Consider the following 56650-nt stretch of genomic DNA (forward strand, 5'->3'; position numbering starts at 1 on the left):
AAATTTCAACAGAAAAGCGGGAAAAACGAAGCCATCTGGTGGCGAAACGGAGTTCGCCGAGTTTGCTAGTAATATATAGATTAAATCAAAACTCGCCCGCCAAATTTAAAAGATGCGTCATCTTTCAATCGTTTAAAAATCGAAAGCATTGTTTTTTTTTTTTTTATTTAATGGCTTGGTTAGAATAATTTCTCAAATTATAACGTATAAAAATTAAGATTTAGTAGTGCTATAATTTCTAAATTTTATTTGACTTAATTATTAAAATAAGGATTAATATTTTAGAATTTATTACGCATCAATGAATATGATGTAACCATGGTATTTTTGTTATTTATTATCTGTACACTATAAATGTTTTAAACGTTTTCTTCGCTGTTGACGCAACGTCTTTGATTTAGATTAAGTACAAAACAGCATTAATTGTTTAAAGCAGATTTATAACGTTGCAAACTATGAACAGAACAACTTTAAAGTAACCCTACAATGATAAATGTTTCACGAGCGCTGACAGTTGTTTTAACAGTTGGAATTTTATTATTAATTAAAATTAAATGGTCGTCACGATTTTATGCGAATTAATATTATATTTCATTTAAGTAAGTAAACTTATGTGTAAACAGACCTTGTTATTTAAATTAATGGGAACGATTATTATACTTGTTTAAATTACGCAGATTTATAAATTAACATTCAAATTTTGCGTCGAAGATAGATAATTAATTATTCCTAATTCAATAAATATTAAGACTGCATTTTCTCTTTTCGAGAATTGCTTAAATGTTACAATTTATGACGTGAAACACATTGTATTTTCATTTGCACACAGAACTAATACATTATTATACTTATAGGTTTTTTATACCGCGTTCATTACAAAACAAATGAATAAAAGTGAGTAATTATTGATAGGTACACGTGCACAATTATAACTAATAGTTTAGCACCTGAAGAGCAACCCAAGTGAGACTACAAGTTAACAAGTTACATTTACATACCGCACTCGGCAGTGGACATCTAAAAATAAAAGTTGCGAGTGTTGAAACGTAGAAATATTCAGGTAGTTATACCTTTAAGGATTAAATCGCAAATCTACGCCTGATCAAATAGATACCGTTTACATTAAAGCATATAATTTACAAGTTTGTACTATAATGATTTAGAAATGTTATAACATCGATTATTTACGTTAACTTTACTTATCGAATACGGTGTACAATTATGTAAGTAATTGAATTTCTATTTCGTCACGTTATAAAGTACCTAATACATTGTTCATACTGATTCGGTATTAGAGAGATCACTATCAGATGTCTTGGATCGATAAGGTGGCCCGGTCTCTATAAATAGGCGTTACTGTTATCTCCTTCTCGTAACTATTTAATTAACCTCACTCCACGAGTGCACTGATAACCGTCGAGATGTGTTGCGTGAGAATTTATTGATCTGTACGTCAATTGAGTAAACAATAATCTTATTCAATAAAGATGCTAAAAGAAGTTGCTATTCCTTACCAGCGCTGAATTTAAACGAACTTACGATATTAATAGATTGCGCCGAGATATATTTCATGGTGCATAATTTAATAAGGAAGGAGGGTGCGACGGCGCTTAGATAAGGATGCGACAATCACGCCTCGTTTTACAATATAAGTGTCAACGCGTCCGTTTATTCATTCAATTGAAAATAATTAAACTAAAAAGACGGTTAAATTAATACGTCTCGACTTGCAATCGATCATTGCAAAGATTCTCTTTCTTCGACTGCGATCGCTGCCAAAATAAAAGCCATTATTCAACTCGTCACAACCCTTTACACTCACTCCGCCGCGTTATATGCGATATACCAGAGTTAAATATCCGTAAAAAAATGATCTGCGAGATGATTTAGGCATATAAAGTGAGGCGAGACATCTCGTAACCTTCTGCCTTGTTCTCGGAACCATTGGCCAGGCGCCAGAAGCGCCTCGCCAGGGAAATGAAGTATTGGCGACGCTCGTCTTGTACTTCTTTCTCGATCTCTTTATGGAAATTCGTACCAAATATACATGCACTTGTTTAATTTTAAATCGTCCAATATCGATAAATTTGCCAAAATCACCGCGATCTTACTTGAATAATATGTTTTTAAGTAATAATGTATCCAATTTAATACAAAAACAAAAATTCAAGTGTGTCATTTAAATAACTTTCGAGCCCACTTTGAGGAGAGCGCATAATAATATTGCAAATATATTATGTTACTCTTGAGAAACTGTTGATGCAAAACTGGTAGCGCTACCTAAATACAAAACATAGCTTCCATCTGTAATCTCCGGAGCATCGCATGCATGACCTCACGGCTAGAACTGTATTGTCATGTCATAGATCACGATATGTATGACTTACAAGTCATAGAGAGAGGTACGTGGCCACCTCACTGAACGTGTTTACTTCACATAAATAATCCTCGAAACAAGTTCACATTTTGAATGGAATGAAACCCGATTATTCTGTTATAAATTTTATGACACCCTATACCCATTACTTACCAAGAAATGAGTATATACCGAATATTTCACTATCTGCAATTGTTGAAAACAATTCCCACACTACATCCTTCTTGTTACGCATAAGTACAGGAATATGCATGAGTTAAACAAATCGTTTAATTAACTTTACCACTGTACCAAGAAATACGCTCCCATCTAAGGTGTAGCTACAAACAATTTATCGTGTGACAATCCATTATTTATTTTATCGGCGTCTCGTTTCTTACAGAAAACTACATACGTCTGAGATTTATAAAAATTAATGAAGCACTACAGACCCCTCGTCTCTACAAGTAATGGAGTGTAAAGAGAATCATAACGTGTTTATTGTATTACTGTTGCCTCTTGAGTCTTGATCGTAATAAGCAATAGAATAACATCTGTATCACATTTCCATCTTGAAACAAAAAAAAAATGAAAGTATTGTTTGAAATACATGTTTTTATCATATTCATTATTATTAATAATTTTCCTTATAATATCTAGCTCGCTTCCTTCACGATGGGTGGCGTAGTTGATCTATCGGCACCGACGATTAAATCGATGCGCAACGATAATTCTTATTAGCTACAAGAAACACCTGTTGGTGATATTCGATACACCCAGTTTTATATCATAATATGTATAAGAAGCAGAAACACCTGACATTGAACGTTTTTGTATCAAAATTTAAACAAAGATATAAGCAAATTAATTATGCAAGACTTCGTTTATTTTTAATCATTACTGGTCTGGTGCTATAATTATTTATGCCGCGATACTTTGAGATTAATTGGCTAAATGTGCTTCACGTTATTGAATATAATTCAGTGACATTTGACAAAAAGTGTTTTTTTTTTATATCTGCTTAAATTGAGTTATTAAATTTACCGTATGACAGTGGTTGATAAGTTTATTTATTTATCCCGCAAAATAATTATCATTATGATGATTATTACTGGGTTTTTGAAAAGATAAATAAAACAGTCTCTGTCCTGTAAACTGAGGCTTCTTCCTTAATAAAACGCATATTTCGAAATGCTATAGAAGAAATACAATGAGAATATTTAAGTTTGTATAAAAATGTTTTCAAATACTTTTTTAAAAGGTTAATTTATTTAACCTCTACACGATATATGAAAGGTTAAAAGTGGATAAAGTTTGTGTGCGACATTTTATACACAAATGGCGTGGCACAGTTAGTGTGAACATACGTATAACATTGATAGTGTCCAATCAAAACCGCTCGTGTAGGCTATGTGCCTAAAATGTACAATTTTTTCTGCAATCGAGGATCGATAATTATATTTTCCAACATCGTCATAAAATAACATCATAATACTTAATTAAATTCCTCTTTCATTTTCTGCACTATAAATAAATAATTGTCCATCAATAACCGATATCTCGCCTTACTTTATGAGTCAAGGTTATTTACTTATTATGGAATTTACATACCTTATCTTTTTTTAACAAATAGGACATAATTATTTACAATAAACTTGGTTAAACAATGCGAAATATGCTACGCAATGTTGACAACCTTATTTTTTCCTACTCTTCAACTTATATGTGCCATTGTAGTGATTTTTAAATGTGATCTTTTTGCGAGTAATTGAATATGTATATGACAAATGATTATATATTGTTCTCGTAGTAGGTTTAATCCTTTTGAGGTTAAAGGTTAGTATATTTTTTTAAATAAACAGGGAGATCTTAACATCGTATATATGTATAAACACATATGTTATGCTTAAAGACCGACAAAGGCCTTTCATTAATGCCATAACACGAATTTTCTGATATGGACCTTTTACTGTGACCACGACGAATTGTGAGCTATTTTTACGCTAAATGATCGTTTTCTCTGGCAATGTGCGAATAAGTTTATATTGTTAGGCGCTCAAGTTTAAATTGATTCTATTTGTTTATTGAAAAGCGATTTATTTCTTTATACCTATACTATATCATTGTTATCCTAGTTGCACTGATAACTGGCGCCTTCTGCGAGTATTGGTGACTGGTTCGTGACGTTCAATGTATTTACATTCAAGTCATATGCTAATTTTACTGATAAAATATATAGAAGAAAAAAATTATATTGACGAATGATTAGAGAGACATGATATATATCTAATGAAAATATACACAAAAGGTGTTTTAGTGTATAATATACCTAAGCGTGTAAAATGGAAGACACATTCAATTTGAACTGGTAAATTCATAAAATTTATTGAACTCCTAGTGTTATGACATAACAAACACGAATAAGCTACAGCAAAATATAACTCTTTATAAAAATTTATCATTTAGATTATTATTTCAATTCCTTGCATCAACATTATATTTAATACAATGATGATGTAGCGCTGAAGTAAAAGTAACAAATTCTTGTCTATTTAAAAATAATAACCAAAATAATACACATTTTATGGCGATTATTTCATCACCTAATCGATTATTATTAGCTAAATAACATTATATCTAGTTGCAAATAGTGGATAGCAGCCAAGATACTCCACAAAAATATCGCATATAATTTATTAAGATTCTTTCTACGAATAGTTGTAGAATGAGCGTATCACAGTTGCACCTCATAAAAACATAGAATATTTTTATAAAAATGAGTCGCTGTCCAGACACGAATTTAGATGGTGCATGATACTTTTCAAGGTTTCTCTCGTAGGTATCTTCTAATGAATACATGTTTTATTACAACGCACGCATACGAAATATGTGCCCAAATTTTAGGATGCGTAACTCAGATGTATAATTAACAATCCCCCATTAAAAGTCGATACTTATATCTCCCAAAAATAACTTCATTTATCACAAAGGCGCCGCATTTGAAGAGCGGCCACACACCTATAACAATGTTATCAATCAGGTAACATGAATGCAAATTTTAATTGTGTACAGAGCGCGTCGATCCTGCGTGATATTATGATCGCAATACGTTTGAACGACAACGCATGCGACGCGGGCGGGGCGCAGCGCACGCACTGCGCCGGCCGACGGGGTGGGCTCAACCGCCAATTATGAATAAACTAGCTTTACTACTATGTTAATAAGACGTAAGATTTTTCCTTAGCGATTTCACCGACGCAAAACTTTCATTAATGGTTTTGTGTTTCGATTTTATCGGAATTAAAGAGTTTTCGATCGATTAACGCGCTGATAATACCCAGCCGTCTATGCATACTTTATATGAACCTATAAATTGCCAATGCTTTAAGGACTTCCATGTAAGTAAGGTCTAGCAATTGAGTTTATGCGTTGGAACAGGAGAACTGCGCCCCTGGCGATGTACAGCGGAGCGGTAACGATGATAAACGCGCCCACCGACGCCGGCGATCAGATTCATTCTCCACACCTAGTTAGTAAAGTGTTCAATGAATTCACTCCGCTTACATGTAATGTTATGTTGTGTCATCGTCACCTCTCGCGGGCGGTCCTGTTCGACGATAAGTTCTCGTGGTGTTTCCTTTGATGGCGAAAGAGTATACGACGAGACGCGGGCCCGGCCTCGTTTACTGAGCTAAATATAATTTCGCTTGATCATTTAATTATATGGAGATTAATGGGCGAGCAGAAATGCCAACATTTACGCTAATAAAGTATACAATATGGCATGATTACTATCGAGTGGGGCCGAGATGCATGCGTATATTATGCTTCGGTTACTTTCTTAATTTTCGTAGATGATGCGTAATATTTCAATGTAATTTTAATCCGCAAAATTCTTAATAATCCCTATATTATTTGTTTAGTCTTTGAATAAAGCATGAGTGTTGTAAATAGACTCGTTGATTTTTATGCAGAGCCACTATTTCTAGTAGAAATGATACATCTCATTGGCCATGTATCTACCGTACACGCTAGCATAAAGATATTCTCCGTATTTAGTTATTTCACCAAACTAGTATAACTAGTACCAGCTCGTTTCATGTATCAACACAATATAGGAACTTAATGTACTTCATGTGCAGATAATTAATTATTTTACCATGAAGTACTCAGGATCCATTTCGGTTAAGAAATATTTATAGTTGTTGTGATATATATTTATATTTATAACTGCGTTTTTAAATAACGTTTAAGGAAAATTATACTTGAAAATATTTGTTGATATAAAGCACCTCTGCTCGCCTCTCGTTGACCCAATTACGATCTAATTTTGGTCTCAAACTTTTGGACCTACCTTAGCTATATAAATTTCCTAATTATAATACTACGTCTTTACCGCTCGGACGATCCAAAAATATGATCAAAGTAAAATTGTAGTTTTATGTCTCTTGTAAAACTCGAATGTACAAACGCCAAGGCATTCAAATTACACGGTTTCTTAACGTTTACAGCTTTAAGTATTAAAATTTTTAATATAAAACGTAACCTTCCCAACGATATGGAATGCAAGCCAAAAGTACATTTATTTTACAAATACTTTCATGTTCAGCGTGTGATACCGCCTTGACTTCTCAACAAGCCGAAAGCTCAGAACATTGCATGGTTATGAACGACGCCACTTATGGCATGCTGACGCGTCTTTTCATTTGAATACAATACCACATATTTCTCAGGGCCGTCCGTATGCACGCATGCATAATCCCTGCGTTTAAACAAAATCTGCCACATCCTTTCTATGACGATTGCAACACAATATATGCACATAATGTGTAGCAAACTTTAAATGCCAATAATAAAGGATTTACTGCCAATTGACTTTCAATTGGGATTAATAAACGGGGCGCTGCCAACGAGTACTTATTGATTTCGTGACTATATTTCTCCCACTGAACACAACGATCGATCCCCAAGGCTGCATTCCATCGACCGGCGCTGCGCTTATTTGCAAGCGCATATCATAATAAAATTCTGTTCCGTCAGAAGAAATGTTAGTATAAATATGTCTAAAATACAGATAAACGTACAGTTAAATCTCTTGAAATATTAGTAAATGCGGTTACAGTGGGTGTAACAGAGTCCCACGAGAGAGGTCGTATTGGCAGACTGCGCCCCCGCACACACTATGTACGAGTACATGCCATTTATCTCGACAGACGCCAACGAGGGTAACTGGAGGTCACTAAGTGATAGTATTCACTCACGAGCGATTAGTCAATGCCGTATATCACATAATTTTTACAGCCTCCACGCCTCTGACAGAATCTACATAAGTCCATTGAATTCTTGGCACTTTTGATTTATTTTGTTACAGATGTGAGAATAAATTTCACTCAGTTACACCTTCTCTGCTTAATCGAATATAATAGTGCCTAAACGTAACAATTAAAACGAGTTTACATCGAATTTGACGACAAATGAACGGTGCACTGACACTGTCTATAGATAAACACTGGACGTCCTCGATGAAGATTCAATATAGGTTTCAGAGAGCAAAAACGTGTAGACAATGGAAAATGTTGCGTCCTCGATAGTGGCGCTGCGGCCTGCGATGCCGACAACCGTCCGACTGTTGCCTATTTGGGAACTTGGGCTCCCTATTTGGAAAGCTGCGATTCGAGTCGGATCGATATCTTTCCACCGCTATGGTGCACAATTACTCGTCAACCAGCCGTCTCCTATACGAATATATTCAGAAAAATTACAATTAATTGAGAAAAAAAGTATTTAAGTTAACGTCTAAAAATGTTGTTTTTAACGTCTAACATTTTTGACCACTAATTCATTTGCTTTCTTTCTGTATTTAACGCGACGGTGCTTAAAAAATATTTATGATGGTACTTTATCACTTATAAAAATAGACTCGCCTCTGTCTCGCCGGTTTAAAAATGAACTGTGTCAGTAGACACACCTGAAAAATGTTGACACAAACATAAAACACACTCACAATGTGTCGAACAGTTGTATATCAACAGAGTAGTTTTGCAGAGACTAAATTACTACACTTTAGTTTTCACGCATTCCATTCTAATACCAAATACCTCGTAAAATGTCTGGGTATTCGCATAAAATGTGATAATAAATTTATAAACAAACACATGTACACTATAATATTGCAAAATAAACATATTTAATGTCTTATTGATAATGATAATAGTGTTTATATTTTCGATTTAATGTAACGAATAGATTGTGTTTACACAGTGTTAGAAAATTCAATTAAATATTAATTAATCCATGATCAAACTCTAACCAATTTGATATACCATATTAATTATTTTGTTTATCAATGATGGACATTTCTTTTTTTATATACATTAAAAAAGGTCGTAAACAATGCCACACAATCGCATTATCTGAATGGCTCCGCATTATACGGCATCTTTAAAACAAATACATTGAGGTGTAGGTGTGACGAAAACGCGTGCCCATGATGTTAAACTCAATGAGAGCTCGTTAAAGCCAACCCGTTTAATCCGCGCCGACGAAATATAACGCAGCGGAAATAAAATGCCCCTGTCCCACGGCCTCTGGGCGGCTCGTGACTACTCTCATGGATCTATCACGAAATTTTACACTCGTCCTGTATCTTATTAAGTGTTATGAAAGGTTTCTCGTAAGTGACAACCTTTTAAGGAAAGCCGGGCCTTTGCGAATTCACGCGCTGACGATGCAACGGTCGGCACCTACTGGTATTTAAACATTCTGGGCTAATGACATATCCATTACAATGCAATTAAGAAATAGATTGCTATTCAGTACAATAACCTTTTGATAGGTACTGATATGTTTGCGTAATCGTGCTCTTATTGAAGGAAATGTTAAGATATGAATGTACATTCAAATTTAAAAAATTGCTCAATCATTAGCAACCAAGCAAAAACGAGAAAAGTACATTATAAATTAACCTTTCCACGTACAACCTAAAAAGGGATAATTGCGCTAGCACATTATCGCATCATTACCATGTCAGTATGGAAGCTTTGTCTCAATTTAGTGATAATTTCATAAAGACGAGGAGGCGGCCGCGGCGCCGTGCGAGGCAGCTGCGCGGGAGGTCTCTACTTGCGTCGTTTAACAGCAACCACTAATTGCAAGCCGCTTTAAGGACGCTGATCGATACGATAATGTCTTTAATGTCGGTCTCGTGTCGCTCTTAAACATTTCATTTTGTCTCGTCGACGTGCTTAAAAATTACGGCGCTACGTTTAAACGATTTACAGTTTCCAACCAACTCTCAACAAACACTATTCTCATTGATAATACAAAAGCAGCGTGATTAGTTATTCACAATGATGTTGACTTTTTGTTTCATTGTAGCGTGTAGAGATAAAAGCTCTCCCCGTTTTAGTATGCGATGGACGCGCCTGTTTAAGATGGAATCGATATGAATGAGGTGCGACTCCTTACGTGCCTTCACGCTCTTTTTACCACACAACCCCTTAATTAACAATTTCCATTACAATTGTTAGCGTCAGCTAAGATAAACTAGAATAATGACGCATCCTTCAATATTAAAGAGTAAGGAGTAAATAGTAGAGATAAATAAAAATATAAAAAAAAATCACTTGAGTGTATCATAAAGCGATAACAAATCTGCATATTTAATTGCGGGCTTCAATAAGATCAGATATTGCAGTAATTTAAAATATTTTTTACCATTCCGCTATAGGCAAGACTGGTTAAGGCGGTAGTAATCATAGTCAGTCAGCAAAACTATTTGCAATGCATAATGCATATTTAGAAACCGCTTCGTGGTCGGCTCGACCCCGCGGCTCAGTTTAGCGCCCTCATGAGAGCACAAATTGCGACCAGTTACATTACATGCATTATTTAAACGCGACAACCTTATAAGAAAGTAATAATGTGATAGAGAGTACGTATGTCGCGCGCTGACTCAGAACTCGGCGCATTGACCCGACAGCCACCGACGCTCACTATTCCTGTGCCTGTTGCACACTACGTTACACACTCCAATATTGCGTAACATACTCAATTTTGAGGGTATTATATGACCAATAATTCAATTCACATACGTGCACCGCAAGTGCGCACTGCGTTTTACGGTTTTCGCAACATCTGTTCTGGATTAAACAAATCACAGACTTCTCTATATGTATACTGCCAGCAACATATACAAATACTATTTAATTCTACAAAAATACCTCGACCTTAAATTCGTTTACAAAATAATTTCTGCTTGTAGAGTGCCCAGTTTGTTTAAAAGGCGAAAAATACACAGTCGCGAGGAATGGTATTAAAATGACACGCAAATATACTTAATAGAATATATAGGGTGATGAATATTTAAAGGCAATAATAAACGTTGAACTCGCGATATCTTGGCAGCCGACATTAGTCTAGCAGACGGAATAAAGCGTCCAAACAATGAAGTCATTAAATACAGAAAAAATTATCCGGCGCGATATAAAATAAATATCTATAAATATTTATTTAGGTCGACGACATTACGGTCATCTGCGCGATCGTTGAATATTCACGTAGTGGCAAAAATCGTTGGGAGCGGGATCTTAAAAGGAGCGCTGTACATCATTCATCAGTCGTTCTGTTAGCGTGTAAATTTGCATACGAACGCGGTTTGGGCTCGCGGGCATCGATGGAATGAAAAGAGGGCCGAGAGGGCCGATCTCATGTCGATAGTGTCACATGACTAATGGAGCAGGCGCCGATCACCGATATCGGCAAATAAAAAACACCCCGGCCACCGCCTCGGGTGATTTCGCCTCTCACCAATGCAAAATACAATAGTATTTAGGAGAGTTTCTATTAATTTTAAAACAAATAACGTACATTAAATATCATCTTCACTTTCCAAGTATGCTATGAAAATAAGGAAAGTTCTAGACTACTACGGTAAAATATTTAATGACTTACATGTAAATGATATATTGTCTTCCATTGCATTATATTTGGCATATTTCCTTGACATAATGCTCATTCAAGCAAGTAGGTCAGTTTCACGAAGAAGTTCAACGATATTATAAACGCGACTTTGTGAGGTTGGATATAGATTTGTGAATTTTTCACCACAAAACGACTGATTAGTCTTGAATGAACCACTGCAAAGAGGTAGATCGTATTTTCGATAAACACATATCCTATATTTATATGAACACCACGCGAGCGAATCAACCAATCAAACATGCTTTTGTAATTAAAGATTCAATTTACACCAGAGGATGTGTTTAATCTCTTTTATTGAATTGTATTAATTAAACTTTTGACATGGTAAGATTATAGTTTTATTATTGGTTGAACTTATCAAGAGCTGAATAATAATAATTGTTAACAATGTTGCATATAACAATACGTAAACCGTGTAGCTTCATTTGTCATGTAAATACGTCACAGGCACTTTAATTAAATGTCATCGCTTTCATTTACAAAGCCAATGCAACAATATTTATTGCATATTCAGAACTAAATTAAAAGGTAAAAGAAGTTCGTAATGTGTTTCATTGAGCCACCTTCACCGCTTGGGTGGTACAAAGTCACCTTATGTAATTGGTACATAACCAATTCAGTTTTAACCAATTAACGTCGGATAATTGCCTTTAAATTTGTGAATAAAGACACACAATTATTCTCGTCCTCACATATTCCTGGATATTTTTCAATAATCAGATAATGTAAGAATTTGGTGCGTAAAAGTCCGTAAAAGAGCATACACTATCATAACTCATATACGTGTTCATGCGAAGGTAATTTAAGATAAGACTTTATAGCAGGTTAACCTAGATTCTTACAAGTGACCTAATGTTGGTTAATTTTTAACCTTCATAGTGGTGAAAATAATGTAAAAATAAAAATGTATTAATTTTTCGAGTCAACTAAATTTATTATTGTAAAACCGCACGACCGACGAAAATTTGCGATAAAATAATGGCCTAACAAGTAATATAACAACGAAGCGACGCAACACATCTTACGATATTGGCTCCCACTCGATAGACATTTACTTATACAAAATACAAATAAGTAAATTGGTCAGCAATAAATGAAGGCGAAACTTGACCGATGACCGCTAGCCCGTGGGCGGCGCGTGGGCGGAGCATCTTCTAATTATCATCTGATAATAGTCAAAGGGTCAACCGATGCACTAACAAGAACATATTGTATCGATTAGAATAACTGATTCCGAAACAAATCTCTGATAAATAATAATTTCTATTATTGTAATCTGCACTTGAACTATTAAGGGAGAGATGACGTCAAGCGATAACGTCAAGAAGTACGTGGACGTGACAGTTCCCAGGCAGACCGGACACGCGTAGACTCGTAGAGGACCTTGCCAAATGACTTGCATGGACGCTGCAGCGGGGCGGGGCACGTGCCGTCATCGAGAGACACTTCCGGTCGGGTGTGTGACATTCCATCTTCGCTAAATATACCCCACTGACGGCACTGAGACACCCCGCCGCCGACCCAGCGCGATTTCTGAAACTGAAAGTCTCCGCCACCCCAACTCAGCGTTATAAAAGGAGGTTCAACAACCGATCCTCAAATGTATATGACGCGATGCCTAGATATAAGCGGTATGCGGTTTAATATCTACTGAGATTGAAATAAATCGCTAGGATTATTGCCAAGTGGAAAATCATTATAATATATTGGACGCGTGGAATTTACTTTGACAATATTTTGACAGTGTGCGGTCTCGAGGATTTAGTGATGTTCGCATCGAAACACATAGTTTTTGTAACATTTATATCAACATACTTACTCACGATATCTTTTTGTGCGTACTACTGCCAAAGGATCTATTTTGATGCTTGTTATGATACACATGTTTAGAGAAGCGACTCAATTCTATTTCTATTAATTATAGATCGGTATTTATTTTTATAAGGGGAATCAAAGGGGTGATAAACGGCGAATTTTAAGAGCTTAACGTATCAGCAACACATGTTTCTTTTGAAATTCCAAATAGCTTGGAACATTGTTAAGAATTATCCAACGCATATCTAGCTAATGAAAATGGTATTATTTTCTTAAATATTCCAAGTATATCTATAGAACAATCACGGAATAAATAATATTTATGATTTAAATAGTGAATACGTTTAGCAGAACATAGTATAGATATAATATTAAGTTACGGAACGGTAATGTGGACTTGAGAGAAACAGGAGATGTCGCCCATCTACGGAGAGCAACTGTACAACCGGACAGTCTCACCAACTTGAGATTAACTAAAGTGTTTATGTATGTATATACATTTCTACAATACGGACAAAAAAAATTATAATTATAAAAATATGTCTGTATAGTAAAATATAAGATTTTAATATATCCGTTAGGAATTAGCACAAATAATAAAACAATGAGCAATAAACAAAACAGAAGAATGAGTTGTAGTTACAACGCCTCCAGAGGTTTACGTAAATGTCAATAACTTATCAGCATGTTAAAAGGAGGGGTTATTAAACCTCAATATTTACTTAATAAATCTTTAAAGATCAAAAATGCACGCTGCAAATGGTAAACAAGCGTTTGAAAGTAACACTAGTGTTTATTCATAAACACGTTATGCGCGCGATTGAGAAGAGTGCTCAGATCCATTACTTGTTAAGCGAATCAACATTCTCTCTTCAAACGATTATCGACCTAAGTGCTGATTGATGTAGGCGCTACATTTCTCTGCGGAACAGTCGACAGGCCTGTTTGTTAAGGCTGGCCGGCGGGTAATCTCTAGAAAATTGACATTTGGCGCCAAAAGGAGCGCACTGAGTGATTGTAAGTGCACCATTTGGCGCGATCTGGGTATGGATAAATATTTATTGAACCCGGATCATAAGTGGCACCATATTTGTATAGAGGTATTTTATTTCATATACCGATGATTACTAACACAAATAATTCGAAATACTTTGCAAATACACGTTGGGAAAATTAAACATAATCGACACCAATGCAGTGCATACAAATATTGTACAATTAAATCGCTAATCTTTATCTATATTTGCCTTGACGATATCTATTTTTCTAATTGGCTCTTTATATCTTTGTCAACATAAAAAGAAAATAACAAGGCATTAGTAATTGCAAATCAGTTATTTACTATTAATTGAATTAATATAAAATATACGTCGTAACTCGTATGGAAATTTGAATATATCTTTATTTAATAACCCATTAGGGATTTTTTGGGGTCATATATGTATATATATATACATCAGACAATGTATAGTACGGTTAAAAAATCCCAAAAGTAGACCATGTTAATAAAAACTACTTAAAATTATATCACTCGATAAGCCTACAAAGTATTAAATATTTACAGAAAAACTCTTTAGACAACTTTCTTTACAGAAAAACGATTAGATTAGTATCGATAAGTCTATCAAAAACCAGACTTAAATCTATAAGTAATAATTCACTTAGCAGCGTTGCACATAATTATAAAAATGTAAAGTTTGTGAATTTTTAAGTTTATGACGTAATCTCTGGATCTACTGAATCGATTTTAAAAATTGTTTTAAATAGATAGCCACGTTGTCTATGAGTTTGTAGGCTATATTTTTTTTTATTCCGGTTCAACCCGGGCAAATAATATGATCATTATTCGTTTTGAATATAACTTACCTATGCATTTATACAGCAATTAAACATGCGTCATCAATAAAATTCTTGTATCTACATATCACAATGAAAATAGAGATGGCATTGAATTGTTCTGTAACAACATAGCATGATGTTCAGTGTAGCAGGACGATCACATTTACATCAAGAAACATTATACGAGAGAGTAAATCAATACTATAAACTTTGCATTTATAATATTTTTATTTTATAAAAATATCTCAACTAATGTTAAGAATAGATGATGTTTTGCATGAATAGAAACTTCTATATAATAATCAATTATGCTAAATCAATAGCTAAAAGGAATTGTAATTATAATAACTTAATACTATTTATTCAATATTACAGTAAACAACTATCAATCCACACCTGTTTATAATATAATAATGATACTTATTCAAAATACTATGATTCTACACATGAGCATGCGGCATCGTTTTCAACCAGAACAAAAATATTTAAAAATACATCAACCCCGTTCTAGAACAATTTATTTCAATTCAAAAAATTTATAATTTTTTTTTCTTTTAATGGTAAAACTACATTCAACTACGTTAACGTTCATACAAAAAAAAAACACCACCAATGAAACCCTTATAGTTAAAACTATTTTATGTTTACCTTTTGTATCCACACTCGCACGCTATCATATTTTCCTCAAAGTTGTAGACTTCGCTGATGTAAGGATGTTTACAATCACAGAATCATATCAATAAAAATGTTAACTCAAAGATCTGATGTGTGTCACGTAAACAAACCGATTCGGTGCGCCAAAAGGTACGTAGAGCAAAATATTCCAGCGGAAAATGATTCATTAACGCAATAGCATGCTTTAATTACGTAAACATAAACGCATGATCGCAAACAATACCGCACCGCCCCGCGGTTCCGCCCGCCACCTGACACCGAGGCACGCCGATACAATCGCATAATAATGCACAACGTATCGGTCTGAATTCATCTATCTGTATAAATATAGGTCAATGGTTTAAAATAGAAATTTATTAGGCTATAATAAAATGATTTTTATTAAGTTTCCTCGCTATTACATAATTTACTCATAACACGTTTGAGTATGTGTTCGAATTACATTGCAAACAAAACATTCGGAAACGAAATTTGAAAATGCACTGTCTTTTTTTATACCTGCCCTCCGTTTTCCACTATTGCAACAATATAATATATGTATGGTATACTACGAGTATAATCTGAATTGTTTAATAAATGACTGTATAAATATTTACTCATAGATCGATACTGATTGGTCCGATCATTCTACCAACCCAGGTACATATATGATGATTGATAAACTAATCGATTAAATTAAACACTATAGTCGCATAATGAAATAGTTTATTCTCAGAAGTAAAATATAGTGTTTTGAGTGAACTCAAGATACAATTAATCTCTTTTCATATAATGATTCATAAGTTTTCTAGTTGTTTTATTCTTCCAACTGCCCTGACATCTTAAATTAGATGAGTTAATTCAGTATTATCATATAAGTACAACATCAAGCGTCGATGGTGACACCAACAAAGAAAGTTCAAGTTGATTTCGTCAAATATCCTACCTATATAGCAAGCTGGATATTTATCCAACAAAAACTAGACAAAAATAAAGCAAAGATCATGATCAAAGCAAAAATGCATGGATCGTTTTATCAATAATTATTATAACCACAGATGAAGACATGAGTTGATTTTTTATGAATGTACATTCTATTGCAATTAACAAAAAGCAGTGGAAAGAGTATTAGAAACGAAAAGGGCAATATTAATTATGAAAATATGTATAGTGTAATATTAATTATGAATAATTAACCCCAATTAGCAAAAAATATTTCCTCAATTGCTTGCTTATATTAGCGCAATGCTTTTTTGTAAATTAAGACGTTAATTTAAATCGCACATTAACATTCCCCTTTCTAGTATCAATTAGAAAGATGTAAACGAAAACAGAATATTGTTTTTATTGAAATAGTACCGGTTTTGTTTTCAATATTGTAAATAAGTAAACAAATTAATAACACCATCTCGAAATAGTGTAATTTTCTGGAGAAATTTAATAGAAATATAGCGTTACCATATGATTTCCAACATTATAATAAAAACTTTAAGTAATAAACAGTCAATTTATTATTAAGAACGGAAAACGAAGCGACTCTATCCTATGAATAAATAATTGATGTAAGACAAAAGCTAAAATAGTAATGGGGCATTTAAACATGCCCACGCAAACGAACCTTTCAAAACGACTTATGATCGCTTATCATAAGTGTCCCTTTTAAAGTTATTTGTCATAAAGTTTTCAACTATGCAGGTGAACGACATTGTGACAACACATACTTATGTGCCGTACTGAGTCCATTAATCTGCATCAAGGTGTCCTTTTACCATGAGAACCGCATTTTCTTTAGCGTTATTTCATAACAATGATAAACTTCACAATAACATATAATTTTATGACTGTGGTCATTATTTTTTATTGTTATAAATATTGCGATGCATTTTATAAGCACATTGAAATCGAAAACGCTTAATCACAATTTATAATACTTGACATTTTATTACGCGGTAGTCAGTAGGTAATTTTCGCTTTTCATTTGTTATAACAACATTTGTTTACGTATACTTTTTATACTCATGTGTTGAATATTCGAGGCAGTCATGCTAATATATAATATTTCATAGTGTTTAGTTGGTAGCATGTGTTGTTGTGTAGGGTCGCGGTGTGAGCGTATCGCGTTAGCAGGGCGGATGCACGTGTGCCGGCCGATGGGCTAGCGTGCTGAAACACCGTTCGCGCTTCCGACTCACATTCATTGCCTCTCCATTCATACATGCGTCATTCATTTAATTCAAGTTCATAACGAGCCGGCGACCGAGCGGCACGTAGGTGGCACTCCGTAACTCACTCGCGACCCGCACAAAACTGCCTTATCACGGATTCAAATCTCAGATAAAGATAATAATCAACCGAACTACTTTAACGTTCCCGAACATCAGTGCGGAGCCGAAATATTCCATAAAATAAATTCGATCTTTTGGGCCACATTACCGATTCTCGGTATACATCGAGGCGACAAAATTCTTTAAGGAGCGCAATAATTCACCGCAACTTTACACATCTAATTAAAATCAGGCGCCTGCATCTCAGCGGCCGGATGTACTCCGAATCTCTGGTTACAAAACGTTCGATTCGATAAGGCTTTAGGTGCGTCTGGGGATTAGAAGATGGGCGAGATGGTATCGCGGGTGAAGCATCTCGACGTGCCACACATTTCTAACTTTTTGGTTTGTCGGGTCGCGCGGGGGCGTATTGTATGCAATTGTAGCACGCGAGGGCACCTAAGGCCGACGACCCGTCTCTCGCGCCGCATAATCCGACAGCGTTATGGTCAGCCCGGCGCCTTTGTTGGCTACCGGCTTAATTAGAACCCGTGGGTGGCTTATGACACGCCAGGATCTGATCATAAAGGCGCTAAAAATTCTACCTGCTCGAATCTGCGCCGACGACATTCCTATCTCGCGTTTTTCAAAATTAATGCCTATTGTCCGAATACGATGGGCGCGAAGCGATTACGAATAACACAGAATCAAACGAACCGAATCGACATGAATAAAAAACCTATTGTTAGTGTGTTTAACAAAGTGAATACGTTTTAGAACGTTGCTTATTCATATGTAACAAGCGTCCACTTTAATTGAGATGTATGCACTCAAATTCTTTGACCTCGATTAATTTCATGGAAGCGAGTTGTTGGGCGGTAATTGACTGCACTAATATTTAGTGAGAACATACGGCAGTGGTCATTTCAATTAGCACTCTGATAATAAGGCACGTTTAATTAAATATTAGAAACAACCATTAGTAAAAAACGATTCGAAGACTCAACTTCTTAATTATTAAAGTAAACAAACTGCCAGTCGACGAATAATTGCCTTTACTACTGGTAATAGTTTGCCAAGCAATGATTATATATTTTCTATGCTTAGTTTTTACGCAGAATCATTTCATGTTTAGATAACATACACTAATTAAATGGAAATCTATAAATCAATTTAATGGTGATTTATCAAGAAAAAAATATCTTATTGATCGCAGCAATTATCATAAGCATACGTCTGTATAAGAAACAAATCACACAGTCGAGCGCTTTTAGAACTTCTTATACAAGATAAAGTACAAAGACCACCTTATTTCTAGTTACAACCCGAACATTAGTAGTATATGAACGCCGTCCTGTGGCGCCAATACTGATCTATGACTAACACTGAAAGACGTCGCATCTCAAGAAGCGTCCTTGATAACACGCGACTGGTGTACTTCACACTCATCTCGTTGCAATTTGAGTGCATTGCACATGACGTGACGTCACACGCCGCATCGTTTGTTACGAACAGGGCAATGAACCAACGACTGAATTGGACATAAGTGTCCTGCTACATTTCGCCGGCATAACGCAACACTCACGATTTACGATATGCATTTGACGCTATGCAACGATTGTATCATTTTTAACCGCACTTACGAATTAACTTCCTCAATTAGCCGCTTGTTTAAACTTCATTGTTTTGTGAAGCATAATGGGACTCGTGTGATGTTTCGTTGCAAATGTTATCTTCATATTTATATGTTTACTTTGAGAAAAATGAAACCAATAAGTCATCTAGATATGATGTATGCGATAATCAGAAGCTTATCAATTATTTATTTTTATATCTTATGGACAGATCAATGATAATATGAATAAAATAAAGCGCTTTATGATATTATTTTACAACCGTAGGTACATATTATTATGGCCCTAACCTAATAACATTATTGTTGAAGTGATAAGTCTAACTAATCGATAATTTTACTTTTATCATTATATGACAAAATATCATAGCATGGTTTAAAATAACGAGATTCATCGAGCATGGTCGGCGTGTTTAATGGAGTAGACAATAGTGTTAAAATAATATAAACAAATATATGTAAGTGAACGGTTACCCACGAGTATTACAATTACTTACGATATACAATGTCGCGCAATAATCTGAAGAACAGCGCATTTTCATTCCTTGCACGATGCGCGGTCACACAACACAAACAATCTTGTATAATAAAACGCATAAATATTCCACAAATTAGAATTATTCTTGTACTCAATTATACGTATACATGTGAGGTTATGTATTTTATTATGTAGTGACACATTCCACACGTCTATTATCATTATAGAAATCAGCCATCATTACTTTATGTTTGTGAATACCATATTTGTTAGTAATTGTTGCTAGAAAATAAGTTGACTATAACTTTTGAAAAGTAATAGATATACGGTTTTATACCGTTAATTTAAATATTAATAATATTATAAATCTGAAGAGTTTGTTTGTTTGTTTCTTTGAACGCGCTTATCTCAAGAACAGCTTTTCCGATTTGAAAATTTATTTTAGTGTTAGATAGCCCATACATTGAGGAAGGCTATATAGGTAGCACGGGCGAAGCCGGGGCTGAATGCAGGGCATCAATAATACTTCTAATTTATTTTTAAAACACTAACCCGTCATAATTTTATGATTAACATCAAGCAAAAACACAATTTAAAGTTAAAAACTAAAAATATCACAAGAACAAGCAATTTTAACGTGCTTTACAGCCCGTGTAGTAACAACGTAATGTGCAGTGTTACAAAAAATTTATAACGATATTCGCTAAATGTTTTATCTGCACGTATTCACTTTATGTTCATTGTTCAGATATAATCAACATGAGAGAAAAGATGACTGATAATTTTAGTTTAAAACTGCTTCTGTTTAAATTTCATGCAATTTAATAAATCCCGAGCAAGTAATTAACACTAGACGATAGATTTTCATGCGGTTACTGCGGTTTCTCTTTGCTACAAGACAATCGTACCTAATGGTAAACTATTGATTTCATTCATTAAAAGTTCGAAGTGTCAGCGTATAAAAAAACAAAATGGACAGATAAGTATGTAATTTGTTAAACCGATATCTGTGACAGTAATAATTAACATATTATTAGCAACACAGCCGACTGCGGGTTACAAGATCATCATATAAACATCAATAATTCAACCAAAAATAATTCATGACTCAACGTTTTACAACAATTAGGAACATATTCATTTATAAACGGTTTTTACTCTTATGGAGATAATCATATGCACAATTTAATTTTTAGTTTTAAAGCATTGAAATGCTTCATAAATGGTTTTTTTTATATTCTTTCAAAATTTCTCATCATATGCACATTTCCTACATATAACATTATTATAGCTACGTAAAGAATAAGATTCGTTTATTAAAAACTTTACGTCCATAACCTCTCATCACAATACCTGATATTTAGCAATTGACTTATAAAAATCGCAAATCGCGATCTGCTAGAAAATGATTGCAAAATACTTGAAAAATTATATAAAATAAAAATGTATGACCTGTTAAAAAAAAATCATACAGTTTCAATTTCACATCAATCCATTTTAATACATATTTTATATATACGGTTTTACACCGTTGATTTAAACAAATCTATACTAATATTATAAAGCTGAAGAATTCATTTGTTTGTTTCTTTGAACGCGCTAATCTCAGGAACAGCTTTTCCGATTTGAAAATTTATTTCAGTGTTAGATAGACCATACATTGAGCAAGGCTATATATGTAGGACGGGAGAAGATTTAAACATATTATACATGATTTTGAGGAAAAACTATTAATTAGAACTAATTCATATAGCACACGCAACGGAAGCTCTCAAAGACAATTTTATTCCGCATTTGCAAGATATTGTATATCAGTTCTTATTAATCATAACGTAATTTTTTTTAAATTTGACTCTTAGCTTTCCTCGATAAATGGACAATCTAACACGCTCCAATACAAATAATTTTTTAATAAGAACCATTCGTTCCTAAGTTAAGCACCCACCAAACAAACAAACAAACTCTTCAGCTTTACAATATTAGTGCAGATATGATGATTATCTACGCCTAACTTTACGCATATCCGTGTTTTAAAATAAATTTGGCGTCCTCCGCTTAATTTACACAAATAATATTACGTTGTGACGATTACGCAAACGCTCATGGAAATATAACTTTTCCTAGCGTTAAAAACGCATTCAAAATTATTATACAAACAGAGCGTCAGGTAAGTCTCCTTGTCACGTCACGTCTCGATGGGCCGTCTAGACGACGATGACAGCTTTTTTCTCTTCTCGGTAATACAAATTTTGGCACGCTCGTTAAGATATTTTGGCAAACATTCCTGACATTAATCTGATCCGGAAAATGAATGAAAGTTGTCGGGAAAGTGACTCACTTATACCTATCGCTAGTCGCCGGCCGCTCCGCCGGCCGTCCTTCGCATCTATTAAGAAATATTGTCACAACACAATCCTCCTTGTGGACAAGGTCACGTTTTTTAATTTTAATACACTGTCATTTAATGTAACACCAACTTACATTCATGCGAATTCCAAGGTAAAACACGTAACGGTCGCATTGATATTTAATAAATATTTGACTTGAATATTTTACAAATTCTTTCACTTTCATGAAGGTTGTATTTATAATTTAAGAAATTATTAATAAAATAAAAAACTGCCGAATATTTATTTTAATTATAGTATAAATTTTTGTTTGGATCTAATGTAATTTATTAAATGTTGACTATTACTATATTGAAAAATAATGGCACAACTTAGTCTGAATTAAAAGTTTGAAGAATAAATAGGAACGCCTTTTTAACGAAGGTTTTAGGTAGATAGGTAGTTGTACTTGCACGCTTTAAAACTCTACCGGCGTTGTTAAACACATACATAGCAATAAGTTAAATCAGATAAGAACTGATAATTAAAAAAACTCTCGTCATATTCGCAAAGTAATTTTGAATTGTATTGTACATTTCAAAATAAAAACGCATTCTAAAATAAAATTTATTTCTGCGTTGATATCGTGTATGCAATTTATTTTATATATTAATTATCATTATTACTCACGAACAGAAAGATCAAAAGTATTTTTGTACTACTATTCTGTCGATGAACAAAATGATTCAAAAATAAATTGTTTAAAAAAAACATCCTCAATAAACCAGAAACAGTTAATTCGATTTTTACGCCCATAATACACTTCTGGCAATGACTTAAATCTCAGATTGTATCATGTTATACAATGGTGATAAGATATTGATTATCAAGATTTAAAAGTTAAAGGCACTGAAAGTACGAAAATCTTTTGCAATACATTTACGTTTTTTGTCGTAATCAGTAATCACACAATATTCACACGATAAGATTGCAAAATCGTATGATATCCCACTATCACACTAACTCTGATATTACGAAATAAAATATCGTATTTCTGCGTATAGATATAATGTACAAAACAGTATAGCTTTTTGAAAAGTTTTTATTATTTTCCTTCTTATTTAAATAAACAATATCATTGCCTGTATTAAATATGGTATAGAGAAAAAAGATAATATTATTATTCCCCTTTTAACAAAGATATCGTTTCGGGGATAATAAACGTAAATATAATATTATTTTTTGAGAATAATATTGTCTCAACAGACATCAGAATAAGTAAATATAACGTTTTGTAAAAAGTTCTTTGAAGAGAGCGTCGCACGTATTTATCTTGGCAATCATATTAAAATATATTAAGTTTAAAAAGTTTTTCAGATGCGCAATTAAAAAATGGTACTTATTAATGTTTTTGTGTAACTGATAGAATAAAATATTACAAAACGTCCCCAGAAAAGTGTTACTTTTATCGTTTTTATTGATAAAATAACTAAAATTTTATTTAAATGCATTATTAAGGGGTTCATAAGACAGGGTCAGTTAAAGCGACAACTGAGTAATATTTATATTGTGTATAAAGCACTTTTCACTCAGAAAATTAAATTAGCTCATTCAGATACATTATTTACTTACATATTAAAATTATCCCCTGGGAAAAAATTCTTCATACAAGCATTTTACCAAATGGAAAAAACATTCCAAGTTCAAAAATTTAGGCATTGATATTATGTTTATTTTAGTTTTGAGTGACATATCTGCTGAAATGTCTTTGCCCGATAAAGATTGTATCATAACGGTATTTGGAACTAAAATAGATCACTTGACATTTCAGTGAGTTCGTTTCAGGGAGTAGAGCCGATCATGGCTCTCACGTGGTATTGTTTTTATTATCCTATCGCACCAACACGATATCGATATTATGATAACGATACGTGTATTATGTAGTTTGGTGCCTCGACACAGCCAGCGACTCACGATCTATGTATACTTCGAGAATTTCTATATTTGCATCGCATGTGATTTGATTGATTATGTAGTTAAAGCCACTGCAGTCGCTTTAGGTTAGTAAAATGTCTGTTTGTTTTGAATGGATGTTAATAGGGCTTGTGTAGAGCTTACCAGCAGGTCTAGTAGTACGACGTGCGGGCTCATCTTCCCGCAGGTCAGGAGCGTGTCGTCGTGCCGCGGCCGGCCCGAGCGGGGCCAGCGCGAGCAGCATCAGCACCAGAGCGGGCACCATCCTGGCACCTACCACTGGTCCTCGTACCGGGGTAGCAGGACCCGGCCCGAGCTCACTATTTTCGCCGCGAGAAGCGAGTCGTATAGCAGAGGCGCGAGTGACGAGTGTAGCGCGCTCGCACGCGTCGTAGTAATGCGACGACCGAGCCAGACTGAGGCGAGTAGAGAGCGTTTTCCCGGCGCGGGGGCCGGCCCCTCTCGGAAAACGCGGCCCACGGTGCGGGCGGGGAAAACTGCATAGCACCATCCGCCCGCCCCCACCGTAATCACGCCAGTTGCACCTCCGCCATTGTCAATTACACATGCACTATTGCAATTTGCATATTACCTCTACTATAGTGGCTCGTTTATACACTTTATTATATTTCAATATCGTGCAATCTATTCCAATTATGTGAAATCATAAATTAAAATATAACAATTTATTTTTATGAGATTATATGGTAGAAACATATATCCTAGAAAGTATAGGTGACATTATTCCAAGGCGATATAGTTAATATTATAAAGATGAAAAGTTATGAATTTACGTACATTTTATCAATGTTACGTAGATAAAATAAGCACCATAGCACTGTGCTTAAACGTCCTTGAATTTAGGTTACGTCACACAAATACTATTCTTATATTTCTTATAACTTTTTCTTATTAAAATTAAATATAGTTAAGTAAGTATTCTTTTTTCGTTGTACTTACTACTTACTCACCATTAAAAACGTAAAAATCTGAGAAACTACCTTTTCGAAGACCAAAAAAATAAATAAACACATTAAACATAAGTTATAAGTTATAATTAAAAAAAAATACTAGTTCAGTGAAAATTACTCGTCTAACTCTCAGCTTATCCGTAAAATTTAAAGATTTTGACTACAAGTAATTAAACGGCAACACAGTGTAACCACGTAAATCTATCTAATTTACAATATCATTAATTTACGAGTATTTTATCTGTATTTTCTCATACACTTTTGAAAGTTATATTTCTATGCATTTCACATCATTTCTCGGAAAAAACTAAATAAAGTTTACCAATGGATTTATTTATAGATTTAAATCAAAGGTAAAAAAAAATATTTGCGTTATTTTTTTTCATCATTGTCACACCTAATAATCTTTAAAATAATCTATTTATATTGTATACATTTCTTTCGATTTGCATAGTAATGGTTGATTACTTGGAATTTTGATTATTAAATTATCAGGTGCAGCATCAAATAGAGCTATTATTGGAGCAATACTTTATAAACGACCACACCAAAACAATCGTTATACATCATGACTGCGAACTTGCAGTTATCCATCTTCGGTCCTTTTTGTTTCGCTCCTAGTCTTCTAAAATTAATTTCAACAACCCTATCTTCAAATGATATAGTGTTCCCAGCATAAGAAATATTACCCTGGCACTTGCTCGCGACACGATGGCGCTATCCTGCCTCGATACTTATTAATCTCACAGAAATTATACCTCTGTTGTTTCGATCCACTAATTTAATTTTGTACATACTCGGAGATGATGTATGCTCTTGGAAATTGTTGGCAGTCGATATTCAGATGGTTGATATATTATCTCTACACGTAGGATACCTACCACATATTTTACACGAATTTATCGCTTTAGGTATAGTGCGCGTTTACTGTTCGACGAAATTGAAATTATGCGATGATTGATTTATCGAGCGTGTGTGATGTAAATTGAAATAGAACATCTTGTAAAAGTTAAACCGAAATCGATAGATGATGTTTTATGTTGATTATTTTTGTAAAAATCTAATGAACCATGATCTATTATTTATCCGTCTAGTTACCTAAGGTAAAAATACAGAGTATTGTAGAGGTACTAGTTCCGTATGATAAAAAAAAATCCTGCGTTTTTATGTTATTAAAATAAGCAATCGCCACAAATTGTAAACCTAGCCATTGAAATACATCTTGAAGCCGTTGGTATTGTAGATCAATTAAATATATTATCTGAATGTCAAATTCGTGTAGTTGTTAATTTTTTTTTATGAATTTAATTTGTAGACGGCAACAATATTTTTAAGTTTATGGCAACTATGAATATGAGCCATGTTTTGGTAATATTATATGTAGATTATTTTGTTTACTAAATAGCTATTAAATTAACCAAAAATAATAGACATACATTCCCCAACTTATAAATAATTGTGTTCAACCGTACTTAATTTGTGCTATCGATGCTAAGATCTTTTGAAAAGCCATTATAGGTAGGTGCCCTTTTGTCCATGTGCATATACCTAATCCGATTGCATCCTTTCATAAACACGTTGGTAAAAATTTGGTATCATTATTTATTACTTCTTTTTTTTCCAAAAATTACCTTTAACATTCGAATATTTTTGGATTAAAGGATTATGTAACAATATTACATAAATTATTTTCTTAAGTTCAAGCGATTCGAGAAATGGGAACCATAGAAACAGTTAATGGTACAAATATAATTAGTATAAGTATTAAGTGGTAAAATATATGCTCCTGTACCATTAACTGCTTAGTTAATACTAAAATATGATAACCTACTCGTAGAATGATGCATTTTTAAACCGGGCAAAAAATTTCGCACTTGTATGAGCTGCGACATGAATTAATTATTTATTTAAATATTAGATAGCCACAAATCTCTGGACCTACGTCCATATCTTTTTTCGGTACTAAAATTATGAAATGTGAGTATTTCATTTGCTTAATTCTAGAATAGAAGTTGTGATCCTTGGTTTTACCCGTATTAGTTTCAGGAAAAAAAGGTCCGTGATATTAAATATACTTCAGTCTGTGAAAAAATATCTACTACTATGTTTTATAAGTTACTACTGATGATCCGCCTATGGCACATGGGTTATTTGGAACCATTATTATGTATACGTATTGCCTATGTATTAAAATGTTAAACTGACATGATTGGAAAAGAGCAACTACAGAGTTTCTTGTCGGCTCTTCTCTGTAGAAACTTTCCGAATCGGTGGTAAATGTTAAAAATGTGTAATGACGATTTCAAAGTATTTCTTTAAGAAGTCTAATTGAATAAATAGCACTCAGGGATCAAGTACATATCCAACGGTTAAGAACATTTGAAATTGGTCCTGGAGTTCCTGATATTCGCGCGTTTAGACAAAAAATTAAATATACTTTCAGTTTTAATTAATTGGTATAGAAGTAAACATAACAAATTCCTATCTTTAACTCTCCGTACGTTTCTCAGTAATTTCCTTTATTCCCTCCATTTTTCATTTCCTTACCCTTTGTCCACTAAAGTTAATAACATTACCTTATACATTTAAATATGACTAAAATAAAACATTCGACTAGAAACATTATACATGCATATTTTAATATGCATAATTGTCTTTTTTATTACTAATTATAAGTATGGCTTTATAAATATAACGACAGTTTAAGTTTACATATCATAAAAAATAATACATTTCAAGTAACCTACTAGTTGAAGTATTTTGCAATGTTGATACTATACAGAAGATACAGTCATATTACAATGCAAATTATTTCAAAGACTTTAATTAACCGGTAGGTAGAAGGATATAAATGAATGGCTAAGAAATTATTTTATTTATTTAAGAATATTATTAGATATATATAATATTATTATATTATATATTAGGTACAACACAATACTTCATCAAATACACGTAGATAATAGTATTATATAATCTGTGCAAACAATGTAATACCTATGTTGACTTTGCCTCTCCCAGATCACGTTTCGTAGTTTTGTAATATTTTGCTTAGTTTTTATGGACGACAATTCTTATACTCTCATGTTCTGTTCAAAATCGGCTTATCGAAGCCATAAATTAGTACCTATACTTGTGTATAGTATATACATATAATGTCAATTTTGATTTCAGACAGTTTGAGCCCAAGCTTAGAGAATTATGGATATTTTTTCATTTCCTACGGCTCCTGTGAGCGCACCCATCATACTTTCTGGAGGTACTTCATAGGTAAGATACCTTCCCCTATAATAATCTGATGCGCTCTAGTAAATCCCAAAATCCCCTCTTGGACTTCCCTACTACCACAAACTAAACGGACTCTTCATGTAGAACGAAGTCCTTAAATTTTCGTTTATTGTAAAGCACTTTCAAACATTACAAAATTTACAAATGTTTAAAGTTCGCTGGACTTTCTGGTTTTACTTACCCTGCATATTCCCAAAACTTAAACATATAGGTGTATTATATGCGATATCAGACCTTAAGTAGTTCTTAGAAACGTCGTTTAGAGCTAAAGTTTAGAAAAGGTCTATATCATTTCTGTCCTACTAATGCTATAAATGCGAAAGTTTGTAAGAATGTATGTATGTTTGTTGCTCTTTCACGCAAAAACTGCTGAAACGATTGCAATCAAATTTGGTACGTGGACAGATGAACAACTGGAATAACATATGGCGAGTGAAACCGCGGGGCGCAGCTAGTAGTTCACAAATAAACTATAATAAATTGTATTACAATACCACCAATTTTTCTTTTTTTTTTGTCAGTCGGCAAACACGCACAGAGCTGGTGGGACGCCTGATGGTAAGCGCTACCTCCGCTCATGAACATTTGGAGAGGCATAAGATTCATTGCAGACCTTACGCCTCTACAAATGGATAATTAAAAACTTTAAATTGGTAAGGGTTTAAGAAAGGATTGTCGAGATGGGTAAAGGAAAGGACTGGGAAGGTAAGGAAAAGGATATAGGCCTCCGGCTCCCCCTTTTGCCGGTCTTCAGTGCGTGGTCTTTCCCGGTGCGATCTGACCCAATTCGTGCCAAAGCATGCTCGACTACCACATACATACCAATCTCGTGCTCATGCTAGGGCGGTGGCGAACACGTAACATCCGATGACCGACCTGACCGATCCTTTCCTTGCCGTATGAGTGGAGTGGAATGCGGTCGCAAGTTGTGGACCATTCTTTTATAACTGCCAACTAAGATTTCCTGACAAGTCTATGAAGCATGATTACTGAAATTAATAATCCTAAAGGGCACTTTTGATTGAAGAATTTTTTTTCCTTCAGGAACCTAAGAATTGCTTAACTTAAATTTCAAATTATCACTTATATATATTATGGTCTAAGAACCTACGACGGTGAGACCTTTGTCAAATAATGAAAGCAAAAAATTTGTGTTATCTCACTATACTGGTAAGAACAATCTCGGGCTATGTAACTTGGGTCACAATATTATTTTCCATTTTCTTGAAATATAATTAAATAAATAAAATTCATATTGCCAGTCATTTTGTCCTGCCAAACCAACATATTTAGTTTTTTTTTTATTTCATAATAGTGAATTGTAATACCTTAACCAATTAGAGGTTTTGCACTTTCTCTACATCATACTAACATTTAAAACATGAAAGTTGTTTAGAATGTATGGATATATTATATGTACTTCTGCACGCGAATACCACTGAACGGATTTTGATGATACTCGGCATACCTTATGTACCAGAATAACCCATAAGCTATAAAAGTAGACGCTTTTGCTCATATACAGCCAGTTAATCACAAAATACAAAAATCTCTTTCTTAATACTTACGTATAATTGACTGCAGGTATATGGAATGATTAAGAACAAATATTATTACATGTGTAGGCATCACACACACATCCACTCGGTCACTGCTGAAATTCCTACAATCTATATTATTTCAAGATTCTCAATTTATAGCATATATATATAGTTTTGTAGTAGAATGTTTATTTGGATTTTCGATACATATTAATATCAAGATAGTACTACTATCAGTACCTATTTGTGTATTCATAATTGATTTTATTAAAATGACTCTTAGATGTTGTCCTTTCAGTTTTAGTATAAATTAATTTATTAGAAAACATTATATTTTGCAGTGTAATAAAACTTGCTCTTACTGCATATACTCTATATATTATCATTAGTATCTCAAGATTATAAAAAATCCTGAATTAAATTTAAAAATAAGGAGATTTAGAAAAACGAAATTTGGTGAGGATATTTTATTCCATAATACAGCGTTAAGACAAACCGGAATGTCACATTTTGCTTTCAGTAAACCTTTTGATATCCATAAAAATAAAAAGAAATCTCTTTACCACACTTGCCTCATAATTATATCCTTGAATTGTGTTTTAACAATCTCTTCTAAATTATTATAAAAATGCTAAGTTATAATTAATTGTGTAAGAGCAAAGTACCATTGAGAATTCTGAGCACTGCTTCCCTGTACACAGAAACACTTCTCCAAATGACACTGTGATCGTCTAATACATAATACACCTAAATTAAATATTATAATCGGTTCGTCATGAGAAGTCAACTATAAATGCGGTCCGCGAGGGCGATCGATTCGATAACGAAGATCGCCAAACAGGTTTCGAATGTAAATTACATAACAGCTTAATCTACCTAGTTAACTTCCATAAAAAATAAACTATCATCATACAATACGTCGATCAAATAATAATTGGAATATGCACAAAACTGGTGTTTTATATCACCGTACAATCAAACTGGAGAATATTAATCTAAATAGTCACAAAGCGATGTGAATAGGTCGAAGGCGGATGCTAGAACATGACACATGTCGCCCCAAGTCGGGTAAGCTGCGGACAAGCGAATATAGCTCTCGTGGCACTCGATATAGATGTCTGTCTCGGGTCTCCAACCTACCTTATGCACTAACGCTAATAAATCAAAATCATAGATTTCAATTAACTTTAAATACTTTATTACGACAACTTATTCCACATTATAGTATACTTATAAAACATGTTATGCTGTGATCCACATTATCACGAGTCAGTTAAATACCTATCCACATCACAATGCGTAATTAATGTACACCTTCGTTACGGATGAAAAGAAAAAAAAATGTCGCTTTACAATCTATTTGTTCAGCGTCATCAGAGATCGAACAGACAGCGCACCGGAACGAGACGTGGGTACGGCGAGTCGCGGGGCGGTGCGAGCTCGGTCGCCGGGTGACGCGGCGTTACATTGATTCCGCACATAATACGTTGTATTTATAGCAAATAAAGTGAACATATCTTAAACCATAGTCTCTCAGTGATCAGATAAGGGTGCGTGCGCACGTTAGCGGTTGGCGTTCTTCAGCTGGTTGGAGAGCCAGTCCAGGCCCTCGTACAGGCCGTCGCCGGACGTGGCGCAGGTCGCCTGGATGTACCAGTTGCGGTTGCGCAGCGAGTGCAGCCCCAGCTTGTCCGTGATCTCCGCCGCGTTCATGGCGTTCGGCAGGTCCTGTCGCGCGGCAACGAATTAGATTGTGTTAATACAATCACGAAACGACAATATGCTCCAAACTCAGCAAAGCACATATTTATTTTAGATAAATATGCTACTGTATACACATTTCTACAAAATTGAACCAAAATATAATGTTAAGTCATAGAATTAATAATAATGATATAATTTTTTCAATAAGAGTCCTGTGTGTATAATTTACCAAGGACAAAAATAAACATATCACTATTTCCCATTGATATTATAAATACGAAAGTAACTCTGTCTATTTGTCTGTTCTTCATGCCAAAACAACTGAACTGATTTGGATTTTATTTAGTACAGAGATTGAATGAGACACAAGAAAGGGAGGTTATCTTGTGGTAGGGAACTATATTTTTGACTACGCAGGCGAAGCCACTTGCAAGAAGCTACTATAGTAATATAAACATTGAGAGAGTAATAGAGAGATAGTAATAGAAACATTTAAGAGAATCAAAGAGATTCCAATAGAATAATGCAAATCTTCACATAGCAAGGCACAGAAATAAGATCACCTACTTACCCTCAAAGTACATTTAAAGGAAAATAGATGTTAAATATAATTGTATATTTGTTTGTGTGTAATGTTAGAGTACTTCTGGTATTATTTTATAATAATATTAAACTTATATATATTTACAGTGAAAAGAAAAACATTTATGCAATAAAAATAAAACTATGTTAAATTTTTAATGCAAAAAGATGTAAAAAAAAAATATTATCATATAGACTTAAAGCATAATAATAATAATGTATGTCACATTAGTTATCACTAAACTTGTAAATCTTTATGACATCACACAATTTCCTGCTCACTATGCTAGTGAATAAAAACATTGGCATTAATCATATGTACAAAATAGGACAATGTAATAAAAGTGCAAGAATTAATGAGATCACACATAATGAAAGTAAAAAATATAAACATATTGAGAAATGAACATACCAAAAGGATAAGCAAGCAATTTAAAAGCAAAGTGAACAAAAACAAAAGTTCACAGACTTACACATTATTTTAACCATATATTATGAAAAAAAACAATGCTTTATTTTTTACATCAAGAGGAAATATTTAAATTTTCCATAATTGTACTGTCAAATGTGAAAAAAAAGTAATATTATTTGTTAAATTACCAATTTTTCAATTCCAATTGTAAATCTAAATCCCTCTATAATTAGATGTTATAATATTAGCAAAAATTTTTTTTTTTCTCCTTTTGAATATCCAATTGAACAAGTACATATATGTACATTTTTTTAAATTGTAAAATATTGATAGTAGTTTAAATACAACCATACGACCAAATTACTTTTTTTCCACTAATAATTCAAACTAAAATGTTCTCACCTGTTTGTTTGCAAAGATCAAGAGCACTGCATCTCGGAGCTCGTCTTCACTTAACATTCGCATTAGCTCCTCGCGCGCTTCGCCGATACGTTCTCGGTCATTACTGTCTACTACAAAGATGAGACCCTGGAAATTTAAACAAATGTTCATCCTTTCTACATGTTGCGTGGAAGATGCACACTTTCAATTACATTTCAACCTTGAAAATTTCTCAAACAATAGTGTTAGCATGAATATAAAACTGTTTAAATTTTATCCTACTAATATTATAAAAGCGAAAGTTTGTAAGGATGTGTGTGTGTTTGTTGCTCTTTCACCTAAAAACTACTGAATTGATTGCAATGAAATTTGGTACATAGAAAGCTGGACAACTCGAATAACATATAGGCAACTCTTTATCCCAATATTCCTATGGAATACGGACTTACGCGGGTGAAACCGCGGGGTGCAGCTAATAGTTGATAAACTTAAAGGCTAGCTTGAGCAGTTAGAACTGGTGACTGATGGCTGCATTACCCAAAGCAGTTACAATTGAGCAGTTTTGTATGTGCCTAGAAGATTGTAGTCCATTAGTCTGTGTGTTTTGACACTTAGAGTAAATCATTACATTACTACCGCATACTAGACTTCTCTACACAAACTCGCTGAAGTAGGTCCTGTAGTCTTGCAGTGAAACTTTGACTTCTAGACTATGACTGCAATTTCCCTCTTTTATGTTGATCAATTGGTAACTCTTGGAGTAGGCCATATGGATCAATCCTCAATGTAAAATCACCTGTCTACTTAATTAATTTGTATTTTGCATATAATTACACTAACCTGTGTGTTTTGGAAGTAATGCCTCCACAGTGGCCTGATTTTGTCCTGACCACCTACATCCCAAACAGTGAAACTGATGTTTTTGTATTCTACTGTCTCCACATTAAAGCCTGTAAACAATTAATATAAACAATGTAATAATATATAATTTACAAAACGAATGCAGCATTTTTTCTTGGCTTGTGTGAATGTTGGTTGGTTGATAGAATTATTAACAAAGTAAACTAAATTAATCTTTGTGTATATATATATATGTATATATATAGTACACTTATAATCCTGAAAAACAAAAAAAAACAATAAATTAAAACAATAACCCATATACATTTCCATTTCTTTGTAAGTAAATGGTTTTAATTCAATTTTATGGAAATGGAAATTATCCCATTTTAAATATTACTTAAGCCATATTTTATAAATTTTAATGACTTGACTATGTTCACACACTGTAATTTAATCAAAAAACATGATTTCTAAAAATCTTTTAAGCTGTATGTTTATTATTATTACATTGTAGATTAATTATATCTGATTAACTTTTGACATGACAGATTTACAACCTTATATGACTATTTATAATGGCTGACTCATACAAATTCTATTACATTTATATACAATATGGTAAATTTTGGAACTTGGGTCAGAAAATTATGATTAAAACGAAATTACATATGCATAATTTTTTCTGGGAACTTCCCAGTCTTATAACATATAAACATATCTATTAAATCAAAAATGAAATGTGCAACCTCTATACTGCAGAACAATACTTGGGTCAGTATTTTCTGTCTACTATGACATAACTTTATAGGTTTTGAGGCCATCCATTCTAGCTTTATTAATAATTATTCTCGACCTACATTTTTAAAATATGCACAATTTTATAAAGAAACATAGCATTTATTAAAAACAAAAAAACAAGTTCTATAAAATTACTAACTTATATTTTTAAAACTTTTGAACACTAGAAAGCTTTAAAAAAGAAAATGAAATGAAAGTGTATGCCACATGTTTTATAAGATTGCAGAATTGATAACTAGTTTCATAAAATTTAAAAGTAAAAACTTACCAATAGTAGGAATAGTTGTAACAATTTCTCCTAATTTGAGTTTATATAGAATTGTGGTTTTACCAGCTGCATCAAGTCCAACCATCAATATTCTCATTTCCTTTTTGCCAAATAGGCCCTTAAATAAATTTGCAAACATATTCCCCATTTTGCTGACTTAAATATATTCTGAAAAGATAATTTTTTGAAATATTAGAAAAGACATTCACTCTGACTCATCAGCTACACAACGTTACTATAATCAATGATAATGACATGGCAAGTCAAATCTAGAATAAGGCGTATAAAAACATTTAATACATATAAGACTCAGTTGAAATAAATTGTCTAACTAATCTATATTAGTTTTCTGCACATACTTTTTTTAAATAATTGCTGTAGTTAAATAAAGCTTTGATTAACAAAGATTAGCCGACATCGCTGTTGGTATTCAGTTGCGGTCACCACCCAGAGATTTTAATTTTGTTAATTTGAATTTAATCTATCAACATATAACAAAATTACACTAATTAGTACAAATCAACGTTATACTCACATTTTTGCACACTTATTAAACGTTATTTAATGAAAAAATCTTCAATTGAATGAAGTCACTACTATTCGCTGAGTGTCAAAATGGCGGCGAACGTGGAAGTTATTCGTGCCTATGCCACGTATCGGAGAGAAAATGGCCAGTTACAAAAATAGAAAACAGTTTAATGTACGTATAAAGTCTAACTTATTTTAAGTAAGCTCCTACATAATAAGTGTTTTCTGAAAAAACTTTTATCAAAACTAAATAAAGTAAGGGGGGTAGGATAGGTATTACATTCAATGTAAAGATAAGCAAGTGGATATTATTATTGATCAAACTTTTTTATTTCCAAATTAACTCATCAATAGAGTAATAAAAAATATGTATGTTATTCTTTCGTGTAAAACTCAAACTCAAAACCAAACATTTATTTATTAAATTAGACTTCTTATAGAAGCACCTTTGAACGTTTCTAACATTTACCACCGGTTCGGAAAGCAGTTTCTACAGAGAAACCGGCAAGAAACTCTATAGCTGCCATTTTCCAACCATGTTTATTTTACATTTTACTACATAGATAATGTGTATACATAATAATGGTTCCAAAAACTGTCATGTGGTGCTTTTTTTGTATGTCAGTGCTGTTGTGTACATGCGAAAACCACTGATGCTGCTTAATGTAATTATTTATGAACCACAACATAAGCTGTAGCGTGTGGCACAGCTAGACTCTATCACACCAGAATTAAATTAACGCCGCACGAGACTATCGCTTATATTTCTAACTAAAACAATATACAATAATTAAGCATTTTGTTGTTGTTGTTGTTAACAAATAAAACTTATTAATACGACGTAGGTACTTATTAAATTACATCTTAATATACTATGCTTCGTTTTGGAGGCATTGAATATATTATATATATAGTATCTATGGATTACTGGCAAATAGCTTAGGCTATATACCATAAAAAAGGTGAAAAAATCAATCAAAGCTTTGACAGTCGTGAAGTATTACGACTTGCGTCATTTATATTTATTGTTTACACTTAATAGTTCTTAGGCACACTTTGTACTGTGAAAAATGTGTCATTACTCATTAGAATTAGTATCTACCTAATCTCAAATCTGTGTATTAGATTAGAAATCAGTTTTGAGCGTGGTGAATTTAAATGTAAATTTTTTTTTAAATATTCTGTTTTAATTATATTACAATGGTAATTCAGCTGCTCAATTCAATTCAGAATTGGCTAAAAAATACTCCAAATCATACATGTTTTCGTGTAAACAAACTTAAAGTTTTCGATATTCAAAATTTACAAAGTTTAATTGTTCACGTGAGTATGAAAATAAATAAATAAATAATGATTTATTGAATAAAAATTTTATAATTATTTAAATAATATTTTAGCAAAGCAAAGAATTGGGCACCTCTATTTTGCCTGAATACAAGTTCTTAAAAAGCGATTGCTTAATTGTGAAGCCTTGGTCAGATCATGTAGTTGTTAAGAGAGATAATAATGAAGTTATGGTTGATGCATCATGCGGAGCTGCGGTCTTAAGAGGTTCTCATGTTTTTGCTCCAGGATTACTTGGATTACAACCAAGTAAGTTTTGATTAAACTTTATTAGTGGTGCTGGGTATGTTCATTTTTTATATTAATAGCACTCTGCCCTGGCTTCGTCTGTAAAATATATATAGCCTATAGCACCCAAGAATCACTAACATGTCCAATAGTGAAGAAGAATAAAAAATGCAACCTATAAATTGAACCACTTGTGTCAAATTTTGTAGAAATCTGCCAAGTGCCTTGATTGGTGCATACAGAAACAGAAAAAAAATAATGTGGTTTGAAAACAATTAAAACACATTCATATTGCATAGCAATCATTCTTAAAAAATATTTACTAAAAACATTTATTTATAAACATATAAACTGTGTGTCTGTGTTCTGTTTTAATAAAAAATTTAATCTCAACTTGGAAAACTTGTATCATTTAATTTCAGATTGTAAGCTCAATGATCTTGTGGATATTTATGCTGATCTTGATGGAAAATGCAAAAGAGGTTTAAAAATACATTACACTGGCAAGAAGGAATATGTTGGTACTGGATATCTTAAGAAGCTGCGCTGCGAGCTATTTGATGAAGGTATCCAACCTAGGCATGTACCTTTGTTAGCTTTAAAAGTACTCGGATAATAATTTAACATAATGTAAATTTATTGATAGTAACTAAAACATATTCTGTAAAGTAAGTATCTGCATAGTTACTCTCTAATCAACCCAATTAAAAAGTTACTGATAGAGATAAATATGTAATAACTCATGCATTAAAACGTAACACAATTTGTGAAACAGATGTGAAATCCAGCTTCCCAATAATGTTTAGTGTCACAGAAATACAATCATATTAGTAAATAATTGTTTTGCTTAATTTATTGAAATTATTAAAGAAGCAGTGTGACAAAGTTGTTGCCTTTAGTTCTTTTTTCATGTTTGTGGTTCAATAATCATAAGGACAGAATATTATGTATGGATAATTGTTGTTGACAAAACTTTATTCGTATTTATTCAAGTTCTTCTTAGGATTATAAAAAGGTGTAATCAGCAGTGATGATGCTATTCATTAGAGTATTTTCTTCTGTTTGATTTTACACGAGTATCTATACATTTAGAAATATGTAAAAGACTTTTAAACGGATTCAAAACGAGTCACGGGGAGACTCTCAGTCTGAATGGTGAATAAAAATCGCGTTTGGAATCCCTTTAAACGTCTGTAATTTCTAAATGATATTCATTTCCAGATTTATGAGAATTAATATCTATATATCAATATGCAAAGCAACAGCGGACAAAGGAAACATTTGGCACTGTTATTTTTTATATAGAGTAGGATTGCAGAATGTTAATATTTTTTAATACAACCCACAAAAAATTCATTAAATCAGAAAAATAAACATAATACACACTACCATGCACTTGACACAACACATCCTTATATTCTCCTTTATTTATTTGTTATTGTGATCTATCTAGACTTCCACATAAAACTTTTTTCATATCACCTAATATGTATTGTAAAAAAAAGAAAAAAATGAAACATTTTTCACTTAGCACTAGTAATGTTAGTCGAAAAATTTATATAAATTTAATTTCCAGTGGCATTGGTGTACAAACATTACTCCCGGCTTCTAAATTGCCTGTTATAAACGAATCACTGTTTCCACAAGGACAAGTGCTCTTACAAAATCTGCCATCGATAGTATGTGGGTGGGTTGTAAATGCTAAGCCCAATGAGCGCATACTTGATATGTGTGCGGCCCCGGGAAATAAAACTACGCATTTAGCTGAAATGTCTGACAATAAGGTAGGTAGTAGTTCCGGTGGTACAATTGGTTAGCGCACGGTACTTTTATATAGGTATAGCCAATCATTTATCGTAATTGAAATCATATAAACTATCCCATCTATTAAGTTTGATCAAATTGCAAATGGTATGCAAGTTTGATTAAAATCGGTTAAGTAGTTTAGGAGTCCATTGCGGATAAACAACGTAATACATAAATATATTAAGAAGATTAAGATATGTTTGTGTTAATTCAATTGAATTATCGTTTCCAGGCGATAATCACAGCGATCGACAAGACGGAGAAAAAGGTAGATTTGATAAAACAAAACTGTGAAATTCAGGGTGTAACATGTGTGAATGCATTCATATTTGACTCCAGACATTGTTATTCCGAGAGCGCAAGTATGGATACAGAAGGGCCCCCATTTCCCGCTAATTGCTTTGACAAAGTACTGTTAGATGCACCTTGCAGTGGACTAGGCCAAAGACCTAGATTGATTAATAGTATGACGCCAAAAATGTTGCAGTCTTATAAATTTATACAACGGAAGTTATTAGCAGCGGTAAGTATCCGTACTTTTTTATTTCAAATCACGATAATCAATAATATAAAAATACATGTTCTACCAAACATATATAAACGGTTAGATCAATACTCTCCTTCTTAGAATATATCTTCGTATATAACAAGCCTATATTTAGTGGCTATATTTCTGCATACAAAAACATCATAATCTCTCTTACATTTTCATTAATCATAATAAATTATATGCCTAACATGACACTTTTTGAGACTCGTTTATATGTATATTGCGCCTGAATTTCAATAGAAACTGTATACTAGTTTGCATACTAATTGACCATCAATATTATATATATATCAAGCACATTATAATAAATATATAATATTTTTCAGGCAGTAAAAGTTTTAAAATCTGGTGGTAAATTAGTATACAGCACATGTACAGTCACATTAGAGGAAAATGAGGAAATGGTCAAATGGGCTCTGGACAAGTTTCCCTGCTTACGGTTAGTGCCAGCTGAGCCTCTGTGTGGTGGACCTGGATTACCCGACTGTGGCCTAACTGATAATGAAAGGTAATCCTTATCAATAGATCTTTATTAAAAGTAAAGTATCTCCATAGACATAATTTTAATTAATCATCATCAAAACAAAAAGTATACTGTAATAGTTCCTCTATATTTTCTTTGCTTTGTTAAGTAAGTTTTCGCGATAAAGAGTTTAGTTTTCGCTTTCATTAGATTTTATCTACATGCAAATTTCGCTCATGTCCGATCGGGCTGGAAGAGTCTCAACCATCATCCATGTAAAATGTAATATAGGAAAAATCTTATCAGAGTTACGTTATTTCTCTATCAAAGAGTGATAATTATATTATGAATGACGTCGTTTGCGACATCAGAGATTTTTATCTTTGTGTGATATGAATTAAATGGAATCATTATTTTAATACTAGACGCTTGTCCCTAGTCTCGGTCAAGATTCCTGTTTTATCCCATGGGTGCATATAATCGGGATAAAAATATCGTATCGGATAAATAGTATCCTATCACCCAAGTCAACTCCTACCAAATTTCATCAAAATACATTTATTAGTTTCAGCGTGATTGACGAACAAACATCCAAACAAACAAACTTTCACATTTATAATATTAGTGTGAGTATAAATAACCAGTAACCATATACCACAACCACACCATAAAAAGCCAGTATATATGTGGATATATGTATGTATCAAATTTCATACTCCTCCGTCCGAGCAATTTTCAAAAAAGGAATAATTATAAAGGTTTATTATTATCCAACAATATTTTCCATAATAATTCACATAGTTGTTCATATTTATTTACATTAGCATTATGGATCCGCTCCCACGCCCGCCCAATCTTACGCCACTGTACTTATGCATATAACAACACTATATAAATAACATACTTAACAAATTAAACTCTTCTTTTAAGGCTCATGGTACAACGATTCGGTCCTGAAGAAGATCCGTTGAGAGCAGTTGAGGATATATACCGGAATTCTATTGGATTCTTTATAGCGGCTTTTACAAAAATCTAATAATGTAAAAAAAATAATTTAAATATATAATAAACAAGATTTAAAGTCTTTCAACTTTAACCCAAAGTCCAGCTTTTGATTTAAAAAACGGTGCCGTTTCTTCAATTCGAATGGGATATTCAGTTTTAGGACACGTTGAAAATTTGAAGTTCTTCAATACAGTTACCATGGCGTGTTTCGCGGAAATCATGGCAAAACGTAGTCCTATAAAAAAGGAAAAAAATGTTAATTACTTCAACTGGAAACTTAAATAAATACGTATTTGTGTAGTGTAATTATATCCATTTAGGATATTTTGGATTTAATGAGCTATTATTCCTGTATCCTTCACTCAGTGTTTTGTGCTATTCGAGACACAAAAATGTGTCATCAATCATCATAAAACCCAGAGCACATTATATATGCTGTCCAAATTACTTGTAAAGATAACTCACCGATACAGTTCCTTGGTCCGGCCCCGAAGGCCAAGAACAAATGCGAGGGCTTTTCAAGCTTTCCGTCGCGTATAAACCTTTCGGGCTTAAATTGTTCAGGCTCAGGGTAGTGGTCTGGATCCATATGTACCCCATATAACGGTACAGCAATCATCTCATCCACATTTATTTTAACAGATGTACCCGGTAAAGTGTAGGGTTTTGTACAGACTCTGTCTATCCTTGCAATTGGTGGATACATACGTAGAGTTTCTGAGAAAAGACAATAAGAAACTTTAAGCACACTTAAAAATTTTAAGATAAGTGTGGATTTCTAATTTGTTAAAATTGTTTGATGTAAAGATCATTCATCTAAATATTTCGGAAGCTTATAAAAATAATTACGTAAGTACGTTAGTTTTATACTATTAATCGACTTGTGTGTCTGTGAAATCACTAGAAAAACGGTGCGAGGAAGTAGATAAGAAGTTTTATAACCGCACCTGTTGTTTTTTTTTTAGTTTTTTTTTTTATTGTTATATAAGATTTTGATAATTTTTTCTCAGTGATAAGAATATGACTAATCTGTACGTAATACGAAATAATCAGCTTACCTAATAAGAATGCTTCGAGATAATCCAGCTGTGAGAGAACATCGTAAGTGACTTCCTTATCTTTAGTCATTTCTTCCACATGGGCACGAAGTTTATCTTGAAACTCTGGCTTGACGGCCATTAAGAAAATAGCACAGGACAGTAACGTACTTGATGTTTCATATCCAGCAATGAAGAATAACAGGCTTTGTGCGTCGATTGTGTCGTCATCCAAATCTAAAAGGAATATGTGAATTATATATGAATATGACATTTATAGCGACCTTTTTAAAGGAACAGTTTAAAAATTGTTCTATTTAGAAATTAAAGACTTTTTAACGGATTTTAAACGCGATTTATTCATTATATTATTAACCCGACATTTCGAACACTTTACAGCGAGCGTGGTCACGGGGAGACTCATTCTCCCCGCGTTAAAAAGTCTTTAATTTCTAAATGTATAATGAAACACGAGAAAATACTAAATTGTTCTATTTATCAAATAACAGGTTTATCAATGCTTTCAAATAATAATACTTACGTATTGGAGACAGTGTGTTACCTACTTCTTCTCTTTCTTTCTCTGCAGCATCAAGGAGCAATTGTAAGAAATCATTATGTCTAAAAATATACATAAATACGTATAAAAATAACAAATTTTTTTAAATATGGTAAAATATAGAATCATATACAAGTTCATAAAAATCAATCATCAACTTGGTAGTAATTCAATAAATTTACGTACTTCGTGTTGGACAATTTTCTTTCCGCTTTCGTTTTTTTTAACATTTTTACAAGTTGATCTATAGTTTCGTAGTGCAAGAATGATATGTTTATGAATCTCAGAGCTTCGGGTATAAACATAAGGATGAAAAATAAACCTATCCTTTTCGGCCATGGAAGGTGATCGTATTTTTCTGCAACCTGAAAGTATGATTATCCCCCGTTAAATATATATTTAGTGTACATATATACATATCAGTAATATTATATTTATTGCGAACCTTAACAAATCGTGCATTTTCATCCGTTAACGAGTCAGATTTTATTCCAAATGCACATGCACCAATTACTTCTAATGTGAACCGTCCCATGGTTTCCTTCATTTCAATTTCTGAATTATCTATAAATAAAAACACCTAATGAAACTTTTTCTATTTATCACTTATTATTTATTATTATTTTTAGTTTAAATATAATATAAAATGTTATTAGTTATTCAGATAAATCTGTGCGGAAAAATAATAGAAGGTAACTTTCTTATCTATATGTTTTTAATACACTACAAATACGTTTATCGGTACACATAGCTACATTAAATAAAATAATGAAAAAGAAAAATAATTAATTACCAAATTGATTTAAAAGTCCAACCATTTGGTCTGAACAATTTTTTATGAGGTGTAGCATATGTTTAAGACGTAACGAACTGAACGATGGAGTAATAATGCTTCGGACTCCTTTCCATTCTCCAGACTGCAATACACAAATTCAAAAGTACATACGTACATCTTTTAACAGAGTATTATTCAACTTTTAAGTATAGGTGCCGAGCACGCTTAGGCAGATTTGGGCCAGCACATTACGGGATAGGTACCACACAGACGATCGGCGTTTAATTGTAGCTTGCTACAGTGTTTCGTGTGTTGGCACCGGAGGCCTGTATCCTTTTTCTTACCCTTCCTAGTCCTTTCCTTCATTCCTACCGTTAATCCTTTTCATTATCACTTTCCAGAAAGTTGGCAAACCATTTGTACAGGCATATAGGCTCTGCCAATATTTATGTGTGATGCTGGTCGCTTACCATCAGGGGACCAACCAACTCCTTTGCCAACTATCGCATATAAAAAAACATTTTCATTCATTATTTGATTGAAGTTAAGATATTTTTAAGAATAAAGAAAATCTACTAGATTTCCCTCTCTAGGTAATGAGAATTATAAAAATAATTAATTGATTTATTGCAGTACAGAGGACCCATACGTTAAGCTTATTGTTATTATTCATATTATCTTTACATAGATATCGGCCCACCACTATAAAACATGTGCATGTTTTCTAGTAGAGTATTTTTCCGTGGTGATAGTGTGGTCTTTATCTTGATTGGGCATTAATTAGAACATTATAAGTATGCCTGATACCACTTAATATTTACATAACCTACAAATAGTTATTATTAAAAAAAATATATAGAACATTTACTGAGAAGTACAGGAAAAAGTAAGATTAAGAAAATGAAGAAAAAGTATCGACACTTTTGTCAAGAGGCTGCGGGCTGAGGGTATTTAATTTATACAAATCTCTAATATACACTACACATACCTTTAGATTAAGTAGGTTTCGTTTAAAATATAATGGTTCGTTGCTCGGTAAAGAGTATCGATCTACAAAATTTTCAAAATCCCGAATAGTAACTGCTTTAATGAGTTCTGGATCAGTAATGTACAAAACGGGCTGCCTTCCCAAGAAGACTCCTAAAAAATTGCATAAAATTGTATTAATGTAAATAAAAAATATAATAACACGTTCAAAAATATTAAAACCTGAAGCAATATCAGTTACTATTTTTTTAGAAACTTATTTTATTTACGTATAAATCATCAACTTAATACAAAGTTATAATCTGTAGAATCATTAGCAAGATAACATAGAAGATATAGGCTAAATTAGATACATTAAACTTACCGCCATATCCAGTCTTTTTGAATCGGTTATAAATTTCTCTTTGAAAATCATGAAAAGCTTGTTTGCCTATAATATTCGCACCCATGTTACCAATAACAACAGTAGGCTCAAGGTAATCGATGCCACGCTTTTTAAAAAAATTAAAAGTGCTTGTGAAATGGTAATACAAAATAATTAAAATTGTCAAAGGTAACGTAAACTTCCAATATTCTAAAATAATCATTCCAAATCGTTGTAAAAAATTTGCCGACTCCATTTCGACGGTCTTCTTCAATTAAAATATATTTTTGTTTATAATTTGTTTTCAAATATATACAATAACTTCACTAGAGAACGTTTTATATCGACCTAATTTTTACAATTGACATCAGAATTGTAACTTGTCGTTTTGGATAATACAATATCTTATCTCAATAAATAATTAGCACATATCTAGAATTTTAATGGGTAAATCAGTGCGATAATAAATACAGTATCTATTTTGTTTCAGCTTCTTGTTAAAAAAATTGTCGCCCATCCGGTCGAAATTTGGGTTTATAAAAATTATTCAGATAAATTGCATTATCAAGTTGCGAGCGATAAAAATTAAATAATCAAGGTCATATTAAATATGGAGATAATTTGAGTGTGTGTAAAATAAAAAGAAAATTCTGAATATCGAAAAGTACTATAAAATTTGGCAGAGACAACATTAGGTTAGGTGTGAAGCCATATCTTCTTCATCGAAATAAAAGCTTTCCTTTTCTTAAACATTTATTAATATCAAAAATATACAAATATATTCGACATGATTTATAATTTATACCTACTCAAATGCGTTCTAGTGTTAGTTAATATTCGCAAAAAAAAAAAACAAATCATTTGCATTATAAAATTGGCCTAATAACATTTAAGAGTACCAAGTAAATTGATTCTGTTTTCTGTATTGAAAAGAATGTACACCCTCGAGTATTACAAATAATATGATTAATCACATAATATTCAAAAAATAATTAATTACATTTACGATACAAATTTGACTTTGTTTAAAATTGAGCTTAAATGATACAAATTGCATTATCTGTAAATATCTTATTTTTTAAATATTTGGCAAGCAGGACGGCAATACAGAGTGTCAGGAATTTATAGTTCCCGAGGTTGATTGCATAAAAATTTGTTCGTTCGATCTGTTCACAAAAGATATAAACAGTTCAAGAAAAAAAAGTTTTAAATAGTTTTGTTGCTTATTCTTTACATAATCAGCGTATTCAAAATAAAGTTCCATTGAGTAGTTCCATCGTGCAGATCACATGCAAAAAATTGCACTTATTCGAGTTATCGTAATTATAAAATTATTCTTTGCTCTATTATTAATGGTGACTATTTCGCTTAACATTATTATATCACAATGCTTTATCATGTTTGCACTTGTTATCACAATATTGATTATATGTAACTACAAAGCTCATTGTTGCAGTAAATTGATAATTCATTGATAAATAAACAATTACCTATGTATGATTTCCAAGTATTGTTGAGTAAAACAATACACATTATAACAGTTTTTTTGAAGTCGGTTAAAATGCAAGTTAATTAAATAGGAAATTACTTTATTACGAAAGTAAGGTAACGATATTATAAATATTTGTGTACATTCCAAATATTCATGATAATGATTTTAATGAAAATTCAATTAATAATTTCAAACAACTTTTTTATCAACTAATTGCCCATCTTTTTAATGCCATGAACCATACAAATACAATAATAATAACATTACTTGTTGTTACATGTAGTTATATACCTAAGAAATATTAAATTTTAATTCGAATAAAGAGATATCGATAAAGACCTTAACAAATGTTTTCTTTATATAACCTTAATAGGTGTACTTTTTCCAAAAAGATGGATCCATCATAGCTATAAATTCTTTAGTTCATATTTGAATACTTGATGGTGAATGTTTGTCTTTAATTAAGCTTTATTTTTCTTCTTTAAATCATCGTCCACAGTATTATTCGAATGGATTATATATTTTTTAAGTATGTTTTATTCGTTTTTTTATAGTTTATATAATATTAGTTACTTATACGTGATTGCAATACAGGTATTCGAATTTTTTAAAGAGACAAGCAACAACAAAACGTCGAATTTGAAGTGTACGTTTTGCGCTTTTTTACTACAATTATATGCTATACGAACATTATTGATATTTTTATTGCATAGTATGATATGACAGTTACAAATAAAATTAAATATGATTTTAATATAAAACATACACCCGTAAATACAAATAACATAAAAGTGCATTTCGATCTAAACATCAGAGTTTATATTTTCTCCAAATTGACATACAAACCCGAGCTAGCTTTCAGTAAAACAGCGCGTTTATCGAATTGTACCGGATCCTCGGTTTTAGGACACGTTTTAAATCTAAAGTTTTTCATTAGAGCGACCATTGCCAACTTTGCGGAGATCATTGCGAAGCGAAGACCTGAAATATAAATTGAGATATTATTATGTACGGTTTTACACTAATTCCACCGAATCCATAGTTTACTATGGTATGGTCTTAGTTTTTTGATAGCTTTTCTATGATTTAAAAGCCACTCAAACGCGTTATTAATGTAACATGACATTTTACATGGAATCATTAGAATGTGTTTTCAGATAACTGAATGACTATTCCAACGTTTTAAAGATTCGCTTGATTCATGGAAATCGGAAACATCTACCGTACCAGCTATTTTACTTTTAAATTAATTTAAATTTTAAGTACAACTAGGATCGGTTTCATTACTTGCTGATAATAGCCCTCTTCGTACTTTTTTGCGTAAATTAATTTTCATACATATTAATAATTTTAACTGGCAGCAGTGGCAGGCCTTATTATAACATGGCACTACATATACATATATTTTAGTATCTATAATCACTTATACGTGGCATGGCACATATACATATATTTTAGTGTCTATAAGTGACATCTATTGTTTTCTTTCTTTCTTTCTAACTGAGAGCTAAGTTAAACAGAAACAATCAGGAAGCTGTGAAACCGGCACTAAATAGCTTACCAATACAATTCCTGGGTCCAGCGCCGAACGCCAAGAACAAATGCGAGGGTCTGTCCACCTTTGCATCCTTCAGGAACCTTTCAGGTCTGAACTCATGAGGCTCTGGATAAATATTTGGGTCCATATGTATCCCGTATATTGGTATCGCGACAGCTTGCCCCACGTTTAACTTTATGGATGTACCCGGTAAAACATATGGCTTTGTGACGACTCTGTCGATCCTTGACACGGGGGGATATATGCGTAATGTTTCTGAAATCATATTTTTATAAAACATTTTTTTTTTCGGTAAACTTGTCCAAGCCCAATATTCTATCCAGAAACTCAATGTTTTGTTCCCTAATACTGCAATATTCTGCAATATAATATGTGGACGCTATTGTGGTGTGTTGTGAATGCAGTGAATATTTATTGTAACTACGATGTCAATTAATTTAAAAAGTATCAAAAAAGATGCAATTGGATTCATATTATAATAATAAAAAATATTCTTGCATTTAATGGTTATTCTTCCAAATTAATAAAATTTGTAGTATCTATACATATTTAGTTATTTAATTGTAAAAGTGTAAAACATGTGTTCCTCACTCATACGCCTACATAATGTATGATAACCGAGATAATTACCAAGTAGAAAAGCTTCCAAATAGTCAAGTTGTGTGAGAAGATCATAGTTAATTTCCTTTCCTTCTGTAACTGTTATTACATGTTCTCGAAGCTTCTCCTGAAGTTCTGGTTTGGTAGCGAGCACGTGCACGGCAAACGATAACAATGTACTAGAAGTTTCGAAACCAGCTACAAGGAATATTATACTTTGTGCGTCGACAGTGTCATCGTCTAAATCTGAAATATTTTATACATATTTAGATTTTTTTAAGCATTTTCGTATGTTTTGTATAATATTCACTATGGAATTATTGTACTACTGCAGATTCTATAATGGGTGCAAATGTCAAAAGATTTCTCAATCGGTGGTCACTGAATTATCGAGTAACAAAATCAATACAACAAAATATATGGTTAAATTAAGAAGCTCCTTGGTTTGGGAAATGTCGGTTAAAAGTAATAGACCATTTTGGTCCAACCACTGGGCAGATTTGACAAAATCTTATAAATTTTTATAGTGATAGACCAATATCAGAACTCTAAGAAAAATTAAACAATGATAACATTTTTAACAGAGATTTTCATAATAACATTTATATTTAATATAATCTATACTAATTATACAAAACTGAAGATTTTATTTCAACGCGCTAATATCAGGAACTATGGGACCGATGTGATCCCTGAGTGCTATAGACTATATTATATATGCTATATATTTACGACAGGAAGCGTTACCGCTTGTTTTTTAAGTAAATACAATTGAGTTGTTAACGATTCCATATGTAAGATATACACATTTTAATGAACTATAATACATTTAAATATTTAAAGTATTATTTTCACTTCACAGAAATTAGCAAAGATATCCATTAAATTAATTACATTATACATATATATCGTTACTGTTCTTAGGTCTAATTTATTTTATTGCGGAAAAATTCAAATGTATATTGCGATTACATGTCTAAGTGCGATTACAATTAGTTAAGTCTCTATGTAGTCGTGTTAAAGTGGATCCTTATAATCTTGGATTCAAACTGGGTTAAGCCAAACTACTATATTATATACTATATATGTCCATGTGCGATTGATTTTACGCGAGTATTATAGATTCCCTCTTTTCTACCCGTGACCACGCTCGCTGTAAAGTGTTCGAAACGTCGAGTTAATAATATAATGAATAAATCGCGTTTAAAATCCGTAGAAAAGTTTTTAATATGTAAATACTATATGTCCTTTAATATTTCGTAACATAGCAGCTGAAACACCATATTTGACGAGCTGTGAAGACCACTCAATTGGCAACCCATATGCTCGAGCACATTGTATTTCTATTTACACATGTGACATGAAAGTCCTTTTTTCCTTGTGTTAATAGATAAATTTGAATATTTTATTTGTTTTCCTCTGTGTTCTTAATTGCTTTGTTTTTGCTTTAATTCTTTCCTTCTACTTTAAGGGTTGCCTGGTAGAGAGCGCTACGTAGCGATAAAGCCAACCTTTGCTTATTTTTCTTAAACGTTTTGCTTGCTTTTCAAGGTTTAGTAACAACAATACAAACATGTCATTTCACATTGACGATTATATGTTGTGAAACGACGCAATTTCACACGATATTCCGTGCTTATATTTAACATTTGATTAATTTAATTACGCCAAAATAAAAAAGAGTCGTTATGTACTTTTATAACTTGCTAATTTGCGATCGTATTACCCCGTAAGAAAGGAGACAAACAAGCCTCGATGTATAATGACTCGTGCTATAAATTATAAAAACATATATTCTACACAAATACCCTGGATATCTTATTTAAAAAAGGACCCAAAATCTACTAATAGATAATCACACTTCACACAAATATTATAAAATATGTGAAAGTTTAGTATTTTCTTGTGTTTGATTTCACGCGAGTATTATACATTCAGAAATTAAAAACTTTTTAACGGATTTTAAACGCGATTTATTCATTATTTTACTAACCTGACGTTTCGAACAATTTACAGCGAGCCTGGTCACGGGGAGATTGAGATGTTCATATATGATCATATAACATCTCAGTCTCCCCGTGTTTTTTTGTTTTTAATTTCTAAATGGGAAAGTTTGTTTTTTGGATGTTTGTTCGTCAACCATGCTGAAACTAATGTACGGATTTTGATGAAAATTGGTATACAGACAGGATATGAGCTGACTTGGGTGATAGGATACTTTTTATCCCGCTAAAATGCTCTCTTGGGATAAAACAGGAATCTTGAGATCCGGGCGGAGCCGGGAAGAGGAAACAAAATAAAGAGGAAACAGCAACAATTTACTGTTTCCTCTTCATTATATTAGGCATAGGCCTACATTTTTAAATTTAAACGATGAAGAATGTTATAAAAAATAATTATTACACTTACGCATTTCTGAATGATTGCTTCCTAACTGTTCTTTTTCCTTTTCCGCTGCATCCATTAATAGCTGCAAGAAGTCATTGTGCCTACCAAAAAGAAAAAGATGTGAATTTATGGCAAGTGTATCCGATACACGGAAAAAATTAAACAATAAGATATTGTTATAATGTACCGTTTTATAATAATATAGTGTTAAAAATTAGTGATGTACTTTTCAAAATAATACTCTTCACTACATAGCATAAAACAAAGTCGCTTTCTATGCACCATGTATTTGAAGTATCTTTTATACTACGCTAAACGGATTATAATGGTTTTTTTTTTTAATAGATAGAGTGATTCAACAGAAAGGTTTATATGAATAATAACATCTATTAAACTACTCCGAATTTACGTGTGCGAAGCCGTGGGCAAATGCAAGTCATTCTTATAATTAAATGAACGATGACGAAAAGATACCATGCAAAACTAAATTGCATATAATTTAAGTTATTTATATATATTCTATAATTTCCGCACACCCAAAATCCACGAACCCCTGGTATTGTTATACTCCTATCATTCTGTTATTTTTATCTATTGATTTGTTGCGGTACTTTTTTCATTCTTATGACCCCTTAAGGTTTTTTAACCTTACCTCAGTCAATAATTATTCAAATTTAAACTTTGCAATGATTTTACAATCTTGTGAATCATTATCCTGTTTTGACATATTGAATGACTGTGCAAAAAAATATAAATATCAGTAATTATAGTACCTACTGTTTTTCCCGGATTTCGTTTATTAAAATACCATTAGATATCGTAATAACAAAAAATAATTCACAATGACCTTTTATTGTAAGACAATAATTTGTTTGTAGTCTGCAACCTATTCAGTTATCGTGTTTACACATAACTTTCGCATGTAAAATTTACTTATCAAGAAGATATATATCATCAGACTCATAAAACACTCAAACAATCAACTCAATTCACGCAGTACAAAGACTTGGGTTTTATTTTATAATGATTATAATAATGTATGAAATAAGTTTATCTACAATAGAACTAGTATTTTATCTACAACATGTCTATAATATGCTACTTGCATATTATATGTTTGTATATGAATAAATATAAAGTGAATCCTACTAATCCTACTACTAATAAAATTATAAATGCGAAGGTTTGTAAGGATGTGTGTGTGTTTGTTGCTCTTTCACGCAAAAACTACTGAACCGATTGCAATGAAATTTGGTACGTAGACAGCTGGACAGCTGGAATAGAATATAGGCAACTTTTTGTCCTGATATTCCTACGGGACACGGACTTACGCGGGTGAAACCGCGGATCGCAGCTAGTGTACTATAATAGTGAAAATTACTGATGTTAGAGCTTTAATATTACAATTTCACTAGAGATTGTAAATCTTCTACATTGCATACATTTTAGCATCAGGGGGACATTATTGTGCTATTGTAATAAATCCAGGTATATCATGAACGAAGTTGGAAGACCTTTTGTTTTAAGTGGCAAAATCTTGCATAACACTTGCATAGATCCCACAGATACCGCGGCTTCTTACCCTGGAGCCCGTGGGTTATGTCGGATTCCTACAGACTACTCATACTCTACTGCATGCCTCACAAGCTATGGTCTTATGGGATTCCTAAAAATGGCATGTTCATGCATTCTAAGCCACATGTGTAAACTAGTAGTTAATATATACACAATTTTCCATATGTAAATAAGTGTTCAAAGAGCATACTTAGATAAAACTTATTTTATTTGCATACTCACTTGTCTTTTGTCGTTCTTCGTTGTGCCTTTGTGACTTGCAACATGTCATTTAACTTCTCTACTACTTCCCGGTTTAGGAACGAAATGTTGAAGAATCTAATAAAGCTTGGCATAAAAATTAATACGAAAAATATTAATAATCTCTTGGGCATGGACATGTCACTGACTTTTTCTGCTACCTGTAAATAATTTTAATTTAATAATTATGTTTTATTGGTATGTGGTAGATGTGTGTGATTAAACATGTATCTTTTAAAGTTTTGGTCATAGAGTTAGTTGGTTGAATGAATAATATTGAAAAAGTAACTGTTTGTGAAAGTCATCACAGTTGCAATTATTTTTATATTAGCCTTTGCCCGTGGCTTGCACATGTCAAATTCGGAGTAGTTTAAAAGATGTTATTATGCATATAAACCTTCCTCTTGAATCACTCTTTCTATTAAAAACCCAACCAAAATATGTTGCATAGTATTAAAGATTTAAGCCTACATAGGGACATAGGGACAGAGAAAGCAACTTTCTTGTATACTATGTAGTGATGACTAGTGTATTCTTATGTAAAAACTAGCCTTTCAACTCAAAATGATGGAAATATAACATCACATAGGAAATTTGAAAATGGAAATACCTTTACAAATTTTGCGTTTTCATCAGTAAGAGCATCTGATCTGATACCAAAAGCCGAGGCCCCAATTACTTCTAATGTAAAGTGACCCATCATGTCTTTCATCTCAATATCTTTTTTATCTGTAACATTGAAAATATATTCATAGTAGCAATCTCTATAATTAAATGCAGTTTCTGTAAGTATGTTAATATCTCGACCTGTTTGACACTAAAACCAGTTATTGTACAGTTTTAAAGTAAATATTTATACAGTTCACAACTACACTATACTACAGACAATAAAATATATAGATAAATAATTGAGTAAATAAGTACCAAATTGACTTAAAAATCCAACCATTTGGTCTGCACATGTTTGTAAAAGAGGTATCATGTTCTTAAGACGAGATGAACTAAATGATGGTGTCATAATACTTCGAACTGCTTTCCATTCAGATCCCTAAAAAATATTTCAATTAAATAAAACATAAATACTACATTTGCATGCATGCACACATGCATAGTGTTCTTCAATAATATAATTCAAAATCAAGCTTTTGCTTGTGCTTAACTTTGAATATAGTCACATATTTTAATTTGATATTTTTATACCTTACTGACATTGTGTTGATTATACCAAAAACATCAACTCATAACAACGTTTTTTTAGCTAAATCTACAGTCAGTGTTTAATAAACAACGATTATATAAAATTCAATGTACTTACCTTTAAGTTTAAAATACTTCTACTTAAATATCTTGGTTCCCGACTTCTAAATCCATTTCTATCTGTGAAGTGATCGAAATCACGAATAGTTACTGCTTTAATGATGTCGCTATCAATGAGATACAGGATCGGCCTTCGCCCTTCAAATATACCTAAAAAAATGTTATGCAATAGTATACAAATATCGTGGTATAATAATTTAAGATGAAGAAAAACTATTTCTTCAGGAAACTTTATCAAGAGTATGGTGCATATTTATTTTAAATTAAACACATACCTCCATAAGGCTGCCCTTTAAAATAGTTATAGATGTCCAATTGAAAATCATGAAAAGATTTAATCCCTCTAAGTCTTTCTCCAAGATTACCAACTAAGAAAACAGGTTTCATGAATTTTATTCCTCTTTTTTCAAAAAAATCGTGGGTGCTTGTGTAGTAGAAATATAACAAAAATACAATAGTTAAAATGAGCAAAAGCTTCCAGTCATCTAATATAAATTTTACGAGGTTTTTTGTGCCCGTGCTAAGCTCCATCATAAGAGTTGAGTTTGGTCTAGAAAACAAAATTATTATGTTGTATTGATGATAAATATACACTGTATTTATCCTGTCCCTATTGCTATAAAATTACTTCTACGCAATATTTATTTCAAGACAATTTAAAGTATCGGTTTATATTAGGAAAGAATTAAACCCCTCTCCACAAATATCTAAGTGACACTGAAAATCGAGAATCAATTTCATGATTTACAAATAAAACAGCGATTTTAAAGTCGATAGACTATTAATTTCATTGACGATATTTTTCTTATAATCGATTTTGTTTACAATATAAATCGATTGTGTTAATTACAAATTTTGTAAAATGATGTTTTCACATTGTTTTTGGGATCAAAATGTTATCGTTAAATTTTTTTGGAGAGTTACTTATTATTTTGATTCTAATAAAATATTAGATGACAGTTAAAATTTGTAGAAACAAAATAGATATTTGTTTTACTTGCTGCTCTAACTGAAAGTTTAGAGGTTCTCATTTGTTTTATTTTATAGTCTTAAAACCAAAGTCACGCTCTCAATCATTTTTTTTTATGCATACGATATTATTTTATTTTTGTTTTAATAAGTGATGGACTGCCGACTGTACAGTTTTTCGGATATTAAAAAACATGAAATTTCCACGCGAATCGATTATTTATTATTTTTTAAAATCGATTTACATTCTAAAGAGAAAATCGATTCAACATAATCAATGTTTATATATATATATATATATATATATATATATATATATATATATATATATATATATATATATATATATATATATATATATATATATATATATATATATATATATATATATATATATATATATATATTTTGCCCATAGATATGGGGTACTTTATCTATGAACGTACCTTATGGAAAATAAATAGTATATACCTACTATGAATATCCCATACACTTACGTACGAACATAATTATTTTGCAATCAATTTGAAGTAATGCGGAATGCCATCAACATAGTAGAAAATAGTAATGCATAATTCACAGGTTCATTGTATGAAAAACGTTAAAAAATGGTGAAATTACGTTGAAACGACATTAATTGTTATATTAATAGTTTTATTTCTTTTAATCAAGAAGATACTATATAATAAAGTCACTGTTCTTGTCCAAAACACAAGTCAATTGTTATTAGTAATTATTTAGTAGTGTATCATCATCATCATCATCATCATCAGCCCATATATGTTCCCACTGCTGGGACACAGGCCTCCTATGAGGGTTCAGGCCATAATCCACCACGCTGGCCAAGTGCGGGTTGGCAGATGTCACATGTCGTCGAACTTTTAATTCTTGGACGTGCCGGTTTCCTCACGATGTTTTCCTTCACCGTTTTAAGCAGTGGTGATATTATCCACATGTGCAGATAAATTGAAAAATCAATTTATTTCCTGCACGCTCGCCCGGTCTCGAACCCCGACTTATCTTATAGTATCATATAGTAGTGTATCGCTTACATATATTACTTTATAATATAATTATCTTTGATCTACAAAAGTACTCTGTATGCGGTTAACTCTCTAACCGAGCGGCGATGTTATTTTATCCGCTGGCTACAGGTAGCTGATTTGGATGTATTTTTTTTGGAAACACTTAATAATTTGTCCTGTTTTAGTATGTTAAAAAGTTTTTAACTCAGTTTTATCAAAGATGAATATATAAAAAATATTTCATATTTAAAAATACTTAAATACCCTTATTTAATTATATTTTTTAAGACAAAGTGCAATCAATAAAAAAAAAAGCCGTGAGCCGTCACGGGACGCCTGGCAAATTAGAAACACCGACATTATTTTGTAAAAGTAATACCGAATACGCAGAAAAGAACAGACTGTGATAGGAACTAAATATGTCATAACGTTAAAATAAAATATCACACGTGCGGCTATAGATGTTTCACATCAAAATCTTGACATTTGTACTTCAAAAATTTAATCTTATTGTTGATTAAAATATATTATTATTAATTAATATTACGAATTTAATAAATATAAAAGCAGTAATAAGCTCATGAATTTATTTAAACTTTCCCGCCTTAACTACCTATGCGCCATGATGGGGCTATACGCGCGCTCCGGTATTGCGATTCGAGAAAATAACATTCTGGTAACACTGGTTGTTATTGGTCTGTTGTGACAGAAGTGAAGGATTTGTCATTTG

At 32.4% G+C, this 56650-nt stretch overlaps 4 protein-coding genes across 8 annotated transcripts; 1 reads left to right on the top strand and 3 right to left on the bottom strand.

Moving 5' to 3' along the window:
* Positions 1-30574: 30574 nt before the first annotated feature.
* LOC119830663 (ADP-ribosylation factor 1) lies at positions 30575-35780 on the bottom strand. Its single transcript, XM_038353735.1, has 5 exons — positions 35646-35780; positions 35111-35278; positions 34042-34151; positions 33223-33348; positions 30575-31850 (listed from the first exon to the last, which is right to left on the bottom strand). Exons 2-5 carry the CDS (start codon positions 35256-35258, stop codon positions 31686-31688), a joined length of 549 nt encoding a protein of 182 aa, XP_038209663.1. The 5' UTR covers positions 35259-35278; positions 35646-35780; the 3' UTR covers positions 30575-31685.
* An 824-nt stretch (positions 35781-36604) lies between these two features.
* Positions 36605-41127, top strand: LOC119830654 (tRNA (cytosine(72)-C(5))-methyltransferase NSUN6). Of its 2 annotated transcripts, none has more exons than XM_038353721.1 (7): positions 36605-36961; positions 37036-37231; positions 37633-37789; positions 38787-38994; positions 39249-39539; positions 39893-40074; positions 40960-41127. In XM_038353721.1, the coding sequence occupies exons 1-7, from the start codon at positions 36839-36841 to the stop codon at positions 41063-41065; spliced, it is 1263 nt and encodes a 420-aa protein (XP_038209649.1). In that variant the 5' UTR covers positions 36605-36838; the 3' UTR covers positions 41066-41127. The 2 variants fall into 2 exon arrangements, with proteins under 2 accessions (XP_038209649.1, XP_038209650.1); XM_038353722.1 differs by having other exon boundaries at positions 36609-36798; positions 40960-41121.
* On the bottom strand, positions 41106-45012 carry LOC119830653 (cytochrome P450 9e2-like). The gene is made up of 9 exons (XM_038353720.1): positions 44757-45012; positions 44394-44545; positions 43424-43547; positions 43076-43194; positions 42817-42995; positions 42613-42692; positions 42093-42308; positions 41500-41751; positions 41106-41269 (listed from the first exon to the last, which is right to left on the bottom strand). The coding sequence occupies exons 1-9, from the start codon at positions 45010-45012 to the stop codon at positions 41106-41108; spliced, it is 1542 nt and encodes a 513-aa protein (XP_038209648.1).
* A 585-nt stretch (positions 45013-45597) lies between these two features.
* On the bottom strand, positions 45598-55587 carry LOC119830652 (cytochrome P450 9e2-like). Of its 4 annotated transcripts, none has more exons than XM_038353715.1 (10): positions 55367-55587; positions 54202-54476; positions 53925-54076; positions 53534-53657; positions 53220-53338; positions 52592-52770; positions 50816-50895; positions 48437-48652; positions 47810-48061; positions 45598-47229 (listed from the first exon to the last, which is right to left on the bottom strand). In XM_038353715.1, exons 2-10 carry the CDS (start codon positions 54458-54460, stop codon positions 47066-47068), a joined length of 1545 nt encoding a protein of 514 aa, XP_038209643.1. In that variant the 5' UTR covers positions 54461-54476; positions 55367-55587; the 3' UTR covers positions 45598-47065. The 4 variants fall into 4 exon arrangements, with proteins under 4 accessions (XP_038209643.1, XP_038209642.1, XP_038209646.1 ...); XM_038353714.1 differs by having other exon boundaries at positions 55342-55587; XM_038353718.1 differs by lacking the exon at positions 55367-55587 and adding an exon at positions 54924-55073.
* Positions 55588-56650: the final 1063 nt, after the last annotated feature.

This window comes from Zerene cesonia, chromosome 12 (assembly GCF_012273895.1).
Source record: "Zerene cesonia ecotype Mississippi chromosome 12, Zerene_cesonia_1.1, whole genome shotgun sequence".
Lineage (NCBI taxonomy): Eukaryota > Metazoa > Arthropoda > Insecta > Lepidoptera > Pieridae > Zerene > Zerene cesonia.

Bases quoted from the DNA above. Each gene is read 5' to 3' on its own strand.
- LOC119830663 (XM_038353735.1), bottom strand. From the start codon at position 35,258: ATGGGGAATATGTTTGCAAATTTATTTAAGGGCCTATTTGGCAAAAAG. The intron at 34,152-35,110 runs GTAAGTTTTTAC...AATTGTTTACAG, and splicing joins TACAACTATTCCTACTATTG to GCTTTAATGTGGAGACAGTA. The intron at 33,349-34,041 runs GTTAGTGTAATT...TTAAATTTCCAG, and splicing joins ATTACTTCCAAAACACACAG to GGTCTCATCTTTGTAGTAGA.
- LOC119830654 (XM_038353721.1), top strand. From the start codon at position 36,839: ATGGTAATTCAGCTGCTCAATTCAATTCAGAATTGGCTAAAAAATACT. The intron at 37,232-37,632 runs GTAAGTTTTGAT...ATTTAATTTCAG, and splicing joins ATTACTTGGATTACAACCAA to ATTGTAAGCTCAATGATCTT. The intron at 38,995-39,248 runs GTAGGTAGTAGT...TATCGTTTCCAG, and splicing joins CTGAAATGTCTGACAATAAG to GCGATAATCACAGCGATCGA.
- LOC119830653 (XM_038353720.1), bottom strand. From the start codon at position 45,012: ATGGAGTCGGCAAATTTTTTACAACGATTTGGAATGATTATTTTAGAA. The intron at 42,693-42,816 runs GTACGTAAATTT...GTATATTTTTAG, and splicing joins AGAAAATTGTCCAACACGAA to ACATAATGATTTCTTACAAT. The intron at 41,752-42,092 runs GTAAGCTGATTA...GTCTTTTCTCAG, and splicing joins TCTCGAAGCATTCTTATTAG to AAACTCTACGTATGTATCCA.
- LOC119830652 (XM_038353715.1), bottom strand. From the start codon at position 54,460: ATGATGGAGCTTAGCACGGGCACAAAAAACCTCGTAAAATTTATATTA. The intron at 53,658-53,924 runs GTAAGTACATTG...AATATTTTTTAG, and splicing joins GAAGTATTTTAAACTTAAAG to GGATCTGAATGGAAAGCAGT. The intron at 48,653-50,815 runs GTAAGTGTAATA...AAAATATTTCAG, and splicing joins AAGCAATCATTCAGAAATGC to ATTTAGACGATGACACTGTC.